The 72,089-nt window shown below is 47.9% G+C and overlaps 1 protein-coding gene, 1 long non-coding RNA gene and 1 pseudogene across 2 annotated transcripts in view; 1 reads left to right on the plus strand and 2 right to left on the minus strand.

Moving 5' to 3' along the window:
- The window catches only part of LOC109750075 (uncharacterized), a 9,820-nt gene extending 9,359 nt beyond the window's left edge, over positions 1–461 (minus strand). The window contains exon 1 of the long non-coding RNA XR_012183978.1: positions 1–461. This exon is cut by the window's left edge and continues 978 nt beyond it. This is a non-coding gene — a long non-coding RNA (uncharacterized lncRNA).
- Positions 462–30,843: 30,382 nt separating this feature from the next.
- Positions 30,844–31,833, plus strand: LOC141022506 (uncharacterized). Its single transcript, XM_073498766.1, has one exon. It carries the CDS (start codon positions 30,844–30,846, stop codon positions 31,831–31,833), a length of 990 nt encoding a protein of 329 aa, XP_073354867.1.
- Positions 31,834–38,764: 6,931 nt separating this feature from the next.
- On the minus strand, positions 38,765–41,066 carry LOC109760576 (putative F-box protein At2g33190; annotated as a pseudogene).
- Positions 41,067–72,089: the final 31,023 nt, after the last annotated feature.

The raw sequence follows: 72,089 nt of genomic DNA on the forward strand, positions 1-72,089 counted from the left end.
AGTGACACTTGCAAACATCAGTTCTGTAAAGATTCATTTATTTAGCATACCAATTGTTTTTCTTTCTCAAAAATAATGTTGCTCAGTTGGTAGACGTCGTTGAGTTGTTCAGGTATCAAGTGTAAAAAAACTCTACTTTTGGCGGTGCAAGTGTAAAATACTCAGATTTGACAATGTTCAGTACCAGGTGTTAACTAATCATAGTGCAATGTGAAACTTGTATGGTCGCAGAACTCAAACACATATTAGTAAACGATAGAGAAAGCAGGGGACAGGAACTGAGTGGCTTACCTGTTGAAGAAGAAGCAGCCATTAGAGGAACTGAGTGGCTTACCTGTTGAAGAAGAAGCGGCCATTAGAGGGGTGGGAGGCGTCGGAGTGTCCGCTGGCGCGAGCAGAGCTGCTTCAATGGCAAAACACGTGCCGGACAGCTGCAACTCCGCGCTGCGGCCATGCCGGCCACCGGCGACCCGTTGCGGCTAAGGTCTACATGAATGTAAATGAAAATATGATGTTAAGAGCTGAAGTTTAACTTATAAAGCCCTCATTCCGACAGAAATTGTTTTCTCGCCAACCTTAAAATATTTCTTTCCTTAGCCAGGGTTGATAAAAAAAAATCTCTGGTGGATATAATCAACTAGTAAGAGTTTATAGCAGATTCAATTTAAAACAGTCAGTTTGAGTTTTTTTTTTTTTTTGACATGCTAGCACTAGAAACTCGTAACTAAAACAAACAGGAAAATGGTTGAGTCCACATTTTACTATAGCCTAAAATGCAACCAGTATTGTCAATGCCATCTAATATTTGCAAATGGGAAAACCACTTTCAAGGTAACCATTGTATAAACAAAAAACAATATTGTCCATATCAGCCTGCCAAAACTGAACCATGTCCGTGTATAAGTACTAATCGTATCAACTTATCAGGATAATCATATCAATCGTGCAAGCTGACCAATGGCCGACAATATGCATCCAAGTGTAGCAATTTCTATGGATCCAAATAAACTTGCAGACAGAAAATTACAGAAACATTCGAAGAAAACAACAGTTCCCAGTTTCTAGCACAAACAGAGATGATGACCATTACGTCCAGTTAATAAGAGCCTAACCATCCACAAACTATAACCATGATCAATAACAGAGAGCATACAACTAAGCCTGAACATGTCAACAGTAGCAACATAGGCAGAGTTGCCTAATCAGTGTGGAGTGTGAAACTTGTATGGTGGCAGAACTCAAGCCATATTAGTAAACAACGGAGAAAGTAGGGGAGAGGAACCGAGTGGATTACCTGTCAAAGAAGAAGCGGCCATTGGAGGGGCACAGCAGGAGGCGACAGTGTGATCATTGGCGCAGGCAGAGCTGCTTCGCCGGCCAAACTCGTGCCGGGTAGCGGCGTCTCCACGCTACGGCCATGTCAGCCACCAACGACCGTTGCGGCCAAGGTCTATATGAATGTAATGAAGATATGTTGTTTAATCTATATGAATGTAAATGAAGAGATGAAGTTTAACTTATAAACCCTCATTTCCCCAGAATTTGTTTTTCTGCCAACCTTAAGGAAAATATTTTCTTTGCCAGGGTTGATAACAACAGATCTCTGGTGGATACAAACAACATGGAAGTGTTTACACTATGGAGGAGTGCAGGTGAGACGGGAAGGAACTCACCGTTGGGCGCATTTTGCAGTTGAAGTATGCATCGCAGTGAGTCCATCGCTGGTGATGTTCTCCCCCATGCACACCACACCACGGTCTCTTGTGCACCTACCTGCATGAGGGAACCACATTAGGAATCAGACTAGAACAACAGCGCAACATCCATACATACACGGAACCAAATTGAACAACAGTTTGGCTGCCTCCGTAGCCCAGGATGCATGTTAGCAGGTACAAAGATGCAGTACAAATGAACATGCCAGATGAACAAGAGGTGAGCCTATACAAGTCAGATCATGAGATAGTACACACAGTAACTAACTAGATTTGTGAAATCGGACACCACCGTCAGAGTTGTATAACCAATTGTATAGACCAAACAGTACAGTCCATATCATCTACTTACTTTGGGATGGAGGGAGTAATATAAATAAAGTGGAAGACCATTTTTCTAGATAATCACAGTATAAGCTAAACAGTCCTCTCCATATCAGCCTGACATGACAGAATCAGAAGCATACTGAGGATAAACAGGGGCCTCCTAATCAGCCAGTTTTGCTAGGCAGCGATGGCAACACCCACATCTCACAACCAAATTTACAGGCTGACCAATGAAACCTAAAGAATGATCCAACTGACAAAAAGAACGCTTGAACACCCACATTTCACAAGCAAATTGCAAGCCTAACCAATGAAATCTAGAAGCACGATCCAATTGACAGCAAGTATACGTCAATACGTCTCGTCGGTGTGAATGCTAGCATCACCACCTACTCATATAACATGTGAGGTTCTTAATTAGAACCAGTCAAGAACCACAAGCTCAACTCCCAGGAAAGTTGACGCACATTTCCATGCTCATCTACCAAAGAAATTATCTCAGCCTAAAAACTAAACTTGCACATCAGAAAGCTAAAGAAGATGATGATACAGTGTGCCACAATCACCACCGTACACGGCATTTGCCAGCCAGGTGTGAGCAAGTGCTCTACACCTTCGGGCTGAAAATCAGAGTCAAAACTCTCTCTCACTCATCTCTATCTCGGTCTCTCTCCCTCTCCCTCTCTCTCGCTTTCTCTCCAAGCAATGGGGCGGCGGCAGCACAGAGAGGCACAGGGAGTAGAAGAGGGGCGAGAGGGGGAGCGGACCTTCAAGAGATCCATCTCTCTCAAAAAGAAACGATTACAAACACACACCATGCAGGAAGGCAAGTGAGATGGAAGGGCACTCACTGTTGGGCTCATTATGCAGTTGAAGAGTCCATCGCTGGTGATGTTCTCCCCCACGCACACCACACGCCAGTCTCTTGTGCACCTACCAGAGTTAGGAAACAGCATTAGGAATCAGACTAGAACAACAACTCAGCTCGATACACGGAACCAAATCGAACAACAGTTTGGCTGCCTCCTTAGCCCAGGATACATGTTAGCATGTACAAGGATATAGTACAAATGAACATGCCATATGAACAAGAGGTCTGCCTATACAAATCAGATCATGAGATACTACAGAAAATTACTAGGTAGAATCACGTAGCATCAGACACCACCATCAGAGTTGAGACTCTCACACTAGCTGAATGAAGTATCCTCCTTTAGATTTAAAGGACAACAGTGCACGTCAATTGTGCTCCCTTCACCCCGATCCACGTCGACCCCAATCTCTCGACTAGCCTTGCCGCAATCCTGGGCTGCCCAGTTGCCACCTTCCCGCAATCGTACTTGGGCTTGCCTCTATCCACTCACAAGCTAAACCTGGCTGACTTCTTCTTCATCATTGACAAGGTCGATCGCCGTCTTGCTGGTTGGAGGGGCCTTTTGCCCTCCTTGGCCGGGAGGGCTATCCTGGTCCGCTCCGTTCTACGCGCCCTGCCAATCTATGCCATGAGTGTCCTTCTTCTCCCTGCTGGAACCATTCAGGAAATCGAGAAACGTTGTAGGGCCTTCTTTTGGTCTGGTCAGGAATCAACCTCGGGCGGCAACTGCAAGGTCGCTTGGGACCTCGTTTGTGCTCCCTTCGCCAATGGGGGCCTTGGTTTCCTCTCTCTACCCCACATGAACCTGTGTCTTCTACTCAAACACATTTCCAAGCTGCACAACGAGCAAACCTCGGGAGAGACTAGGTACATGATCTCCAAATACGGATGGTCGACCGCTAACGATGTAGGCATGTCAGACAACCAGCATGCCCCGATTTGGAAAGACATTATGAAAGGCCTCGCCCTCTTCCGGGACACCACCCGGGTCAGCATCGGTAATGGAATCACTACCTCCTTTTGGCTTGACCTTTGGCTCCCTCGCTCATCTCAAACCCTAGCCCTACAATTTCCGGCTCTGTTTTCACACTCCAACCGAGTCCACACTTCAGTGGCACTCGCTTTGACATCGAACAACCTCGCCTTGGATCTAACACCTAGGCTGTCTCACGCAGCCGAATGCGAACTGCTTGAACTACGCACTATATTGGCCACGGTAAACTTAAATATGCAGGTTGCTGACAGGAGAACTACAAGGGACGCTGAGAAACCTTTCACCGCTAAGCTAGCTTACCATGTGGTTTGGAGGACAAAGCCCACAGACACACTCGCCCCGGCCATCTGGCGAAACTACCCCCCAAATAAATGCCCACTCTTCCTCTGGCTTGCCCGCAAGGACCGCCTCTTCACGAATGAACGACGTTTCAGACGAGGCATTGCCACTTCCGCCGCATGCCCCTTCTGCGACCACTGTGAATCCATCAACCACCTCCTTTTCGGATGTCAGCACCTCGCTCCACTTTGGGGGGAGCTAGACAGCCTCTGTCCTGGTGCGCCGCAGGGGCTGCTCCAAGCATGGGAGGGCGAATGGCACAACAAAACTAGATCAACAGTTCTACTGGCCGTTCTTTGGAATATCTGGAAGCGACGGAACGCCAAGGTCTTTCGGAACATACAACTTGGGCTTCATGATGTGGCAGGCTCCGCTGCGGACGATCTTAAACTCTGGTCCCACCGCTGCAATAATATTCAAAAGCAAATTCAGCTCCGGGACTGGGGCTCCATGTTGTTCCACCTTGCCGGGAGAATTTAGCCCACCGCTACATGTAATTTTACTCTTTTCCTTCCTTAACCCCCATGTACTCTCTGTTCTCCCTGAGATCTGTAACACCCTGACGGTTGGCAATAAAAGTTCAGGCAGGCGTAAGCCCGCCGTTGACGCGTCAAAAAAAAACAGTGCACGTCAATTTCTAGTGCCCTATTCAACTTAGCATGCCTTGAAAAACAAGTGTTCTTCCAGCAAACATTTCCAGCTTACCATATGCCATTGCATAAACCAACCAGTATTGTCATTTGCCAATGTCATCTAATATTTGCAAACAGGAAGATCAGGTTCTAGGTAACCAGTGTATAAACTAAAAACAATACTATCCATATCAGCCTGACAAAACTGAACCATGTGCGTGTATAAAAACTAATCGCATCGATTTATCAGGATAATCTAATCAGCCGTGCAAGCTGACCAGTGGCCGACAATATCCATCCAAACTTAACAATTTCTATGTTTCCAAATAAACTTGTAGACGAGAAAACTACAGAAACACGATACAATTGACAACAGGTACGCTCCTCTAAAAATAAGGCATGAACGAAGTTGCACATAACAGCCCCATTGCATAAACCAAACAGTATTGTCGATAGCATCTAATATTTATAATGTGGAGGACCATTTTTCCAGATAATCATTGTAGAAGCTAAACAGTGAACATTACTTTCCATATCAGCCTGACGTAGCAGACTTCAAGGCATACTGAGGTTAAGCAGGGACCTAATCAACCAGTTTTGCTGGGCAGCGATGGCAAAACCCGCATTCCACAAACAAATTCACAGGCTGACAACTGAAACATAAACAAGCATGATCGAATTGACAGCAGCAAGTATACGTCAACACGTCTCGTCAGTGTGCATGGTAGCATCACGACCTACTCATATAACACGTGGAGTTCTTAATTAGAACCTGTCACGAGCCACAAGCTCGGCTATCAGGAAAGTTGATGCCCACTTCCGTGCTCATCTAGCAAACAAATTGTGTCAGCCTAAAAAACAAAACTTGCACATGAGAAAGCTAAAGAAGATGCACTTGCACATGAGAAAGCTAAAGAAGATGATACAATGTGCCACAATCACCACCATACATACACGGCATTGTGACAAACATGTTCAAGAATTCACACCACACACACACATTTCCACAGCCTTGTGACAACTAGCTATCAGTTCACTCTAGTGCAACTGCACGCAACCATCCCTTTTTCGATAGAAAAGGTCCAACTCTACACCCAAAAAAAGAATTGTGCGGCTGTGATTGGCAGCTTTTGTTTCAGATTAACATGTTGATTTGATCCAACTATGCTTTGGGCACTATGATGCAGTCCACCCGACCGTAAGAGATAGTGCAAAGTATCTATGTTGAACAGAAAAAAAATAGAATGGAATACCATAAGTTGACAGTTACAGCTGAGAAATACAGTACATCATTTTCCAAGAGAGCAAACATCCAGAATGTATATTCCACTATCCGACTCCCCCCCCCCCTCCTCTCCTCTCGCGACCGCGTCGCCCCCGCGGGCGACCGGCCGCGTCCCCAACACCTCGCCCCCGAGCTCTCCCCCTTCCCTCCCTCCTTGCCGCCGTCGCTGGCGTCCGGCGCTGGGCCTGGCCCGGGCGGCGCTGGCGGCGGCGGCCCCTGGCCTTTCCCCTCTCGGGTCGCACTGACGCGGGGCGGTGCGGCGCCGCGGGGTGCTCCTAGGCGGCGACGGTCCGGCGCGGCGGCGGGGCTCTCCGGCGTGGTGGCGGGCGATCTACTGGACGGCGGCGCTGCCGTTGGCGGCAGGGCGGCGAGGCGGCGCGATCTGGCGGCGCCCGCTCGGCCCAGATCTGGGCCCTCCGGGCCCCATCTGGGCCTGGGCGGGCCGGCGGCGGGGAGGGTCGTCGGCGTGGCTTCCGGGAGGCTGGGGAGCGACGATGGGCGGGTGGTGGCTGGCGGCGCTGGTGCCGCCCTGCTGCAGCGTGGCCGGCGGGGCTTTACGGGCCCGATTTGGGTCCGGCCGGGCCAGGGGTGGCCTGGTCTGCCCTGCTGCTGCGTCCGGACGGCGACCGCGACGGTGCCGGAGACTCGGTCCTCCTGCACGACAGCGGTGGAGGTAGTTCCCTCCCGCGTGGCTCCGGTGCTGCTGCTTCCGTCGCCTCGTGCGTCTCTCTCCATCCTCTTGGTCTCGTGGTGGTGATCTCAGTGAGGCGGCGTGGGTGGCGTCAAGACCGCAGTGGCGCATTGGTGGGCGGCGAGGTGGCTGGTTGGCTCCGGCCTGGTTGGGCGGTGGGGTTGGAATTCGGGAGAAATCCCTTGCCGGCTTTTCCGGCTCCGATGCGGTGACACCCGCGGGTGCCACCATTCCTTCCTGGAGGGTGTCGGAGGTATCCATCCCCCACTCCTTTCCGCGTGCCGGGGGAAACCCTAGGACACGTCCGGGCAGCAGCATCGTTGGCGTCGCATCCCTTCTTGGAGGTGCTGCTTGGTACGCGGCAGATCGGAGCCTTGGTATGTGGTGGGTTGAGTCCGGAGGGCGCAGCGGTGGCGGGTCTCCGCGCTTTGTCGAGCTGCCGTTGTTGGCATTTCTTTCTTCTTTGTTCTTTCTTTTCCTTTTGGGCTTGTTGTGCTTCTCGCCCGAGCATTGCTATGTGATCGATGTTGGTGCTTTGTAATACAAAGCGGGGGGAAACCCTTTTTCGGTATATTCCACTATATCTAATTCAACATAAAAAGTAATTCAAATGATGAAAGCTGCACTTAACTACCTAGACGCTTTTGCCACCAAGATATGGCAAAATCAAAACAAGCATCACTTTCTAGAGCACTGATTCCAATATTTTGAACATGGTCTGGTTCATCCGTTTGTAGATACTGCAACAATGTTGAGCACAGATGTATGTATTTAACAAAGTGCTACAACTATACAACATGCCACATTGTTTTTACTTGACCAAATAGTGACACTTGCAGATATCCTTGACCAAATAGTGGTATGGGTTCAGTTCTATAAAGATTCATTTAGTTAGCATACCAATTGTTTTTCTTTCTCAAAAATCATGCTGCTAGTTCATAGACGCCAATTAGTTGTTCAGGTGTCAAGTGTAAAAAACTATTTTCTTTTGGCGGTGCAAGTGTAAAATACTCAGGATTAACACAAAGTTCAATTCCAAGTGATGACTAAGCAATATGCAGTGTGGAACTTGTATGGTCGCATAATTCAACCCATATATTAGTAAACAACAGAGAAAGCATGGGAGAGGAACCTCGAGTGGCTTACCAGTCTAAGAAGAAGCAGCCACTGGAGGGTCAGGGAGGCAGGCGTTGGATGATCACTGGCGCAGGCAGAGCTGCTTCGCCAGCCAAACTCGTGCCGGACAGCAGCGTCTCCACGCTGCAGCCATGTGGGCCACCAGCGACCCATTGCAGCTAAGGTCTATATGAATGTAAATGAAGATATGATGTTTAATCAATATACGAATGTAAATGAAGAGATGAAGTTTAGCTTATAAAGCCCTGATTCCCCCCGAATTTGGTTTTTTGCCAACCTTAAAATAATTCTTTTCTTAGCAAGGGTTGATAAAAATAGATCTCTGGTGGATACAAATAAAACAGAATAGTTTATAGCAGATTGAATTAAAAACACATTCAGTTTGAGGTTGTTTTTACATGCTAGCAGTAGAAACTCGCAACTGAAACAAATAAAAGGAATGATTGAGTTTACGTTTTAGTATAGCCTGAAATGCAAGTTTCCTCTCAGAAAAGAAAAGATTACAAACACACGCCATGCAGCAGAAAAAGTGAGACCGAAGGGAACCCACCATTGGGCGCCTTTTGCAGTTGAAGCAGGCCTCACACCAACAAACTCGCTGGTGATGTTCTCTCCCACGCACACCACACGGTGGTCTCTTGTGCACCTACCAGAGTGAGGAAACAACATCAGGAATCAGACTAAAACAACATCGCAGTTCGATGCACGAAACCAAATCGAACAATAGTTTGGCTGCCTCCTTAGCCTAGGATACATGTTAGCAGGTATAAGGATACAGTACAAATGAACATGCCAGATGAACAAACCAGATCAGATCATGAGATACCACAGAAAATAACTAGCTAGATTCGTGCACCATCACACACCACCATCAGAGATGAGACTCGCACACTAGCTGAATCAAGTATCTTCCTTTAGGTTTAAAAGACAACAATGCACGTCAATTTCTAGTGCCCTATTAACCTTAACATGCCTTGAAAACATGTGTTGTTCCAGCAAACATGTTCAGCTTAACATATGCCATTGTATAAACCAACCAGTATTGTCATTTGTCAATGTCATCTAACATTTGCAAACAGGAAGACCACTTGCAGTGTATAATCTAAAAACAATAATGTCCATATCAGCCTGACAAAACTGAACCGTGTGCGTGTATAAAAACTAATCATATTAACTTATCAGGATAATCTAATCGACCGTGCAAGCTGACCAATGGCCGACAATATCCATCCAAACTTAACAATCTATATGGTTCCAAATAAACTTGCGGACGAGAAAACTACAGAAAAATGATACAATTGATGGTAGGTACTCCCTCCGTTCCTAAATACAAGTCTTTTTAGAGATTCTAATAAGAGACTACATACGGAGCAAAATGAGTGAATCTACACTCTAAACTACGTCTATATACATCCGTATGTAATCCATAGTGAAATCTCTAGAAAGACTTATATTTAGGAACGGAGGGAGTACGTTCTAAATATAAGCCATGAAGTTGCAGATGACAGCCCCATTGTATAAGTCAAAAAGTACTCGCCATATCATCTACTCCCCTCCAATCCAAAACAAGTGTTGTGCACGCTAGCATCACCTCCTACTGATATAATGTGCGAGGTTCTTAATTAGAACCAGTCAAGAGCCACAAGCTCAACTATCAGGAAAGTTGATGCACGTTTCCATGTTTGACGAAACAAATTGTGTCGGCCTACAAAATAAAGTTGCACATGAGAAAGCTAAAGAAGATGATACAGTGTGCCACAATGACGACCACCATACAAGGCATTGTACCAGCCAAGTGCGAGCAAGTAATCTACACGGCTAACTGTTCCAGAAATGGGGAACAACGATGCTTTGCCGATTCATTGCATCAACGAGACCAATTTTTCTGCATAACCATTGTATCATTGTATAAGACAAAAAGTGAACATTTCTGTCCATATCAGCCCGACGCAGCAGAATTCAAGGCATACTGAGGCTAAATAGGTACCTAAATCACCCAGTTTTGCGAGGCAGCGTTGACAACACTCACACCTCACTACAAATTGACAGGCTGACCACTGAAACGTAAAGAAGCATGATCCAATGGACATCAGCAATTATACGTCAACACATGTGGTCACTGTGCATGGTAGCATCAGCATCTACTCATATAACGTGTGAGGTTCTTAATTAGAGAAGCAGTAAAGAGTCACAAGCTCAACTATCAGGAAAGTTGATGCACACTTGCATGCTCGTCTAGACCTGTGAATTTCTGATGCCATAATACGTCTCCAGATGTACAGCTAACTGTTCCAGTAGTGTGGAAAAAAATGATGCTTTGTCGATTCATTGCGTCAACAAGCAGCAAAACTCTCTCGCGTCTCGTCTCTCTGTCTATCTATCTCATCAAGGAAGAAGAAGAAACCCGAGTACGTACAACACAGAGCAACATCCGTCTGCCAGATCGGATCGAATCGAACCAGGCAAGGGGCGGCGGCACAGAGAGATCCATGTATGGGGAGTAAAAGAGGGGCGATAGGAAGGGGGGGCGGACCTCGACGAGATCCATGTGGTCGGCAGGGTCGGAGCAGCCGAGCCGCAGCCATCTCTGTCCTAACGCGCGGCGAAGAGCGGCGTCAAAAGGCCAGCCGCCGGACGGCCGTGCCGTCGCCCGAGAAGAACCACGCACGGAGGCTGCTCGCCCCGGCGCGCGGTTGCGGAGAGGGAGTCGACCTCCGTCTCCCGCGGCCCAGGCCGAAGCCTCGACGACGGAGCGGATCTGCTGCGGGTGCCATGGCCGCTCGATCTTGGTGGGGAGAGAAGGTGAGGGGATGGGGTGGGGCGCGGCGGCGGGGGAGGAGAAGGCGGAGGCAGACGAGGTCGCCGGTGGGAGAGAAGGAGAGCGGGGCGAGGGTTGGGGTTGGGGTGGGTTTTTCTTTTTTTCTGAGCTGGGGGGTGGCTGGCTGGGTTATCTCCCTCTCTCTCTCTCTCTCTCTTTTTCTTGTTTCATGTTGATTTGGGCATGCGCGGGAGCAAGGCCCCAAAAATTTGAGGTGGCGCTTCAAACTTCTTGTGGGGCCGTCTAAAATTGAGCGTGCGAGGGCGCCCAAATATTTCGGTGGAAGCTTTTAAGTCGATTGGTTGGGTGGCGCACTGTCTCAAAAACCAGGGATGCCCTTGATAATCCGAAATTCGAGGCTATTACAAAACGGAAAATGAAATTTGTGGTTCATGGGAGGCTAGATAGAAGCTCTCGTCGAGTCCATCTTTTTTAGATGGCTCGGTCTAAAAATCCAGGGCTATTGTTCAGGGGGTGGAATCTGAAACTTAGGGCAAACAAAGCTCTCAAACTATCTAAGGAGATATGGGCCTCGGGAACAGGGGAGGTGAGAGAAAGATAACATGGGCATGTCATCGTCAGCGTCTACCACATACATATAAACCCTTCGACAAATGGAAAACATGACCACACCATCTTTTTGTGGGATGACACAAAGAAATTGATGGCATCTAATGAGAGGAGAGATTGGCCTGGCATGCTAGGTAGCATTGATTATATGCACTGGACTTGCAAAAATTGCCCAAAGGCATGGCAAGGAATGTATCGTGACAAGTCTCGTGATGCAACAATTGTGCTAGAGGCCGTAGCATCCGAGGATTTATGGATTTGACATTGCTTCTTTGGTATGCCGGGCACTCTCAGTGATATCAATGTGTTGCAACGGTCTCATTTTGTTTGCTAGGCTTGCTAGTTGTGATGCTCCTGCTTGCAACTACACTATCAGTGGGCATGAATACACAAAGGGTACTATCTTGCAGATGATATATACCCTCCTTGGTGCACCTTTGTCAAGAGCATCAAAGATCCCCAAACTAGAAAACATTGTGAATTTGCAAGGGTGCAAGAGGCAGCCCGAAAAGACATTGAAAGAGCATTCGGGGTTTTGCAATCAAGGTTTTTTTCTTTTGCCTTATCTTCTTCTTCCTTCCACCACTCGAACCTCCCTCCCCGACTCCTCCTCCGATCCTCCCCTCCCCCCACCCCCCGCGACTGATTATCGAGGGACACTTGTAAATTTTTTATGACGAATTATCCATATCTCCTTTCTGAGACTAAGTTAAATCCTTGATTTTTTGTTTCTTCCTAAGATTTTGATAACCAAATTCATATTTTCTATATGAAGACATGACTTGGATCTTGCAGTACTAGATGCCTAATAGATGAGAAGAAGAAACTTAGCTTCGAGAGTTTTTTAAAAGTAAATAGCATGTGAAAATCGGAACTCACAGTCAAGGCCTCACGGTGTCACTGGTTATGGACGTGACAACACTTTAAGAACTTGAAGATAATGGGGTGGCTTGAACTTTCTGTGGGCTACATTTCCTCGTTGAGAGCTGATGCAAGTAATCCAGGCCGACGTGTCATACACCGGCGGCACACACGGCGACGTGGAGTTTTAGAAGGTAAGGTGTTGTTTTTGTAATTTTTATGCTATTTTTTTTCTAGTCGTGGCCGTGTTTAAAATAGCTAACATTTCGTGTAATTTTTTTCGTTTAGTATGAACGAGTATGGAGAAATTTATTGTTCTGCGAGAAATGGTGCATGTTGGTGAACAAATTGAACTCTAGGAAACGAAAGTGGTTTGGTGGCATTAGTTTGTAGAAAATGTTATTGATTCCTAGTGTGCATATGCGGAAGTGCTTCCTGAAATTTATTAGTAAAACATATGACTTGAGTAAAATAAGGTTCGTTTTGCGTCTAAAAAATGGTGACATAACATTGCACACCGAAGATGTCTTTCACATATTTGGCCTAGTGAACAAGGTAAAATGTGATGAAAGTGCTAGGTAAAGTAGCGGAAGAGGCAAAGGAAATGGTGAAATAGTGATAGACCAATTGATTGAAAACATTATTAACAGTGGCACGTACGACGATGACTTTGTCGTATGATGATGACTTTGTGCGTAGAGCTGTATTAGTTCTCATTGACACAGTTATAGCACCGCACTCCACCAAACATATTTCTCGTAGCTTTTACAACTTAGTGGAGGATGTGGACATCATAAAGTCATTCAACTAAAACGCGTCCATGTTACGCGTGTGCATTGATGGCGTCACAAAGACGGTTAGAGATGTCAAAAAATTCAAATGACTGGTGAGAAACCTTGCGCTCATTCAGGTAAATTGTAATTTTTAATTTATGTCTTTCTAATTATAATTTTTAAATTTAAGATTGGCAATTCGTATGATGTTTCAGGGAGCCAACAGCTATAGAAAGATCAAAAGAATTAGCAATCTTAAATTACCAAAATGTAATTAGAAAGACACAAATTAAAATCATGATTTATCTGAATAAGCGCAAGGTTTCCCACCGGTCATTTAATATTTTTTTGACATCTCTAATTGTCTTTGTGATGTCATCAATTCCAGTTAAATGACTTTATGGCATCCACATCCTACACCAACTTGTAAGAGCTATGAGAAACATGTTTGGTAGATTGTGGTGCTATAATTATGCCAATGAGAACCAGTACACCTCTACGCACAAAGTCATCATCATGCGTGCCACTGTTAATAATGTTTTCGATCAACTGGTCTATCACTATTTCACCATTTCTCGAATCCAGAAAATGAGAAGACATCATTTCCCTTGCCTTCTCACCTACTTTATGTAGTTCTTTCATCACATCTTAACCCTTGTTCTCTAGGCAAAATATGTGAAAGACATCATCGGGGTGCAATGTTGTCACCGTTTTTCAGACGCAAAATGAACCTTCTTTTACTCGAGTCATATGTTTTACTAATAAATTTCAGCAAACACTTCTGCATTTGCACACTAGAAATCAACACCATTTTCTCCAAGCTAGTGCCACGAAGCCGCTTTCGTTTCATAGAGTTTAATTTGTTCACCAGCGTGCACCACTTCTCGACAGAACAAAAAAATTCTCGATACTCGTCCATACTAAACGAAAAAATTACACGAAGTGTTAGCCATTTTAAACACGGTTGCGACTAGAAAAAAAATAGCATAAAAATTACAATAGTAACACCTTACCTTCTAAAACTCCACGTCATCCTGCGTGCCGCCGGTGTATGACGCGTGGGCCTAGATTACTTGCATCAGCTCTCAATGAGGAACCGTAGCCCACAGCCGGCAGGCAGGATTTTAAAGCAAGGAAAGTTCAAGCCATCCCCTGATCTTCGAGTTCTTAAGTGTTGTCGCGTCCATAACCGGCGACACCGTGAGGCCTTACTGTGAGTTCCAATTTCCACATGCTATTTACTTTTAGTAAAATCTCGAAGCTAAGTTTATTCGTCTCATCTATTAGGCGTCTAAATGGCAGCAAAAAATTGTGAATGTAGAAAGCGAAAGATCAGCACTGTGATCAGCTAAGTGTTGCTGAATTAAAACTGAAGCAATATTCCTCTCTTTTTTTTGAGACAGCAATATTTCTATAAGTGCTTCATTCATTGATGCAGCAAAGGTGGCCCGTTCAATTTTGTGGCCAGATTGTGATGCGAGTTACCAGCCACAGGACTAGTTGCCTGCCCGCCTGCAACCACACGGTACCGTCAAGCTTGCTGAGTATAATGTTTATTAGGAAAGACGAGATAGACTAAATTTGTTCTGGCTTGTCTTGTACTTCAAGTAGATGATTGTACTTCTATATATATGTCCACGAGACTCAAGCAATATAATGAACAACTATTCCATCAATCCCTCTCTCCCTTCTAACATGGTATCAGCCTAATTGATTCTAAACCCTAGCCGTCGCCGCTTCCGCACCCACGCGCCGCCCCTGGGGCGGTCGGCCTCCATGACCGCCGCCGGGGGCCGCGCCGCCGGTACCTAGGGTTCGTCCGCCGGCGTGTTGACCGACTGCCCTAGAGAGTCTTTTTCCCAAGCCCTTGCTTCAGGGTTTTCTCTCTCCCGCCGGTCATCTTGATCGGTGGTTTCTTTTTGGTTTTCCGATCTAATCTTGATCGGTTTGCGTCGTCCGCGCGTCTGCCTGCCGGTCGCCCCGACCCGGCGGCCTCGCGTCATGCGGCGGCCCTTTACCGCTGCCGTTCGTGCGCCGGCCCGCCCATCGTGTTGGAAATATGCCCTAGAGGCAATAATAAATGGTTATTATTATATTTCTGTGTTCATGATAATAGTCTTTTATTCATGCTATAATTGTATTGTCCGGAAATCGTAATACATGTGTGAATACATAGACCACAACCTGTCCCTAGTAAGCCTCTAGTTGACTAGCTCGTTGATCAACAGATAGTCATGGTTTCCTGACTATGGACATAGGATGTCATTGATAACGGGATCACATCATTAGGAGAATGATGTGATGGACAAGACCCAACTTAAGCATAGCATAAAAGATCGTGTAGTTTCGTTTGCTAGAGCTTTTCCAATGTCAAGTATCTTTTCCTTAGACCATGAGATCGTGCAACTCCCGGATACCGTAGGAGTGCTTTGGGTGTGCCAAACGTCACAACGTAACTGGGTGACTATAAAGGTGCATTACGGGTATCTCCGAAAGTGTCTGTTGGGTTGGCACGGATCGAGACTGGGATTTGTCACTCCGTGTAAACGGAGAGGTATCTCTGGGCCCACTCGGTAATGCATCATCATAATGAGCTCAATGTGACTAAGGCGTTAGTCACGGGATCATGCATTGCGGTACGAGTAAAGAGACTTGCCGGTAACGAGATTGAACAAGGTATTGGGATACCGACGATCGAATCTCGGGCAAGTAACATACCGATTGACAAAGGGAATTGCATACGGATTGATTGAATCCTCGACACCGTGGTTCACCCGATGATATCATCGTGGAACATGTGGGAGCCAACATGGGTATCCAGATCCCGCTGTTGGTTATTGACCGGAGAGGCGTCTCGGTCATGTCTGCATGTCTCCCGAACCCGTAGGGTCTACACACTTAAGGTCCGGTGACGCTAGGGTTGTAGAGATATATGTATGCGGAAACCCGAAAGTTGTTCGGAGTCCCGGATGAGATCCCGGACGTCACGAGAGGTTCCGGAATGGTCCGGAGGTGAAGAATTATATATAGGAAGTCCAGTTTTGGCCACCGGGAAAGTTTCGGGGGTTATCGGTATTGTACCGGGACCACCGGAAGGGTCCCGGGGGTCCACCGGGTGGGGCCACCTGTCCCGGAGGGCCCCGTGGGCTGAAAGTGGAGGGGAACCAGCCCCTAATGGGCTGGGGCGCCACTTTGGGCCTCCCCCCCATGCGCCTAGGGTTGGGAACCCTAGGGGGGGGAGTTTCCCCTTGCCTTGGGGGGCAAGGCAACCCCTTCCCCCCTTGGCCGCCGCCCCCCCCTTGGAGATCCCATCTCCAAGGGCTGCGCACCCCCCTTGGGGGCCTATATAAAGGAGGGGGGGGGGGGAGGGAGGGCAGCACACTACAGCCTTTGGCGCCTCCCTCCTCCCCTGCAACACCTCTCTCTCGCGCGCAGAAGCTCGGCGAAGGCCTGCCGGAGAGCCGCTACATCCACCACCACGCCGTCGTGCTGCTGGATCTCCATCAACCTCTCCTCCCCCCTTGCTGGATCAAGAAAGGAGGAGACGTCGCTGCACCGTACGTGTGTTGAACGCGGAGGTGCCGTACGTTCGGCACTCGGTCATCGGTGATTTGGATCACGGCGAGTACGACTCCGTCATCCACGTTCATTGGAACGCTTCCGCTCGCGATCTACAAGGGTATGTAGATCCACTCCTTTCCCCTCGTTGCTAGTAGACTCCATAGATGCATCTTGGTGAGCGTAGGAAAATTTTAAATTATGCTACGATTCCCAACAGTGGCATCATGAGCCAGGCCTATGCGTAGTTACTATGCACGAGTAGAACACAAAGAAGTTGTGGGCGTTGATGTTGCCAATTCTTCTTGCCGCTACTAGTCGTTTCTTGTTTCGGCGGCATTGTAGGATGAAGCGGCCCGGACCGACCTTACACGTACGCTTACGTGAGACAGGTTCCACCGACTGACATGCACTAGTTGCATAAGGTGGCTAGCGGGTGTCTGTCTCTCCTACTTTAGTCGGAACGGATTCGATGAAAAGGGTCCTTATGAAGGGTAAATAGAAATTGGCAAATCACGTTGTGGTCATACGTAGGTAAGAAATCGTTCTTGCTAGAAACCTACAAACCACGTAAAAAAAAAACTTGCAACAACAATTAGAGGACGTCTAACTTGTTTTTGCAGCAAGTGATATATGTGATATGATATGGCCAGAAGATGTGATGAATGATATATGTGATGTATGAGATTGATCATATTCTTGTAATAGGAATCACGACTTGCATGTCGATGAGTATGACAACCGGCAGGAGCCATAGGAGTTGTCTTTATTATTTTGCATGACCTGCGTGTCATTGAATAACGCCATGTAATTTACTTTACTTTGTTGCTAAACGGTTAGCCATAGAAGTAGAAGTAATCGTTGGCGTGACAACTTCATGAAGACACAATGATGGAGATCATGATGATGGAGATCATGGTGTCATGCCGGTGACGAAGATGATCATGGTGCCCCGAAGATGGAGATCAAAGGAGCATGATGATATTGGCCATATCATGTCACTATTTGATTGCATGTGATGTTTATCATGTTTTTGCATCTTATTTGCTTAGTACGACGGTAGCAAGTAGGATGATCCCTTATAATAATTTCAAGAAAGTGTTCACCCTAACTGTGCACCGTTGCGAAGGTTCGTCGTTTCGAAGCACCACGTGATGATCGGGTGTGATAGATTCTTACGTTCGCATACAACGGGTGTTGACGAGCCTAGCATGTACAGACATGGCCTCGGAACACACGCAATACACTTAGGTTGACTTGACGAGCCTAGCATGTACAGACATGGCCTCGGAACACGGAGGACCGAAAGGTCGAGCATGAGTCGTATAGAAGATACGATCAACATGGAGATGTTCACCGATCTTGACCTAGTCCGTCTCACGTGATGATCGGACACGGCCTAGTCGAATTCGGATCATGTTTCACTTAGATGACTAGAGGGATGTCTATCTGAGTGGGAGTTCATTAAATAATTTGATTATATGAACTTAATTATCATGAACTTAGTCTAAAAATCTTTACACTATGTATTGTAGATCAAATGGCCCACGTTGTCCTCAATTTCAACGTGTTCCTAGAGAAAACCAAGCTGAAAGATGATGGCAGCAACTATACGGACTGGGTCCGGAACCTGAGGATCATCCTCATAGCAGCCAAGAAAGATTATGTCTTAGAAGCACCGCTAGGTGAAGCACCAATCCCTGAGAACCAAGACGTTATGAACGCTTGGCAGCAGCGTGCTGATGATTACTCCCTCGTTCAGTGCGGCATGCTTTACAGCTTAGAACCGGGTCTCCAAAAGCGTTTTGAGAAACATGGAGCATATGAGATGTTCGAGGAGCTGAAACTGGTTTTTCAAGCTCATGCCCGGGTCGAGAGATATGATGTCTCCGACAAGTTCTTTAGCTGTAAAATGGAGGAGAACAGTTCTGTTAGTGAGCACATACTCAGAATGTCTGGGTTGCACAACCGCTTGTCTCAGCTGGGAGTTAATCTCCCGGATGACGCGGTCATTGATAGAATCCTCCAGTCGCTTCCACCAAGCTATAAGAGCTTTGTGATGAACTACAATATGCAGGGGATGGAAAAGACCATTCCCGAGGTATATTCAATGCTGAAATCAGCTGAGGTAGAGATCAGAAAAGAACATCAAGTGTTGATGGTGAATAAAACCACTAAGTTCAAGAAGGGCAAGGGTAAGAAGAACTTCAAGAAGGACGGCAAGGGAATTGCCGCGCCCGGTAAGCCGGTTACCGGGAAGAAGTCAAAGAATGGACCCAAGCCCGAGACTGAGTGCTTTTATTGCAAGGGAAGTGGTCACTGGAAGCGGAACTGCCCCAAATATTTAGCGGACAAGAAGAAGGCCGGCAACACCCAAGGTATATGTGATATACAAGTAATTGATGTGTACCTTACCAGTACTCGTAGTAGCTCCTGGGTATTTGATACCGGTGCGGTTGCTCATATTTGTAACTCAAATCAGGAACTACAGAATAAACGAAGACTGGCAAAAGACGAGGTGACGATGCGCGTCGGGAATGGTTCCAAGGTCGATGTGATCGCCGTCGGCACGCTACCTCTGCATCTACCCACGGGATTAGTTTCAAACCTCAATAATTGTTATTTAGTGCCAGCTTTGAGCATGAACATTGTATCTGGATCTCGTTTAATTCGAGATGGCTACTCATTTAAATCTGAGAATAATGGTTGTTCTATTTATTTGAGAGATATGTTTTATGGTCATGCCCCGCTGGTCAATGGTTTATTCTTGATGAATCTCGAACGTGATGCTACACATGTTCATAGTGTGAATACCAAAAGATGTAAAGTTGATAACGATAGTCCCACATACTTGTGGCACTGCCGCCTTGGTCACATTGGTGTCAAGCGCATGAAGAAGCTCCATGCAGATGGACTTTTGGAGTCTCTTGATTACGAATCATTTGACACGTGCGTACCATGCCTCATGGGTAAGATGACCAAGACTCCGTTCTCCGGAACAATGGAGCGAGCAACCAACTTATTGGAAATCATACATACCGATGTGTGCGGTCCAATGAGTGTTGAGGCTCGCGGAGGATATCGTTATGTTCTCACTCTCACTGATGACTTAAGTAGATATGGGTATGTCTACCTAATGAAACACAAGTCTGAAACCTTTGAAAAGTTCAAGGAATTTCAGAGTGAAGTCGAGAATCAACGTGACAGGAAAATAAAATTCTTACGATCAGATCGTGGTGGAGAATATTTAAGTCACGAATTTGGTACACACTTAAGGAAATGTGGAATAGTTTCACAACTCACGCCGCCTGGAACACCTCAGAGAAATGGTGTGTCCGAACGTCGTAATCGCACTCTATTGGATATGGTGCGATCTATGATGTCTCTTACCGATTTACCGCTCTCATTTTGGGGTTATGCTTTAGAGACTGCCGCATTCACTTTAAATAGGGCACCGTCTAAATCCGTTGAGACGACACCGTATGAATTATGGTTTGGGAAGAAACCTAAGCTGTCGTTTCTAAAAGTTTGGGGATGCGATGCTTATGTCAAGAAACTTCAACCTGAAAAGCTCGAACCCAAATCGGAAAAATGCGTCTTCATAGGATACCCTAAGGAAACTATTGGGTACACCTTCTACCTCAGATCCGAAGGCAAGATCTTCGTTGCCAAGAACGGGTCCTTTCTAGAGAAGGAGTTTCTCTCGAAAGAATTGAGTGGGAGGAAAGTGGAACTTGATGAGGTGATAGTCACCCCTTCCGAGTCGGAAAATAGCGCAGCGCGGGAAAATGTTCCTGTGGTGCCTACACCGACGGGGGAGGAAGTTAATGATGATGATCATGAAGCTTCGGATCAAGTTGCCACTGAACTTCGTAGGTCCACAAGGACACGTTCCGCACCAGAGTGGTACGGCAACCCTGTCCTGGAAATCATGTTGTTAGACAACGGTGAACCTTCGAACTATGAAGAAGCGATGGCGGGCCCGGATTCCGACAAATGGCTAGAAGCCATGAAATCCGAGATAGAATCCATGTATGAAAACAAAGTATGGACTTTGACTGACTTGCCCGATGAGCGGCGAGCCATAGAAAACAAATGGATCTTTAAGAAGAAGACGGACGCAGATGGTAATGTGACCATCTACAAAGCTCGACTTGTCGCTAAGGGTTATCGACAAATTCAAGGGGTTGACTACGATGAGACTTTCTCACCCGTAGCGAAGCTGAAGTCCGTCCGAATCATGTTAGCAATTGCCGCATACTATGATTATGAGATATGGCAGATGGACGTCAAAACGGCATTCCTTAACGGCTTCCTTAAGGAAGAGTTGTATATGATGCAGCCGGAAGGTTTTGTCGATCCTAAGAATGCTAACAAAGTATGCAAGCTCCAACGCTCAATCTATGGGCTGGTGCAAGCATCTCGGAGTTGGAACATTCGCTTTGATGAGATGATCAAGGCGTTTGGGTTTACACAGACTTATGGAGAAGCCTGTGTTTACAAGAAAGTGAGTGGGAGCTCTGTAGCATTTCTCATATTATATGTGGATGACATATTATTGATGGGAAATGATATAGAATTCTTGGAAAGTATAAAGGCCTATTTGAATAAATGTTTTTCAATGAAGGACCTTGGAGAAGCTGCTTATATATTAGGCATCAAGATCTATAGAGATAGATCAAGACGCCTCATTGGTCTTTCACAGAGTACATACCTTGACAAGATATTGAAGAAGTTCAGTATGGATCAGTCCAAGAAGGGGTTCTTGCCTGTATTGCAAGGTGTGCAATTGAGCACGGCTCAATGCCCGACCACGGCAGAAGATATAGAAGAGATGAGTGTCATCCCCTATGCCTCGGCCATAGGGTCTATTATGTATGCCATGCTGTGTACCAGACCTGATGTAAACCTTGCCGTAAGTTTGGTAGGAAGGTACCAAAGTAATCCCGGCAAGGAACACTGGACAGCGGTCAAGAATATCCTGAAGTACCTGAAGAGGACTAAGGATATGTTTCTCGTCTATGGAGGTGACGAAGAGCTCGTCGTAAAGGGTTACGTCGACGCTAGCTTCGACACAGATCCGGATGACTCGAAGTCACAGACCGGATACGTGTATATTTTGAATAGAGGAGCAGTAAGCTGGTGCAGTTGCAAGCAAAGCGTCGTGGCGGGATCTACATGTGAAGCGGAATACATGGCAGCCTCGGAGGCAGCACAGGAAGCAGTCTGGATGAAGGAGTTCATTACCGACCTAGGGGTGATTCCCAATGCGTCGGGCCCAATGACTCTCTTATGTGACAACACTGGAGCTATTGCTCTTGCGAAGGAGCCCAGGTTTCACAGGAAGACCAGGCATATCAAGCGTCGCTTCAACTCCATTCGTGAAAGTGTTCAAAATGGAGACATCGATATTTGTAAAGTACACACGGACCTGAATGTAGCAGATCCGTTGACTAAACCTCTCCCTAGGGCAAAACATGATCAACACCAGGACGCAATGGGTGTTCGATTCATCACAATGTAACTAGATTATTGACTCTAGTGCAAGTGGGAGACTGTTGGAAATATGCCCTAGAGGCAATAATAAATGGTTATTATTATATTTCTGTGTTCATGATAATAGTCTTTTATTCATGCTATAATTGTATTGTCCGGAAATCGTAATACATGTGTGAATACATAGACCACAACCTGTCCCTAGTAAGCCTCTAGTTGACTAGCTCGTTGATCAACAGATAGTCATGGTTTCCTGACTATGGACATAGGATGTCATTGATAACGGGATCACATCATTAGGAGAATGATGTGATGGACAAGACCCAACTTAAGCATAGCATAAAAGATCGTGTAGTTTCGTTTGCTAGAGCTTTTCCAATGTCAAGTATCTTTTCCTTAGACCATGAGATCGTGCAACTCCCGGATACCGTAGGAGTGCTTTGGGTGTGCCAAACGTCACAACGTAACTGGGTGACTATAAAGGTGCATTACGGGTATCTCCGAAAGTGTCTGTTGGGTTGGCACGGATCGAGACTGGGATTTGTCACTCCGTGTAAACGGAGAGGTATCTCTGGGCCCACTCGGTAATGCATCATCATAATGAGCTCAATGTGACTAAGGCGTTAGTCACGGGATCATGCATTGCGGTACGAGTAAAGAGACTTGCCGGTAACGAGATTGAACAAGGTATTGGGATACCGACGATCGAATCTCGGGCAAGTAACATACCGATTGACAAAGGGAATTGCATACGGATTGATTGAATCCTCGACACCGTGGTTCACCCGATGATATCATCGTGGAACATGTGGGAGCCAACATGGGTATCCAGATCCCGCTGTTGGTTATTGACCGGAGAGGCGTCTCGGTCATGTCTGCATGTCTCCCGAACCCGTAGGGTCTACACACTTAAGGTCCGGTGACGCTAGGGTTGTAGAGATATATGTATGCGGAAACCCGAAAGTTGTTCGGAGTCCCGGATGAGATCCCGGACGTCACGAGAGGTTCCGGAATGGTCCGGAGGTGAAGAATTATATATAGGAAGTCCAGTTTTGGCCACCGGGAAAGTTTCGGGGGTTATCGGTATTGTACCGGGACCACCGGAAGGGTCCCGGGGGTCCACCGGGTGGGGCCACCTGTCCCGGAGGGCCCCGTGGGCTGAAAGTGGAGGGGAACCAGCCCCTAATGGGCTGGGGCGCCACTTTGGGCCTCCCCCCCATGCGCCTAGGGTTGGGAACCCTAGGGGGGGGGGGAGTTTCCCCTTGCCTTGGGGGGCAAGGCAACCCCTTCCCCCCTTGGCCGCCGCCCCCCCCTTGGAGATCCCATCTCCAAGGGCTGCGCACCCCCCTTGGGGGCCTATATAAAGGAGGGGGGGGAGGGAGGGCAGCACACTACAGCCTTTGGCGCCTCCCTCCTCCCCTGCAACACCTCTCTCTCGCGCGCAGAAGCTCGGCGAAGGCCTGCCGGAGAGCCGCTACATCCACCACCACGCCGTCGTGCTGCTGGATCTCCATCAACCTCTCCTCCCCCCTTGCTGGATCAAGAAAGGAGGAGACGTCGCTGCACCGTACGTGTGTTGAACGCGGAGGTGCCGTACGTTCGGCACTCGGTCATCGGTGATTTGGATCACGGCGAGTACGACTCCGTCATCCACGTTCATTGGAACGCTTCCGCTCGCGATCTACAAGGGTATGTAGATCCACTCCTTTCCCCTCGTTGCTAGTAGACTCCATAGATGCATCTTGGTGAGCGTAGGAAAATTTTAAATTATGCTACGATTCCCAACAGTGGCATCATGAGCCAGGCCTATGCGTAGTTACTATGCACGAGTAGAACACAAAGAAGTTGTGGGCGTTGATGTTGCCAATTCTTCTTGCCGCTACTAGTCGTTTCTTGTTTCGGCGGCATTGTAGGATGAAGCGGCCCGGACCGACCTTACACGTACGCTTACGTGAGACAGGTTCCACCGACTGACATGCACTAGTTGCATAAGGTGGCTAGCGGGTGTCTGTCTCTCCTACTTTAGTCGGAACGGATTCGATGAAAAGGGTCCTTATGAAGGGTAAATAGAAATTGGCAAATCACGTTGTGGTCATACGTAGGTAAGAAATCGTTCTTGCTAGAAACCTACAAACCACGTAAAAAAAAAACTTGCAACAACAATTAGAGGACGTCTAACTTGTTTTTGCAGCAAGTGATATATGTGATATGATATGGCCAGAAGATGTGATGAATGATATATGTGATGTATGAGATTGATCATATTCTTGTAATAGGAATCACGACTTGCATAGTGGACACGAAACGAGATGCCGGAACACGAAACGAGAAAAGAGAACAAAACCGGTAACGAGGTAACTTGCATAGTGGACAAAGTGTTGGCCCACGGGGATGCAATAAATCTCACCTCAGGTGTTTGTGATATATCGTGAAGCAACAGGAATAGCTCACCTCAACTGGAGGTTCACTCGAATATTCATTCGTGTGGGTATAGGGGTCAATATGGGTGTCCACGGCTCCGATGTTGATCATTGATCGGAAGGGGTTCCAGGTCATGTCTATACTTCACCGAACCTATAGGGTCACACGCTTAAGGGTCATCTATCTGCTGAATACTAGACAGGGAGTCTGAGAGAAAATCACCGAAAAAGTTTTGGACACCGGAAAGTTTCGGACAGCGGAATCGTACCGCAGAGAGAGGTCACCGGATGAGTTTCGGTGAAACCGAAAAAGTTGTTTCGGGGTATGCCATTAAGTCAAATGGTTTCGGCACATGCCTGATAATTCTTGGAGGGTGCCAGAATCATTCTGGAAACTTTTTGGAATTTTTAGAAATAAAAACCGAAAATGTTTCGGAGCTGCCGGTACCGCTTTGGCTGTTTTTCGCAGATGAAATTCACTAATCTGAAATTGTTTCAGAACGAATCCAAAATCATTTTAGTGGGTACTGGAATTATTCTAAGACCCACAGAAATATTTTCGGATTTAGTGGACGCGAAAAATTGTCTTCATGAATAGTGAAAACGCATTCTTGTTTGCTTTTCGCGGATGAAAATCACTAAACCGAAATTGTTTCGGAACGCGTTGAAAATTATTTTAGTGGGTACTGGAAATGTTCTGAGCCCACATAAATATTTTCAATTCGAACGGACGCTGAAAAATGTCGTCATGAATAGTGAAAGTGCTTTTTGCTTGGCTTCTTGGAGAAGCCACCTTGAGGGCCTTTTTGGTATTCCCCCCCTTGACTTCTTGGAGAAGCCACCCTTGGGCTTGGCCTATAAATAGGGGTGGAGGGGGCTGCCTAAAGGATCATCCCTTCTCACATACATGCCATTGCAATGATCTGGCTTCTTCTCTCCCTCCCAGCGAAATAGTTTCGTAGAGCCGAAAGGCTGTCTGGGTTCCGGCAGGAACTAGTTCTGGACGGCGAAGCCCTGCCGGATAGCTGACACCGTATGTGTGCAACTCTGTAGAGAGGTCGTAGTTTCGATCTTAGTGCCCTGAGGGGCTGTTCGAGAGTGCCTCCCGAAGGGCTGTCCAAGTGACGGTCCGAGTTCTGTGGGTCCTCCCGGAGGGCTGTCCGAGTGACCGTTCGAGTTTCGAAGGTCCTCCCGAAGGGCTGTCCGCGACACCGTCCGGGGGACTGTTCGACCGCCTCCCGGAGGGCTGTCCGTATTGCGGATGAGGGTATTCATCCTCGCGGCTGGGAGGTTGTAAATCCTAGCTGCGGGGATCTGCACCGCCGATCGTCATCGACTCTACTTCCCGCTGCGCTACGAGTCGGTAACGAAAAAGATCAAACCATGTATGCAGTCTCCATAGTGGTCCTGGGCTGGTGCGTAGGTCGGAAATTTTTTGTTTTCTGCTGCGTTACCCTACATCCCCGACCTCGCGCGCGATCGGATTGATCACCCGCCCGCCGCCGCGATCCGCCTCATCTACGCTGTACGACCGACCTGGCCCGTCGGTTGCGCGCGCCTCCGCAGGCCCCGTGAAGACCATCCCGAGTTCAGCGCGCCCCACTACCGATCGAGCAACGGGCTGTGCGTCGTCCCATCGGGCCGCAGCGCCGCCGCCCCGTGGTTCTTCTCCCGGTTGCACCGACCCGCGTCACCGCTGCGTCGCCCCTTCGGGCCTTAGTGCCGCGGCCCGCGGTCCACCGCCGCCCCGAGGCCGTCCGCTCCAGGCCGTCCCCGTGGCTGCACCGACCCTCGCGCCGCCGCTGCGTCGCCCCGTCGGGCCGTAGCGAGCGTGGCACGCGGTCCACGCCGCCGTCCCGAGGCCGTCCCCGCGGTTGCACCGACCCGCGCTCCGCCGCTGTGCCGCCCCTTCGGGTTGTAGCACCGCGGCCCGCGGTCCCTACGACCGCCCCGAGGTCTTCCGCCGTCGCCTTGACCTGCCCGCCGCCGCTGCATCGCCCCTTCAGGTCGTAGCGCCGCGGCCCGCGGTCCACCGTCGTTGCTGCGCGTCGACTTCTCGTGGTATGCGCCGCGCCGCCTCCCTTGGCGCAGGAACACCATTGTCCGCGCCGGTCTTCGTCACGCTGTTAGGTTCTCCTCGCCTACTCCGAGCACCGCCGCCGCGCTCCTAACTTAGCCGCCGCCGCCGTCAGGCCGCCGCCGCCGCTCTTCTACGGCCGCCGCCGCCGCTCTTCTTCGGCCGCCGCCCGTCCACCTCCTTTCATCTTCGTCCAGCACCAGCCCGTCGCCAGCGTCGCGGTCATCTACCCCGACCACTTCGTCTACTCCGACCACCTTTGGTGACATTGGCCCCGCGCCAATGGATGCCGCAATCATCGTCGAGTCCTTCTCTGCTGGCCTCTCCGACTTCTTCGACGTGGCGTACAACTCGTGCAGGTCCTTCGTCTACGCATGCCCGGTGCTGGCAACACCGATGCGTGCCTTCGTCCACGATGTGTCTCCGGGCCTGGCAAGCCTGGAGCGGCGCTTCGTCAACTTCGTCTTCATCCGTCTACGCATGCCCGGTGCTGGCAACACCGGTCCGTGCCTTCGTCTACGATGTGTCCCCGGGCTTGGCAACCCCGGCGCGACGCGTCGTCAACAACATCTTCTCTTCGGCGCACCCCTACTTCGACATCACTACGCCCATGCTAACTTGGCGCCTCCTTGCGCCCACGGCTCCACGGCGACTTCCTCGACACCGGCCACCCTGACTCGACATCGACCACGGCATCCTTCGCACGGCTACCTCGACCAGGGCTACACCACCCTCCGCTCTCGGCTACATCGACAAACGGCACAAAGGGCTACCGCCTTGCTTGAGCAACCTCGTCGGTTTCCACTCCAGCCACGTCTTCCGCGATGCATCGACCGTTACGACTATGCGGGGGGTGTCCGTCGGCTTGCCTTCGGATTCTTCTCCAGTCTCACCGTCTGCGTCGCTACCGTTGTGACTGCGGGGGGATGTTGAGTATAATGTTTATTAGGAAAGACGAGATAGATTAGGATTTATTCTGGCTTGTCTTGTACTTCAAGTAGATGATTGTACTCCTATATATATATGCCCACGAGGCTCAAGCAATACAATGAACAACTATTCCACCAATCCCTCTCTCCCTACTAACAAAGCTCACCACTCAATTCCGTTGTATATGCACCGTGCACTCTGGACTTGAGCAGGCCTAAACAGTCCAGTTGGGCATATACACGCCGAAACTCTCTCTGAGTTTTCGAGTTGAAACAACATATGATAGTAAAAAGAGATTGAAAATCATACAGCGACTGAGCATCATGTCCGCTCCCGACCCGCCCCAACCCATCGCCCACTGGCCCATACCGGCGGCATTCACTCCGGCGCCGCCGGCCACCGCACAGCCCCAGCCGCTCTCCTACCTGGCCTGCCTTGCCCGTCCGTCCCAGCCGCTGCCTTGGGGCTTCCCTGACCCACAGCGCTCTCCGCGGCCGGCTCCGCGGGAATCTGATCCAGATCCAGATTGGGGCACTCCTCCGCCTCCGCCTCCTGGTCGCCCTTCTAGCGTGGGCTCTGAGGTGGACTGCGTCCTGGAGACCCCGCCCGAGCTCCTTCCCCGCGCGCTCCCAACCACCGTCTCCAATGCTCCTGCTTCAGGCCGTTCCGCCAACCCGTCGTGCATTGATGGTGTTATTGGCGGAGACCGTTCGGGATGGCTTGCGTGCTTTCGGCCCGCCCCTGCGTAGGCCGCGGCTGAGCAATCACTCCCGCGCGGTGCGGCGACTGCGGGGCTCGAGGATGATGTGACGACGCCTTGTATCAAGGTCAGGCATGGGCGGCCGCGCCCTGTGCCGGCCCCTGTTGCTGCCTTCACTCCCCGCGCCCCTCCTCCCGCCTGGATAAAAGGCCTCTGCTTCCATTGTCTCAAGCCTCGACATCGCGCCGTGGATTGCCGCGACCCTGTCACCTGCAGACGGTGCTTCCGCTCCGGCCACATAGCGCGTGGCTGCACCCACGCTCCGCGCCCGCACCTGCGCCCCGGTGCTCCCTCGCCCGCTCTGCGTCGAGCTCCTCCTCCCGCGCCTGCTCGTGTCCGCCTGCTGGCGCCCACGCCCGTGCCTCCCCAAGCTGCCATGGCTTCCCCCTCCGCTGCATCTTCGGCCTGGGCTGGTGACCACAACGCCCGCCCGGAGGTGTTCGCCTTCATCCACAACACCCCGGCCATGCACATGGAGGCGGCGCTCCTGGAATCCAACGGGGTGGTGGCCTGGTTCGACCGCGACCGTCGTGCCTCCACCAACGAGGTTGCTGCGGTCATTGCGGACGAGGTTGGCGCCTTGGTGCCGGATGTCATCGTCGTCTCCCACTTCCCCGAGCGGTTCCTGGTGCGTTTCATCCACAAGCATCACGCTGACATCGCCACATCCCGCCGGGAGCTCCCGTTCGGCGACACCAAGCTTCAGATGCGAGCCTGGCGCCTGGAAGCCCATGCTGAGCATGTCGACCTCCGCCACCACGTGCGCCTCTGCCTCGAGGGGTTGCCGCTGTACGCTTGGGACGAGGAGGCGGTTGCCAAGGCCGTCGGCTCCGGCTGCTCACTGGACTACATCGAGCCGGCATCCAAGATCAAGTCGGTGACCGATGTGCTCGCTTTGTGGGCGTGGACGCCATGCCCAAGCAGGGTGCCAAGGGTGAGCTGGGTCACTTTCCCCGCCCGCAACGGTGGCGCCCCGGTGTACGGGCGCAAGGGGCTGGAGCATCGTGTCCTGGTCCACCTCGACATCCATGAAGATCCATCCTCCGGCGTAGTGATGTCCAGGCCTAACCCCTGGAAATCAAACATCGTGGATGGGGAGACGATGCCGCGTGACAGGCGCGAGCGCATCTCTCGTCCTATTCTGCGGGACCGCCAAGACCGCAGGGACCGGGACGACGAAGGGGACCGTGGCCGGGGGCGCGACGGCCGGGGCACATCCAGAGGCGGGCAAGGCTGGGGCGACCGCATCCGCGGGAGCCTCTTCCGTGCTCCGCGTGATGCGCAGCGCGACACCGGCAGAGAACGCCGGGATGGGCGTCAGGGGAGCCGCGATGGTCGCCGCCGCGGCAACTCTGGGCTGCCCGCTGTCCAGGGCGCTGTTCCGGTGCCTCTCGGCTCTGGCTCCCTGTGCGCTCCTCCCATGCGTGTTGGGGAGCTTGAGCCTGCTTCGGATGCTGTCGGTGCTCGGGGCCGTAGCCCGGTCAGGCAGCAGCGGCCGGCCTCTGCCGGGCGCATATCGGCTTCACCACCCCTTTCTCCTACAACGGTGCTCCGAACCCCGCCGGCCTCCAAGCGTGACGAAGCTCATGCTGCTGCGGCGGCCTCCCAAAACCTGAGTCCGGCGCTCATCGAGCTTTGTTTGCCGACCATGATGCAGCGACCTCTTCTGGACATGTCCCCGATGCGGGCCCCAGGCTTTGAAGCCTCGCCCACTCCGCCTCTCCAGTACAACGGCAACCTGCAGCGAACCCCTTCGCCAACCCGTGCTCGCCTTGTTGATGCTGGACACGACCTGCCCGTTGGCTTGGCGGAGCTCGTTGTGCCCTGTCTCGAGCTTCCAGCAACGCTCTTCTACTCAAAACAGCCGGCGCTCCTGCCGCTCACATCTGTGCAACCTTCTGAAGCACCCATGGCATCACCGAGGCCAAGCCCTCCAGCAGCCCGTCGGAAGACTTTGGCAGGCATGAGGATCTCCAAGGAAGGCGGGATCTCCCTGCAACGGATCAGGCGCCCTTCCAACCGCACGCCGGCTGCCCCGGTTGCAAAGGTGGCTGAGCGCCTTGTCTGCCGCAGCCTGGGCATAACCAAAGATGGTGAAGATGTCACCGCTTCGACCCTGAATGCGTTCACGGAGAGATTCAAGGAGCAGCTCCCCCCTGAAGTGATTGTGGCCATGCGGGATTTCTTCAAGCTTGACGATAGTGCTATTGCTGCTGTCGAGGACGCGCTGATAGACCACGGTGGTGCAGCGGCTATGGACTCTGTGGGGCTGGAACAAGATGGCCAGGGATCACAGCCGGCGATCGCCTGAGTAGGTAGTCTCTGGGTTAGGGCCTTCATGTTTGTTATGTTACTACGCCATCCTGATGCTTTCCAGGGGATTGCACTTGCTACTAGTTTGCACGTATCCAGTTCGTGCATAGGCACTAGTTACTTTGGGTCTTGTAGATGGGACCGGGTTCCCATTGTGTGTGTGTTGGTGTTTAGTCAGGTTCGGCCATGGGCCATGTACCTGGGACTTGGATCCCCTCCTGGTTGTATTATTGTTATTCCATATGTTAGTCAAAGGGCATCTGCTGTGCACCCATGACAGAACAGCCTATCAATACACTCAGCTGGAATGTGAGAGGGCTTAATTGCCCGGACCGTAGAGCAACTGTCAAGGCTACCATATCTGACACCACTTGTCATTTGGTCTGTCTCCAGGAGACTAAGTTGAGCACCGTTGACAGATACATTGCTGCTTTTCTCGATGGAAACAAGCTTCAGAGTTTCGCGCACCGCCCGGCCACCGGAACTAGGGGCGGAATCCTTATGCTATGGGATGACAACCTCCTTCATGTCTCCGACATCACCACCTTGACTTTTTGTCTCTCTGCTATGGTGCGGATTCGCGCTTCCGACTCATCCTTCAAAATCACGTCCGTCTATGGCCCCACGGACAGCGCCTCCAAAGATGCATTCTTTGCGGAGCTGCTTAGCCAGAAGCCACCTCCGGGAGTGGCATGGCTTGCCACTGGAGACTTCCACCAAATCTACCGTGCCAGGGATAAAAACAAACGGAATGTTAACCGTAGCAGAATCAATCGCTTTCGTGCCGCTTTGCAATCTTGCGAACTCAAGGAGATCCATCTACAGAACAGGCGTTTCACCTGGAGCAATGAGAGGACAAATCCCACCCTTTGCAAACTTGACTCCTTCTTCTGCAACGCCGAGTGGGACACCACCTTCAACACCCATGTGTTGCATGCCTTGTCGTCATCCCTCTCCGACCACTGCCCTCTCTTGCTTGCTGATGACAAAGGACCCAAAAGACCTCGGTCTTTCAAGTTTGAAAATTTCTGGACCGCCCTTCCAGGATTCCATGACATTGTCCAAAAGGCATGGGCCGAGGGCGTGTCACACACGGAGCCTCATCTCATATTGCATCACAAGCTCAAGAAGACCGCGCTACGTCTCAAGGAGTGGAGTAGAAGACTTCTCAGCAGCGAACATTCACTTCCACGCGGCTCTACTCGTGATCCCAAGGCTGGACATTGCGCAGGAATCGCGCCCCCTATCGCCGGAGGAGCTTGACCTACGTGCTAGACTAAAACGCAGGGTGATCAGTTTGGCAGTTCTGCAAAGGGCCAGAAAGAGCCAATGCGCCTGAATCTCTAACCTCAAGGAGGGTGATGCAAACACAAAGTTCTTCCACCGCTGCGTCAATGCCCGAAGAAGAAAGAATCACATCCACCGCATCAAGTTCGCAAGCGGTTGGGTTAATGACAATGGCGAAAAAGAAAAGATCATCCATGACCACTTCTCTGAGGTCATGGGGAAGGGGCACACGAGCAACCTTGACTTCAATTGGGAGGAGCTCAACGTGCAGCCGGTCGACCTTCACACCCTGGATGGCACTATCACTGAGGAGGAGGTTTGGAACGACATTAAAGAAATGCCAAGCGGGAAGGCTCCCGGCCCGGACAGCTTCACGGGTATCTTTTTCAAGAAATGTTGGGCCATCGTCAAACCTGATATCATGCGAGTCATCCACCGGTTTGACTCCCTTCACACGTCCAATCTTCAATGGTTGAACTCCGCCAATGTGGTGCTCTTGCCCAAGAAGGATGGCGCGGAGGGCATCTCCGATTATAGGCCTATAAGCCTCATCCATGCCATTGCCAAAATCATTGCTAAGGTGCTCTCCTTGCGGCTTGCCCCGCATATGGATGCCCTCATCTCCAACGCCCAAAGCGCCTTCATAAAAAAGAGAAGTATCCATGACAACTTCATGTATGTGCGGAACTTTGCTCGACGCCTCCACAAGAGCAAGACCCCTGCCCTTCTGTTCAAGCTTGACATAAGAAAAGCCTTCGACTCTGTCAAATGGGAATTCATCCTGGACCTCCTGCAACATAGGGGTTTCCCTAGCAAATTCCGTGACTGGATTGCCGCACTGCTTTGCTCCTCATCCTCGCGTTTCCTGCTCAATGGGCTTCCCGGACCTCCCATCTATCGTGGTCGTGGATTTCGTCAAGGGGACCCGATCTCGCCGCTGCTATTCATCCTCGCAATTGACCCGCTTCACCAAATTCTTGAGTTGGCAACTAGGAAGGGCCTCCTGCATAAGATTCGGGGACGAGGCGCTATGATGAGAACCTCCTTATATGCGGATGACGCAACTATTTTCATGGCCCCAATCAAAAGCGACGTCGACAACCTCGCCACCATCTTGAAGGGTTTCGGTGATGTCACGGGTCTATGCACCAACTTCCACAAGAGTTCGGTTGTGCCAATCAGATGTGCCAATGTTGACTTGGATCATGTCCTCAGTGCCGTTCCTGTGTCTAGAGCCACCTTCCTGATGAAATATCTGGGACTCCCACTCTCGGTCTGGCAGCTCAAGACTGTGGATTTCCAATACCTTGAAGACAAGGCGGCCGGCAAGCTTGCCACCTGGGACGGCCAAAACATCACCACCATCGGGCGCACGACACTTGTCAGATCGGTTATTGCCTCCCAAGCAGTGTATGCCATCACACCTCTCATCGTGCCACCACGCTCTCTTCACAACATCAACAAATTGGAGAGGGCTTTCCTTTGGTCTGGATCAGATAAGACGACCGGTGCCAAATGTAAAGTGAATTGGAAGGTGGTTTGCCGCCCCAAGGAGTATGGAGGCCTTGGGGTTCTAGACACTGACAAGTTTGCTCGGGCCTTACGTCTTAGGTGGCCATGGTATGAATGGAAAGAGCCAAACAAGCTTTGGGTGGGGCTTGGGAACCCTTGCACGGAGGAGGACATGGACTTCTTCTATGCCTCAACGACCATCATTTTGGGCAACGGTGCCAAAACACCTTTTTGGGATTCCCCATGGCTTCTTGGGCGGAAACCGAAGGACATTGCCCCTTTGATTTATGAGGCCTCCACGCGCAAGAACTGGAAGGTGCGTGAGGCCCTCCATGGCGATGCTTGGATTCTTAAGATCGGTCGCAACACCATCGTCTCCGGTGCCCACATCCTCCAATTCTTCACGTTATGGATGCTTGTGCATGACCTACACTTGGATCAACAAACTGACGATGACATTATTTGGAAACACGCCAACGACGGGTCCTACTCCGCGGCCACCGCCTACAAGGCTCAGTTTCTTGGACTGACACTTTCGCCCATGGACTTTATGATCTGGAAGGCTTGGGCCCCTCCTAAGATCAAGTTTTTTGCTTGGTTGGCTATCCAAGACCGGATTTGGACAGCCGACAGATTGGAGCGGCGCGGTTGGCAAAACTGTGGACTTTGCCCGCTTTGCAAACGTGTTGGCGAGACGGGTGCACACCTCTTCTACAAATGCCGCTACACCATAAGGCTATGGAACTCGGTCATCCTTGAATTTGGTCTAGCGCACATGGACACCTCCTCTTGGCATTTGGATGGATCCGTTTTGGAATGGTGGGAAAAGCGAACCTGCTTGCAAAACCCAAACCGACGAGCCTTGGCCTCACTTACAATGCTAGTCTCTTGGACGATCTGGAACGAGCGTAATGCTCGGGTCTTCCGACACAAGAGCGCACCGCCTCCGGTCTTTCTCCATGCTATCATCAACGACGTCAAGCTTTGGGTTCTCGCGGGAGCAAAAAAACTGAGGTGTATTCTTGTGCGCGAGTAGTTGCCATGCCGGGCATACGGATCATTTGTAACACTCTAAAACACTTCTCTCTTATTTAATGAATGAGGCAAATCTTTTGCCTCCGTTTCGAAAAAAAAGATTGAAAAGAGCATAATAAGTAACACAAAATAACATACAGTACCTTGGAGCATCTCCTGCAGATGGTGGGTTATGATCCTCCAAGATCAATTTAAAATGGTTCCACAACATCCGCCTTGCCTCCGTATATATTATACATTCTGTTTTTTTTTTTGCTAAATTCACTTGCTGCTTGTCCATTATTATATGTAAGCAACCAACAACCTGAAGCACAGCCTCGCAAAAAGCTGAAACAACACATTGTAAGCAACCAATAACCTGAAGCATGCTATAGTAGAATTCTTATGTCCATAGCTAAGCAGTGGAAACTAATCTTGTGAACATAATATGCTAAAACACTTGACCAGTTACGAGTCCTAGAAGCCTTTTGGACCGTCATCAGAGACGTAAGGAAAAAAAAAAAGGAGCAATCATTAATATGTACAACATGACTTAGCTTTAAGCCGTGCCTGTTGTCTAACATTCCAACACGGGGCGTTAAGATTGTGCACGGTTATCTTCTCTTGAACAAACCCTTTCCTTGCCACAAAGACATCTGATTCTTCCTCAAATTCTACTACCCAAGCTACAGATGCCAGTATGCGCTGGCCAACATAATCATCAAAACAGTTATCCCCAATCATGTTGCCCCTGAAATACCATTATAAGAAAGTTAGTGATACCGTTATACGGCACAATCAACTAAAAGCATAATAACAAGCCTATTATATTAAGTAATATAATGTGCATGTTGTATTGCAAGGTAAGGCTCGTATCATTCCTGGAGAACGAAAAAGGGTTTCCCCCGCTTTATATTATAAAGCACCACCGATTACAACCGCGAGCCGATACAAACACACCCCCCACTACCACACCACACACCCAAGGCTAGATACAAGGGTGCCGGGCACCAACCCACCACTCGAACGACTACAAAGCATCAAAAAGATGAACAAAGAAGCGTCGCTTAGAGCCGACGGAGATCACCATGAGCAATCCACCGAGGAGAAATGAGACGGCCAACGGCGGAGCAAGGACTCCAAAACGATGCCTCCAACAAGGGAACGACCAAAGCCGCCACCGTCCGATCCCGCGGATCAAGTTTTCACCCGGAGTAACCTGAAGGGAGAGGGAGCACCGCGACGGAGCCTGCAGGGAGGGTACGACGTCCACGGACGCCACCACCGTCGGCCAGTACAGAGACTGGACAAGTGATGTACCCCGGTGCACCAATCCCTCCAACGCAACCTCACTCCGCCAACCACCCGCATCCATGCCGCCCGAGCAGCCATGCCTGCCCGCCCGCACCCGAGCCGCGCAATCCGCCCACGATCAACACGCCTCCCACCGCCAGGGCCGCCGCCCTGCATCCAGACCGTCCTGGAATCATCAAAGGAGCAAGCTTTGGCCAGTGCAAACCCCAACCATCGCCGAAAACTGCAACGACCGTCCCGCCTCAGAGCACCGAGTCAGCAACCAACAAGCACCAGGTTGGGGAAGTGGGAAGGAAGGAGCGGCACACGGCCCGGACCGGCGACGGGCGGCTCGACCTCGTCGAAGCCCCCATCCTACTGGCCTTCCCACCCGAAGCACTCTGCTTCGCCCCACCACGGCCATTGGCACCAACTAGCGAGAGGCCACTGACGGCGCGCGTCCGTCTAAGAGGGGGACAGAACCACCGCCACCGCATCCAAGGAAGAACCACAAACAGCCTGCCCGCGCCGCACGCCGCACGCCCAAGTCGGGACGGAGACCCGGCCGGACCCCAGGACGCACATGCACCGCCACCGCCACAACCACGCCACCAACACTGCCATCCCTAAGCACGGCAGCACCGGCCGGCCGCGGCTCCTGCAGAACCCAGCCCTCGCCGCTGGAAGGAACCCCAGCGCCAGATCCCGCGGGATCCAACCGGGGCCATCCCGCGCGATCCGCCCGACGCAGCCACCCCATGGATGAGCAACTCCACCACGCTAGGGGCCGGCCCAGCCAAGCCGGCAGCCGCCCCCAGCCGCGCCGCCGCAGCCCTCGTCGCTGGCCACCGGATCTGACGAAGCAGCCACTGCTCCCCGCCGTCCCCAAGCCAGCACGCCCCGCCACCAGCTCCACGCAGCCGCCGCCGCGCCGTCGACCCGCTGCGCCCGACGCACAGCAGCCCGGGGCGCCGCCGCGCCGCCCTGCGCCAGCGCCGCGCACCTCGCCTGACCCATGTGTCTCGCGCCACAGGGCCCCAGGGGAGGTGGGAGAGGAACCCCGCCGCCACCGACGCCAGCCGGGCTTCGCCCGGTGGCGCCCTCCGGCGGCGGCGGGGAGGGGGAGCTGGCGGGCGACGGAGGTTTTCGCCCTGCCGCCCGCGAGAGTGGCTCGGGCGAGATCTGATTCTCTTCCTGCTGGTTGCCTGCGCTTCCTGGAGATACTTCCTAACTGTGTGTTAAAGAGGGTGTTTGTATGGAGCCTGATACTTAAAACAAACAGGTAAACAAATTCAGGACTTACACAGGATGATGTTTCTTTCCAAGCTTACCATAAGAATCCTTCTTTGTTTGGCAGCCTCTAGAAAGAACAAACAAACAAACAATACTGCAAAAGGAAACGGCGTGCACTTGAGCACAAAAGTCCTACTGGGGAGACGGAGAGCAGGAACTCTGTCATCAGTCTCTGCAGCTGTATGCCACAGAAGGTGCGATGAGCGGCCGGCGCTGAATAAAGCAACGATTCATCATCAGGATCAGCAGGTTCCAAAAAAGGAGACGCCGCCATGGCAAAGTAGGCCTCAGGTAGCAGCTTGTCAACCATTCCTCCACAACATAGGCAGTACCAGGTTGGTTCCAGAACAGAGCATACACGCATCGATGCTGCACATCTTGACAACTTGTGCCTTTCGGTGGGAACAATAGCAAGGATCGCCACCTACACACAAGGCTACGTCAGGTGACTCAAAGTGAACTTTGTATCAGCGAAAGGCAAGTCTGGAATTTCACTCTGTTCTTAGAGGCCAAAATCATGTACAAACTAGTACCATTTGAAACACAAGTCTTTGTACAACAATGCAGCATCATAGGCATTCTGTTTTGCAGATGAAATTTCTCAGGCCTAAATATGATACAAGCTACTAGAAAACAATGGTTTGAGGGGAACTCGCACTCACCAACGAAGACGTCACTGACGCAAATGCTCCTCTTGTCGACAATAGGCCTAAGTGCCTGCACGCAAAAGAACAAGAGGGAAAAAATCACTATATCAGAAAAAGTAAAATGAACCAACAAGTATGCCTTTCAACAAAATAATATAATAATCAAGTCACTTGTTAATCAATTCCCAAATTAGTCAATTTACCACATATGCAACTATGTTTTCTAATAACTTCTAGGTGGAGCTATCAGAAGAAATTGATATGAGCATGGCCTATAAAACACAAAGAAGAATATATCAGCCAAGTATTCATCAACGTAACTAAAAACAGCAGCAGATTAGACTCATACCTGCTCCAAAATATTGACTTCTTTTAATTGGCTTCTTGATGTCTTGCATACAGCAGCTAGCCGTCGCAGACATCAGAGATGGTGAGTCAGACTAACTGAATAAATGAACAACAGTAAGAGAAAACTAACTCATAAGAACAGCTGCATACCAGCTCCAAACAGCAATAACAGCAGCTTGACAATGTTTCAGGGACCATCAGCAGTTCACAAATAACAAATCACAACAAAACAAACACAACAATTACTAACAAAGTTCTTATTTCTCCGACTTCTCTCGCAAGTCAAAAAAGAAACACAACCGCACACACATCACACACAAGACATAATAAAGTTCCACAATCCCACACACAATAAAAGCGACATGTTCATGGAACTTAAAATACTTGATACAGATGATAACTTGACAGCATGATGCCATCATGAGGCCTTCTAAATCATCTCCCTTGGATCCACCATTTCATATTCTGCTGTACATGGTCTTCAACAGCTTAGGGCCTAGGCAACGAGCTCGCCCTCCGGCATGCCTAGGTGAGCGCCTAGGTGACCTACTTTTTAAACACTGTAGCATGCCAGTTGGACCGATGCTGATTGGGATCCCAAGGTTGGCAAAGAGACCCCTCAAGGTGCCCTCTTCGATCTTTGGGAGTCCACACAGCGGACCACTGAGCCAACGGTCATTCGGCGGCAGTTTCATCACAGTAAGACTGGGTGTAATCCACACAGGAGAAGGCCAGTTGGACCAAAGCTGAGGAGACACAAGGTCCTCCTTGCTATTATAATTGCCAAAGGCAACTACTCCAATGTCACGACGACTAGTCTTACGTCCCTGATTGTACTGTTGATCATCAGTAAAGTAGGCATGATTTCCCTTGAGAGCAGGGTAATTAATCTTTGGCACTGAGACAAAGTGAGTCGTTAAGCCCAAGAAACAGCGCATGGCCAGGCAAGCAATCAACTTCCACAAGCTTCTCTGCGCCGTCATCAACTCTGTGTAATTTAATTTCCCTGGTATTCGGAACAGGTATTTTAGGGTCTGCGTCTTCATCAGGATCATCAAACTCCTTTAATCTCGAAACAAGCAGCAGACCACCACCCCATGGAGCCTGAACAATGTGTACAGCATCCGGATCAAAGCCCGCGTCCCTCCCCTTGATAATCTTTGTAACGACATCAGGACCGCTAAGATCGAAGGCATGAATTTCTCCCATCGTACTCGCTGCATACAGCAACCCATCCTTGTAGGTGCAGTCCTGGTAGTCACAGTGTGGTTCCAGCAACGTCCACTTGTCATCCCCAACTCTTGAAAAGGAGAGGTGAGTGTATGGCCTGTGGATGAGCACCACGATGTAGCTTCCCTCATCTGTGGGTGCATCATGGAACACAAACGCCTTGAACTGGAAGCATTCCCGCAGCTCACAACGAGGCATGATCGTTGGCGTGAAGAAAGCTCGTCTTGCAGAGTGACTTCAGACTTGGGTATTCATACTCGTGGACCGAACCCGACTCGTCGAAGATGGGCTTCACGTACTCGATGGTGGTCACTGAAGGGAGAGCAATCTGTTGACCAGTGATAGGATTGACGAGGTGCATTTCTGATCTGTCGTCGACGGTGACCAGGAAGCCCAACGAGGACCCGATGATGAACCGGTGGCGGAGAGGCGGCTCCGGGAGGGTCAGCCTGTAGACCCTCTTCTCCACGAGGCTGTAGAGGCACGCGACATGCTCACCGGCGGATTCAGAGGTGTAGAGCAGGCACGGCGTCTGGGTATGCTTGTGCTTGCCGATGTTGCGCAGGGCAGTGTAGGCGGAGCGCCACGAGGTGCAGACGGAACCAGCGCGTACAAGGTCGGGGATCTCGAGGGTGCCGAAGACGGTCATCAGGAGTTCCTCCGGTAGCTCCGGCGACACGGGCGCCTGAGCCTCAGTCGCCGGTGGAGAGACAGGTTCTCTGTGGAATTTCATCAGTAAGCTATGAGGCAAAGACTCTGAAACGAGAGAGCGAGGAGAATGCAGGAGGCCTCACCGGAGGATGTAGATGCGAGCGGACTGTCTGGGGATTGCGGAGGAGGATCTCGCCCGCCGAGCGCCGCCGGCGGACCCCTCGGGCGAAGGGTCCCGCGGCGGTGAGTTGATACGGTTGCCCAAGGGGGGCGACCGTACCGCTGGATCCATGGATTCGCTCAGGCTCAGCCTTCCTCTGCGGCAGCAGTGGCAGTGGCGTCGGCTGCGGGAGGCAGGAACCAGCGGCGGCGGTGGCGGGAGGCAGGAATCAGCGGTGGCGACCTTTCCCTCTTTTTTTTTTCTTTTATTATACAGCGGCGGGTCTATTCTTATTACGTTTAGTATTTCTCAAAAATAATTGTGTCGATGCAATAAAACTCAATTTTTTTATTGCGAAAAGGCCAAGGGCCATATATGAAAGTCAACAAACATAGGACCAAGAAACAAAAAGTTACACAAATATTCTTGGGGGAAATTGACGAAGTCTTTCTCCGACACTCAACGGCGACGCCATCGTGGGGGAAGCTCGATTCCGCCTCTAGACCTACTAAACACCGCCGAAGATAGGGCAACATTATTTGACGAAGCGGGTGGGAAATCCTTAGAAGAGCTAGAGGACGTCAGTGATAACGATCTAAGAAACAGATCACCATCCTAGAGAAGTATGTGACGAAAAAGGTTGACAATATTTCTGTCAAAAAAAGGTTGACAATGAGCCTAAATCGGAAAAGATCTAACGTCACCAACTGCTTCACGAAGGTAGAGTTGGCCCAACTTCGTCAATCAAAGAAGAAGCTGAAGGACTAATACACGAGGCGCTGTCTTGACGGACCTTCCAAAGAATACATGACAAAAAAAACGAACAGAGAACCAGATCCACCACTCTAGACGACTAATGACCAAACAACCGTCCACCTCTTCGCGACCGACAATGTGGCAAGAATCAGGGGATCTTATTCCTAATCCACATGGCACTGCATTAATTACCGCCACAACGCCGTTGTCCGGGAGCAAAGCCCTAATTGTAAGAGAGCTGACTATAGTCCCGCAACACAGAGCCCGGGTTCCCCCTCCCCCTCGAGGAGCGCATATGGAGGAGAGGACCCGTGGGCTCACCAATGGGGAACATTTGTAACAGAGTTGCCTATCTTTCGTGGGATAGAAGAGGGTACCGAATGGTTGTGTTGTTTTTCCATAACGGCCCAGTCGAATGATTCACCGTTTTGGAAGGGGTTGACGTGTACTAAGGTACCCTCCCACACATAACAAAAGAGACACGTTCATGAAACTTAAAATAGTTGATACATATGATAACTCGACAGCATGATGCCATCACGCGGCCTCCTGAATCATCAGCCCTTCGAGCCACCATTTCATATTCTGCTGCACATGGCCTTCGACAGCTTAGGGCCTAGGCAAGGAGCTCGCCCTCCAGCATGCCTAGGAACAGCCGGACATTGATGTCTACTACACAACCTTCTTCTTGTAGACGTTGTTGAGCCTTCAAGTGCAGAGGTTTGTAGGACTGTAGCAAATTTCCCTTAGGTGGATGACCTAAGGTTTATCAATCCGTGGGAGGCGTAGGATGAAGATGGTCTCTCTCAAACAACCCTGCAACCAAATAACAAAGAGTCTTTTATGTCCCCAACACACCCAATACAATGGTAAATTGTATAGGTGCACTAGTTCGGCGAAGAGATGGTGATACACGTGCAATGTGGATGGTAGATATAGGTTTTTGTAATCTGAAAATATAAAAACAGCAAGGTAACTAATGATAAAAGTGAGCACAAACGGTAATGCAATGCGTTGAAACAAGGCCTAGGGTTCATACTTTCACTAGTGCAAGTTCTCTCAACAATAATAGCATAATTAGATCATATAACAATCCCTCAACATGCAACAAAGAGTCACTCCAAAGTCACTAATAGCGGAGAACAAACGAAGAGATTATTGTAGGGTACGAAACCACCTCAAAGTTATCCTTTCTGATCGATCTATTCAAGAGTCCGTAGTAAAATAACACGAAGCTATTCTTTCTGTTCGATCTATCCTAGAGTTCGTACTAGAATAACACCTTAAGACACAAATCAACCAAAACCCTAATGTCACCTAGATACTCCAATGTCACCTCAAGTATCCGTGGGTATGATTATATGATATGCATCACACAATCTCAGATTCATCTATTCAACCAACACAAAGAACTTTAAAGAGTGCCCCAAAGTTTCTACCGGAGAGTCAAGATGAAAACGTGTGCCAACCCCTATGCATAAGTTCACAAGGTCACTAAACCCGCAAGTTGATCACCAAAACATACATCAAGTAGATCACGTGAATATCCCATTGTCACCACAGATAAGCACATGCAAGACATACATAAAGTGTTCTCAAATCCTTAAAGACTCAATCCGATAAGATAACTTCAAAGCAAAAACTCAATCCATTACAAGAGAGTAGAGGGGGAGAAACATCATAAGGTCCAACTATAATAGCAAAGCTCGTGATACATCAAGATCGTGCCAAATCAAGAACACGAGAGAGAGAGATATCAAACACATAGCTACTGGTACATACCCTCAACCTCGAGGGTGAACTACTCCCTCCTCATCATGGAGAGCGCCGAGATGATGAAGATGGCCACCGGTGAGGGATCCCCCCCTCCGGTAGGGTGCCGGAACAGGGCCCCGATTGGTTTTTGGTGGCTACAGAGGCTTGCGGTGGCGGAACTCCCGATCTAGGTTATGTTCTGGAAGTTTGGGTATATATAAGAGGTGTTGGCGTCAGGAACAAGTCAGGGGGGTCCACGAGGCGGCCACGAGGTATGGGGTGCGCCCAGGGGGGTAGGGTGCGTCCCCACCCTCATGGTGGCCTCGGGACTCTTCTGGTCCATCTCCGGTACTCCGTGGGCTTCTTCTGGTCCAAAAACAATCTCCATGAATTTTCAGGTCAATTGGACTCCGTTTGGTATTCCTTTTCTGCAATACTCAAAAACAAGGAAAAAACAGAAACTGGCACTGGCTCTAGGTTAATTGGTTAGTCCCAAAAATCATATAAAATAGCATATAAAACATCCTAGATGGATAATATAATAGCATGGAACAATCAAAAATTATAGATACGTTGGAGACGTATCAGACATCAGCTCCAAACAGCAACACGGCAGGTCAGGACAGCAACATGACGACGCTTTAGTGATCATCACAAGTTCACGAATGAGAAATCGCAACAAAACAAGAATAACAAAGATCTCATTCATCTGACTTCTCTCCCAAGTCATAAATGACACAAAAACGCACACACATGAGACATAATAAAGTTCCAGAGTCCCACATAACAAAAGAGACACGATCATGAAACTTAAATACACGATAAAAATGACAACTTGACAGCATGATGCCACCATGCGGCCTCCTGAATCAACAGCTCTCCAATGCCACCGTTTCATATTCTGCTACACATGGTCCTCCACAGCTTAGGGCCTAGGCAATGAGCTCGCCCTCCAACGCGCCTAGGTGAGCGTCTTATTAGACCTTCTTGAAGCCGACCTACCCTGGAGCATCCCAGTTGGACCAATGCTGATTGGGATCCCAAGGTTGGCAAAGAGACCCCTCAAGGTGCCCTCTTCTATCTTCGGGAGTCCACACAACGGTCCACTGAGCCAATGGTCATTCGGTGGCAGTTTCATCGCAGTAAGACTGGGTGTAATCCACATGGGAGAAGGCCAGTTGGACCAAAGCTGAGGAGACACAAGGTCCTCCTTGCTATTATAATTGCCAAAGTCAACTACTCCAATATCACGACGACTACTCTTACGTCCTTGATTGTATTGTTGATCGTCAGTAAAGTAGGCATGATTCCCCTTGAGAGCAGGGTAATCTTTGGCATTGAGACAAAGTGAGTCGTTAAGCCCAAGAAACAGCGCATGCTCAGGCAAGCAATCAATTTCCACAAGACTCTCGGCACCATCATTGTGATAGTCTGGCTTATTAGGGATGATAAACTACTCATATCAATAAGGAATTCCTTCTTTTCCGGGAGCCCATCTGGACAGAGCTCCAAAGTTAAGCGTGCTCAGCTTGGAGTAGTTTTACGGGTGCGCACGAGTGAGGACAAAGTGTGCAGAAAAGACTAGTATTGATCTGTGGGGCCAGTCTAGATCCCGCCAGCAGTAACGACCACCGGCGGGTGTGTCCGGGGCGTTACAATCATCAACTCTGTGTAATTTAATTTCCCTAGTATCCGGAACAGGTATTTTAAGGTCGACGTCTTCATTGGGATCCTCAAGCTCCTTTAATCTTGAAACAAGCAGCAGACCACCCCATGGAGCCTGAACATGTGTACAACATCGGGATCAAAGCTCGCATCCCTCCCCTTGATAATCTTCATTGTAACATCAGGACAACTAAGATCGAAGGCATGAATTTCTCCCATCGTACTTGTTGCATACAGCAACCCATCCTTGTAGGTGCAGTCTTGGTAGTCACAGTGTGGTTCCAGCAACGTCCACTTGTCATCCCCAACTCTCGCAAAGGAGAGGTGAGTGTACGGCCTATGGATGAGCACCGCGATGTAGCTTCCTGTGGATGTATCATGGAACACAAACGCCTTGAACTGGAAGCGTTCCTGCAGCTCACAACGAGGCATGATCGACGGCATGAAGAAAGCTCGTACGTCTTGCAGAGTGACTCGGGTACTCGTACTCGTGGACCAAACCCGACTCGTCGAAGATGGGCTTCACGTACTCGATGGTGGTCACTGACGGGAGAGCAACCTGCTGGTCGGTGATTGGGTTGACGAGGTGCATTGATGTCTACTACGCAACTTTATTCTCTTAGACACGTGTTGGGCCTCCAAACGTAGAGTTTTGTAGGACAGTAGCAATTTTCCCTCAAGTGGATGACCTAAGATTTATCAATCCGTGAGAGGTGTAGGATGAAGATGGTCTCTCTCAAACGACCCTGGAACCAAATACAAGAAATCTCTTGTGTCCCCAACACACCCAATACAATGGCAAATTGTATAGGTGCACTAGTTTAGCGAAGAGATGGTGATAAAGGTGTAATATGGATGGTAGAAATATATTTTTATAATCTGAATAAATAAAAACAGCAAGGTAGCAAATAGTAAACGGGCACAAAAACGGTATTGCAATGCTTGAAAACAAGGCCTAGGGTTCGTACTTTCACTAGTGCAACCTCTCAACAATGCTAACATAGTTGGATCATATGATTATCCCTCAGAGTGCAATAAAGAATCACTCCCGAGTTCCTATTAGCGGAGAACAAAAGATAGAAATTGTTTGTAGGGTACGAAACCACCTCAAAGTTATTCTTTCCGTTTGATCAATCCTAGAGTTCGTACTAAAACAACGCAAGTTATTCTTTCCGATCGATCTAATCAAGAGTTCGTACTAAAATAACACCAAAGCAAATTCATATTCATAATACTCAATCCACACAAAGAACTACAAGGAGACCCCAAAGTTTCTATCGGAGAAAAGATAATAAAAACGTGCATCAAGCCCTATGCATAGATTACCCCAATATCACCCCGGGAATCCGCAAGTTGAGTGCCATCACGTATATCAAGTGAATCAATAAGATACCCCATTGTCACCTCAAGTATTCATACCGCAAGACATACATCATGTGTTCCCAAATCTGAACATTCAATCCAACGTGACAAAACTTCAAAGGGTAAAGATTCAATTCATCACAACAAGAGTATATGGGGGAGAAACATCATATGATCCATCTATATTAACAAAGCACATGATATAGATCACGAGAGAGAGATTAAACACATAGTTACTGGTACAAACCCTCAGCCCCGAGGGTGGACTACTCCCTCCTCATCGTGGTGGCCGCCGGGATGATGAAGATTGCCACCGGAGATGGTTGCCCCCTCCGACAAGGTGCCGGAACAGGCCCCCGATTGGTTTTTGGTGGCTAAAGAGCCTTGCGGCAGTGGAACTTCTGATCTAGGTTAACCCCGAAGGGTTTCGGAATATTTGGGAATTTATAGTGCAAAGAGGGGGTGCGGGAGGCCACCGAGGTGGGCACAACCCACCTGGGCGCGCCCTGGTGGGTTGTGCCCCCTCGGGGCACCCCCCAGGTGCAGCTCTGGCCCATTGGGTTCCTTCTGGTCCAAAACAAATCTCCAAAAAGTTTCACGGTGTTTGGACTACTTCGATGTAAAAAACAAGCAAAAATCAGCAACTGGCACTGGGCACTGGGTCAATAGGTTAGTCCCAAAAAATGATATAAAGTTGCTATAAAATGATTGTAAAACATCCAAGAATGATAAAATAACAGCATGAATACTTCATAAATTGTAGATACGTTGGAGACGTATCAGCATCCCCAAGCTTAATTCCTACTCGTCCTCGAGTAGGTAAATGATAAAAGAAATAATTTATGAAGTGTAAATGCTAGAAAAGTGCACAAGTTTGATCAATGACAATTTCAATCACTTTTGCTAGCATCATAACAGCAATTCTTTCTTATAAAACTTCTCATGTTATAGTAGCAACCAATTCACATGTTAAGGTTCAAACAATGAACTCTCTTGAAACTCAACAACCTAAGTTCTTAGTCACCAAGCAATTGCAATTCAACTTATTCAACAGAGTTTAAGTAAGAGCTCCACATACTCAACCATCATATAGTCTTCTATGATTGCTAACACTCACCACATACTCATGAGCAAAACGTTTCAACCGGACACATAGAAAGATAGGGGCTTATTGTTTTGCCTCCCAACGTATTCACCTCAAGGGTGATGTCAACAATAATAACTCATGCTACCCATATTCAACTGGACATATGTGCCTAGATCTTTCTTCACCACATGATGCTTGCCAAAAGAGAAAAATAAAAAGGAATAGGGAGAAAACTTTGACTCTTTGCATAAAAGTAAATACTGAAAAGTAAAATATAGGCCCTACCCCTTAGTGCAAAAGAACGTCACTTTATATTACCCCTTGTAATGGCAACCTTTATTATGCAGTCTGTCGCTTTTATTGCTTTACCATCACAAGTTCGTACAATGCTCAATTTTCTTACACTAAATGATCTTACACTTTTAGAAGCAATTTTTATTGCCTTATTGCACCGATGACAACTTACTTGAAGGATCTTGCTCAATCCTTAGGTAGGTATGGTGGACTCTTGAAAATAAGATTTGGGTTTAAAGATTTTTGGATGCAGAAGTAGTATCTCTACTTGGTGCGGAATTTTTGGCTAGCAAAGATGGGGGGCAAGCACCACATGTTGAAGGATCTATGACAATATGACTTCTATGTGAATATGAGCAAACATAAATCATCACGTTGTCTTCCTTGTATGGGGGCTCACAATCACAAAAGATTTCCATGATAGTGTATTTGCATGTGAAAGTTCTCTTCCTTATACTAATTATTCGTGAATTGCTTGTATGACCAATATTGTGATTGTCAAGCCTCAAAAGATTTCACTCTCTAATCCCATTGTGAAGGTACCACTAGGCATGATATGATTTCAACTTCATGATATTCAATTTATTCAACAATTTACTCATAGGATACAAGTGAAGCACAAGAGTAAATGACAAACTATCCCAAAAAGATATAAATGAAGATCATGAGCATAATATTTCTTTCTCTCAAATTAATTTAAGTGAAGCAAGAGAGAATTTCTTCAAAAAATACTAAAGCACACCTTGCTCAAAAAGATATAAGTGAAGCACTAGAGCAATTCCATAGAAAAGAGCTTCGTTGACGGGATGTGAATGCCGCTTACTTAGCCTCTCTGACAACTATTTGAGGACTCTATTTTATTTAAAAACTTTCAGATCTAAGTACTTTATTAAAAAATCAAGAAAAACAAAATAAAATGACATTCCAAGGATAGCATAGATCATGTGAAGAAGCAAAAACTTAGGCTCAACTGATACTAACCGATAATTGTTGATGAAGAAAGGTGGGATGCCTATCGGGGCATTCCCAAGCTTAGATGCTTGAGACTTCTTGAAATATTATCTTGGGATGCCTTGGCCATCCCCAAGATTGAGCTTTTGTGTCTCCTTAATTCTTCTCATATCACGGTTTTCCTAAATCTCAAAAGCTTCATCCACACAAAACTCAACAAGAACTCGTGAGATAAGTTAGTAAAGTTAGTATAAACCAATGCAAAAACCTTATCATTCTATACTGTAGCAAATCACTAAAATTATTATTCAACATTGCATACTAAATGCCTCTGCATATTTAATACTCCTATCCTCAAATAGAATCATTAAACAAGCAAACATATGCAAACAATGCAAACATAACAGCAATCTGCCAAAACAGTACAATCTGTAAAGAATGCAAGAGTATCAATACTTCTTTAACTCCAAAAATTATGAAAAATTACCACACTGTATAAAATTTATCAGAGCTTATTTAGCAAAAAATTTCAACATTTTATCACATTCTGACTTTTCTAGGGAATTTTTGCAACATCGGTAAACTTTCTGTTTTCAAACAGCAACATGTAGACTTGTAAATTAAGCATGACAAAGGCTATACTTGACATTTTTATTGAAAATAAAGATGCAAAACATTCTAAGTAACAGCAAGAAAATCCTAAAGAAAATAAATTGGCGCTCCACGCAAAACACATATCATGTGACGAATGAAAACATAGCTCCAAGTGAGGTTACCGATAATGTTGGAGACGAAAGAGGGGATGCCTTCCGGGGCATCCCCAAGCTTAGTTGCTTGGATCTTCCTTGAATATTACCTTGGGGTTCCTTGGGAATCCCCAAACTTAGGGTCTTGGCACTCCTTATTCTCCTCATATTGACATCTCACCCAAAACTTGAAAACTTCAGTCACACAAAACTTAACGGAACTTTGTGAGATAGGTTAGTATGATAAAGAGCAAACCATTTCACTTTGGTACTGTCAAAGACAAGATTCATAATTGTTTCCACAAAATTCCCACTGTATCATACCATTTTCACAGTTTATATTGAGCAATATATGCCATAGAAACTAGAAAACAAGCAAACTATGCATTGAAAATAGAATCTGTAAAAAACAGAACAGTCTGTAGTAATCTGTACTCAAACCATACTTTTGCTACTCCAAAAATTATGAAAAAATTAGGACCATGGGAGAAATTTGTATATTAAACTTCTTCAAAAATAATCAACTCAAAAGCACTCTTCTGTTAAAAATGAGAATTATTTTCATGAGCGTAAAAGTTTCTGTGATGCTCGCATAAAAGATAAGAATTGAAACACAAATAGAGCATCATGAAGCATATGACTAGAACATTTAAGTCTAATCCACTTCCTATGCATAGGGATTTTGTGAGCAAACAACTTATGGGAACAAGAATCAACTAGCATAGGAAGGCAAAACAAGCACAACGTCAAGATTTTCAACACATAGAGATAAAACTTGATATTATTGTAATTCCTACAAGCATAAGTTCCTCCCTCATCATAATTTTCAGTAGCATCATGAAGAAATTCAACAACATAACCATCACATAAATCATTCTCTTCATGATACATAAGCATAGAAATTTTCTTACTCTCCACATAAGCAAATTTATTCTCATGAATAGTTGTGGGAGAAAACTCAACAAAATAACTATCATGAGAATTAAAATTAAAATCATGATGACAAGTTTCATGGTTGTTATTATTCTTTATAGCATACATGTCATCACCATAATCATCATAGATAGCAACTTGTTGTCATAATCAATTGAAACCTCTTCCAAAATAGTGGATTCATCACTAAATAAAGTCATGACCTCTCAAAATCCACTTTCATCAATATAATCATCATAAATAGGAGTCATGCTTTCATCATAATAAATTTTCTCATCAAAACTTGGGGGACTAAAAATATCATCTTCATCAAACATAGCATCCCCAAGCTTATGCCTTTGCATATCATTAGCATCATGGATACTCAAAGAGTTCATACTAACACCATTGCAATCATGCTCATCATTCAAATATTTGGTGCCAAACATTTTATTGAGTTCTTCTTCTAACAATTGAGCACAATTTTCCGATCCATCATTTTCAAGAAAGATATTATAAAGATGATCAATAATATGATGCAACCTCAATTCCATTTTTTATGTAGTTTTCTTTTATAAACCAAACTAGTGATAAAACAAGAAACTAAAAGATTCAATTGCAAGATCTAAAGATATACCTTCATGCACTCACCTCCCTGGCAACGGCGCCAGAAATTGCTTAATGTCTACTACGCAACTTTATTCTTGTAGACACGTGTTGGGCCTCCAAGCAGAGTTTTGTAGGACAGTAGCACTTTTCCCTCAAGTGGATGACCTAAGGTTTATCAATCCGTGAGAGGTGTAGGTTGAAGCTGGTCTCTCTCAAATGACCCTGCAACCAAATATAAGAAATCTCTTGTGTCCCCAACACACCCAATACAATGGCAAATTGTATAGGTGCACTAGTTCAGCGAAGATATGGTGATAAAAGTGTAATATGGATGGTAGAAATATATTTTTATAATCTGAATAAATAAAAACAGCAAGGTAGCAAATAGTAAACGGGCACAAAAACGGTATTGCAATGCTTGAAAACAAGGCCTAGGGTCCGTACTTTCACTAGTGCAACCTGTCAACAATGCTAACATAGTTGGATCATATGATTATCCCTCAGAGTGCAATAAAGAATCACTCCCGAGTTCCTATTAGCGGAGAACAAAAGATAGAAATTATTTGTAGGGTACGAAACCACCTCAAAGCTATTCTTTCCGTTCGATCTATCATAGAGTTCGTACTAAAATAACGCAAGCTATTTTTTCAGATCAATCTAATCAAGAGTTCGTACTAAAATAACACCAAAGAAAATTCATATTCATAATAGTCAATCTCAATCCACACAAAGAACTACAAGGAGACCCCAAATTTTGTATCGAAGAAAAGATAATAAAAATGTGCATCAACCCCTATGCATAGATTACCCCAATATCACCGCGGGAATCCGCAAGTTGAGTGACATAGCGTATATCAAGTGAATCAATAAGATACCCCACTGTCACGTCAAGTAATCATACCGCAAGACATACATCATGTGTTCCCAAATCTGAACATTCAATCCGACATGACAAAACTTCAAAGGGTAAAGATTCAATTCATCACAACAAGAGTATAGGGGGGAGAAACATTATATGATCCATCTATATTAACAAAGCCCATGATAAAGATCACGAGAGAGAGAGAGAGATTAAACACATAGCTACTGGTACAAACCCTCAGCCCCGAGGGTGGAATACTCCCTCCTCATCGTGGTGGCCGCCAGAATGATGAAGATGGCCATCGGAGATGATTCCCCCTCCGGCAGGGTGCCGAAACGGGCTCTCGATTGGTTTTCGGTGGCTACAGAGCCTTGCGGCGACAGAACTTCTTATCTAGGTTAACCCCGAAGGGTTTCGGAATATTTGGGAATTTATAGTGCAAAGAGGGGGTGTGGGAGGCCACCGAGGTGGGCACTGTTGGGGATCGTAGCAGAATTTTAAAATTTTCTACGCATCACCAAGATCCATCTATGGAGTTTACTAGCAACGAGAGGGAAGGAGTGCATCTACATACCCTTGTAGATCGTGAGCGGAAGCGTTCAAGTGAACGGGGTTGATGGAGTCGTACTCGTCGTGATCCAAATCACCGATGACCGAGCGCCGAACGGACGGCACCTCCGCGTTCAACACACGTACGGTTGGGGAAGACGTCTCCTCCTTCTTGATCCAGCAAGGGGGAAGGAGAGGTTGATGGGGATCCAGCAGCATGACGGCGTGGTGGTGGAAGTAGCGGGGATCCCGGCAGGGCTTCGCCAAGCACAAACGGGAGGGAGAGGTGTCACGGGAGGGAGAGGGAGGCGCCAGGGGCTAGGGTACTGCTGCCCTCCCTCCCCCCACTATATATAGGCCTCCTGGGGGACACCGGCCCTGGGATATCAGATCTCCAAGGGGGGGCAGCGGCCAAGGGTGTGGCTTGCCCCCCAAGCTAAGTGGGGCGCCCCCACCCCCAGGGTTTCCAACCCTAGGCGCAGGGGAGGCCCAAGGGGGGCGCACCAGCCCACCAGTGGCTGGTTCCCCTCCCCACTTCAGCCCATGGGGCCCTCCGGGATAGGTGGCCCCACCCGGTGGACCCCCGGGACCCTTCCGGTGGTCCCAGTACAATACCGATAACCCCCGAAACTTTCCCGGTGGCCGAAACTGGACTTCCTATATATAATTCTTCACCTCCGGACCATTATGGAACTCCTCGTGACGTCCGGGATCTCATCCGGGACTCCGAACAACTTTTGGGTTTCCGCATACTAATATCTCTACAACCCTAGCGTCACCGAACCTTAAGTGTGTAGACCCTACGGGTTCGGGAGACATGCAGACATGACCGAGACGACTCTCCGGTCAATAACCAACAGCGGGATCTGGATACCCATGTTGGCTCCCACATGTTCCACGATGATCTCATCGGATGAACCACGATGTCGAGGATTCGATCAATCCCGTATACAATTCCCTTTGTCAATCGGTACGTTACTTGCCCGAGATTTGATCGTCGGTATCCCAATACCTCGTTCAATCTCGTTACCGGCAAGTCACTTTACTCGTACCGTAATGCATGATCCCGTGACCAACCACTTGGTCACTTTGAGCTCATTATGATGATGCATTACCGAGTGGGCCCAGAGATACCTCTCCGTCATACGGAGTGACAAATCCCAGTCTCGATCCGTGTCAACCCAACAGACACTTTCAGGTACCTTTATAGTCACCCAGTTACGTTGAGACGTTTGGTACACCCAAAGCACTCCTATGGCATCCGGGAATTACACGATCTCATGGTCTAAGGAAAAGATACTTGACATTGGAAAAGCTCTAGCAAAACGAACTACACGATCTTTGTGCTATGCTTAGGATTGGGTCTTGTCCATCACATCATTCTCCTAATGATGTGATCCCGTTATCAATGACATCCAATGTCCATAGTCAGGAAACCATGACTATCTGTTGATCAACGAGCTAGTCAACTAGAGGCTTACTAGGGACACGTTGTGGTCTATGTATTCACACATGTATTACGATTTCCGGATAACACAATTATAGCAGGAACAATAGAAAATTATCATGAACAAGGAAATATAATAATAACCATTTTATTATTGCCTCTAGGGCATATTTCCAACAGGCACAACCCACCTGGGCGCGCCAGGGTCTCTGGCGCGCCCTGGTGGGTTGTGCCCCCCCGGGGCACCCCCAGGTGTAGCTCTGGCCCATTGGGTTCCTTCTGGTCTAGGAAAAATCTCCAAAAAGTTTCGCGGTGTTTGGACTCCGTTTGATATTGATTTCCTGCGATGTAAAAAACAAGCAAAAAAACAACAACTGGCACTGTGCACTGGGCCAATAGGTTAGTCCCAAAAAATGATATAAAGTTGCTATAAAATAATTGTAAAACATCCAAGAATGATAAAATAACAGCATGAATACTTCATAAATTATAGATACGTTGGAGACGTATCATGCATCTCGAACCTATCGTCGACGGTGACCAGGAAGCCGAGTGAGGACCCAATCAGAAACCTACTGCGGAGAGGTGGCTCCGGCAGGGTCAGCCTGTAGACTCTCTTCTCCACGAGGCTATAGAGGCACGCAACATGCTCACTGGCGGATTCAGAGGTGTAGAGCAGGCAAGGGGTCTGGGCCTGCTTGTGCTTGTCGAGGCTGCGCAGTGCGGTGTACGCAGAGCGTCACGAGGCGCAGACACAGCCGGCGCGCACGAGGTCGGGGATCTCGAGGGTTGCGAGGACCATCATCAAGATGTCCTCCGGAAGCTCTGGCGATGTGGCCGGCGTAGCCTCAGGCGCCGGTGGATAGGCAGGTTCTATGTGGATTTTTTCAGTAGAACTCTGAATAAATTCCAAAACTCTGAAACCAGTGACGAGGAGAAAGCAAAAGCACTCACCGGTGGCTGCCGAGGCGAGCGGACTAGCTGGGGCTTGCGGAGGAGGATCTCGCCCGCCGAGCGCCACCAGCGCATCCCGCAAGCATAGGGTCCCGCGGCGGCCAGTTGATTTGGCTATGGCGCGGACAACGGAAGGGGGATGACGGACCGCGGGTGCCATCTGGTCGCTTCGAGATGCGGCGGTGGAGGGCTGGATGTGGCGGCCGCAGCGGACCGAGGTTGGAATCTGCGGCGGTCGCCGCAACGGGCGGAGGCTACACTAGTGCAAAACCGGGATGTATCACCGGTTCGTAAGGGCCTTTAGTGCCGGTTCCGCAACCGGCACTAAAGAGTGGGGACTAAAGGTCCCCCTTTAGTATCGATTAGGCACGAACCGGCACTAAAGTGCACCCACGTGGCACGAGCCAGCGCCGGGGGCGGGGAGCCCTTTAGTACCGGTTAGTAACACCAACCGGTACTAAAATATTTGAGGGGGTTTTGGTTTTATTTTTTATTTTTCCCTTAATTTTGTTTTTTCCATTTAATATTTTTTGTTTGCTGGTATTTTACAGTACTACATATTGTACACGTTATGCACATATATATATATATAAATAGAATTTCTCGTAGAACCGATCATATATATATACATATATTTATATATATATATATATATATATATATATATATATATATATATATATATATATATATATATGTATCATCGAATGTCTCACAACCACCATTATAATTCACACATACACATGCATGTATATATTTATACAATTAGGTATATATACAATTTCTCCTACATGTTGCCTTGGTGCCTTCGGAGCACGATGACAAGTGGTCCATGGGGGCAGTAGCGGGTAATAGTATTCTCCTTTGGGATCTATGACCTGGTCGAGCAAAAATCCCGCTATTTCCTCTTGAAGTGCTCGTATGCGCTCCGTTGGTAGGAGCTTCTCCCGCACGTCATGGAACTGTTAAGAAGGAGATCAATATCGATAATCATGTAAAAATTATGAATAGTGTTATGTGAAACGTACCCATTGCTGTCTATCAGATCTGCTCCTTTCGGACGCCATCATGCGAATGTTCTCGCAAACGTAGAATGCACACACATCAGTCCCCGGCGCCTGCTTGAGGGACTTTACGAGAATTGAATTTAATCAGGTAATAATTAATCAAGCATGATAATTAATTAATGGTATTGAAACAAGAATTAAAGAGATGGTAGCTAGCTAGCTAGTACTACTTAATTACTTACCTTGGGTCGATACCAAAATAGCTTTTCTGCCCATTTTCCTGGAGTCACCTTGATGAACTTTGCCCAAGCCCTGCCCACCGGCAAAATTAATAAAGGGGTTATTAAATAGTTCATATCAGGAAATGACGAACTAAATAGGCCGAGATATAGTTAATAATGATTGAAATTACTTGTTGACTATCCCCTTCAAGATGGTGTAGTCACTTTCTTTTTTAAGTAGTGAGTCCAGTACTTCAACTTTTCCTTCGTCAACTTTAATGTCTAACAAGATCCAGTGGAAACTGCATGTGCACACGTTTGCATGTCTTAATTAAGAGGGCATGCGCACAACACTAATCAACTACCCTAAACCCTATACACTTAATTATTAACATCTAGCTAGCTAGTAAGCAAAAACAGAATTTGTAGTACAAGACAGTGCGACTCACAGGAAGTTGTAAGGAAGTAGTATATCTTCATTGATATTGAGGCGCTTCAAGAACTCTAGCATGCTTTCCTCTAAACTTGCTCGACAACTTGGAATTTTCCATGTGTATTCATTAACGGTATTTGGGTCAATGAACCCAATGCCATAGCGTCCAGATTTTTTCATTTCATACATCTTCATCCTGCATAATGATATGTCTTCATCGTATCTACTTTTCCAAACACTTTTGCCCTTGTTTTGGACTCTAACTTGCATGATTTGAATGGAACTAACCCGGACTGACGCTGTTTTCAGCAGAATTGCCATGGTATCATTTATGTGCAGAAACAAAAGTTCTCAGAATGACCTGAAACTTCACGGAGATTATTTTTTGAAATAATAAAAAATACTGGCGAAAGAATCAAGGCCAGGGGGCCCACACCCTTGCCACGAGAGTGGGGGCACGCCTGCCCCCCTGGGCGCGCCCCCTGCCTCGTGGGGTCCCTGGAGCTCCACCGACCTCAACTCCAACTCCATATATTTGTGTTCGGCGAGAAAAAAAATCAGAGAGAAGGATTTATTGCGTTTTACGATACGGAGCCGCCACCAAGCCCTAAACTCTCTCGGGAGGGCTGATCTGGAGTCCGTTCGGGGCTCCGGAGAGGGGAATCTGTCGTCGTCATCATCATCAACCATCCTCCATCACCAATTTCATGATGCTCACCGTCGTGCGTGAGTAATTCCATCGTAGGCTTGCTGGACGGTGATGGGTTGGATGAGATTTATCATGTAATCGAGTTAGTTTTGTTAGGGTTTGATCCCTAGTATCCACTATGTTCTGAGATTGATGTTGCTATGACTTTGCTATGCTTAATGCTTGTCACTAGGGCCCGAGTGCCATGATTTCAGATCTGAACCTATTATGTTTTCATGAATATATGTGAGTTCTTGATCCTATCTTGCAAGTCTATAGTCACCTACTATGTGTTATGATCCGGCAACCCCGAAGTGACAATAATCGGGACCACTCCCGGTGATGACCGTAGTTTGAGGAGTTCATGTATTCACTATGTGTTAATGCTTTGGTCCGGTACTCTATTAAAAGGAGGCCTTAATATCCCTTAGTTTCTTCTAGGACCCCGTTGCCACGGGAGGGTAGGACAAAAGATGTCATGCAAGTTCTTTTCCATAAGCACGTATGACTATATTCGGAATAAATGCCTACATTACATTGATGAATTGGAGCTAGTTCTGTGTCACCCTATGTTATGATTGTTACATGATGAACCGCATCCGGCATAATTCTCCATCACCGATCCAATGCCTACGAGCTTTTCACATATTGTTCTTCGTTTATTTACTTTTCCGTTGCTACTGTTACAATCACTACAAAACACAAAATTATTAATTTTGCTATCGTTACCGTTACTTCCGTACTACTTTGCTACTAAATACTTTGCTGCAGATACTAAGTTATCCAGGTGTGGTTGAATTGACAACTCAACTGCTAATACTTGAGAATATTCTTTGGCTCCCCTTGTGTCGAATCAATAAATTTGGGTTGAATACTCTACCCTCGAAAACTGTTGCGACCCCCTATACTTGTGGGTTATCAAGACTATTTTCTGGCGCCGTTGCAAGGGAGCATAGCTCTATTCTTTGAGTCACTTGGGATTTATATCTGCTGGTCACTATGAAGAACATGAAAGACGCGAAAACAAAAATTTATCCCTCAACTACGAGGGGAGGTAAGGAACTGCCATCTAGCTCTTCACTTGATTCACCTTCTGTTTTGAGTAAACTTGCGACACCTAAACCTGCTTCTGCTATTAATTCTGATATGTCACATGTTATTGATGATGCCACTTCTACTATGCATGATACTTATGATGAAACTACTTCTATGCTTGATACTAATGTGCCACTTGGTGAATTTCTTGATGAACAACTTGCTCGGGCTAGAGAGAATGAAATTATTGAAACTGATAATATTGATGAAAGTGATGATGAAGGCTCTCCTAATAAATATGAATTGCCTGTTGTGCCTGAGGGCTATGTTATGGATGAAGAAACTACTAGAGACTTTCTTGCTTGCAAGGATAGAAGTGATCTTAAGAAATTATTAGCTAAGCTGAAGCAAAAAACTCTGAATGCTAGAATGAAAAACGATCCTACTTAAGCTACTTCACCTATCTTTGTTACTGATAAGGATTATGAATTCTCTATTGATCCTGATATAATTACTTTGGTTGAATCTGATCCTTTCTATGGCTATGAATCTGAAACTGTTGTGGCACATCTTACTAAATTAAATGATATAGCCACCCTGTTCACTAATGATGAGAAATCTCGCTACTATTATATCCTTAAAATATTTCCGTTCTCATTAAAGGGTGATGCTAAGATATGGTTTAATTCTCTTGATCCTGGTTGTGTGCGTAGTTCCCAGGATATGATTTATTACTTCTCTGCTAAATATTTCCCTGCTCATAAGAGACAAGCTGCTTTAAGGGATATATATATAATTTTGTGCAAATTGAAGAAGAGAGTCTCCCACAAGCTTGGGGGAGGCTTCTCCAATTACTTAATGCTTTGCCTGATCATCGTCTCAAGAAAAATGAAATACTTGATATCTTTTATAATGGACTAACCGATGCTCCAGAGACCACCTGGATAGTTGTGCTGGTTCTGTTTTCGGGGAAAGAACACCGGATGAAGCTGAAATTCTATTGAATAATATGTTGACAAATGAAAATAATTGGACACTTCCCGAGCCAACTCCTGAGCCTACTCCTAAGCCAACTCCTGAGCCTACTCCTAAGACAACTCCTGAGCCTACTCCTAAGCCAACTCCGAAGAAAAGGGGTGTTCTATTTCTCAGTCCCGAAGATATGCAAGAGGCAAAGAAATCTATGAAAGAAAAGGGTATTAAAGCTGAAGACGTTAAGAATTTACCGTTTTATTTCCGTTTGGGAGGTTCTTCACCTCGTCTGGCTCGACCAAATCTATGAAAGAAAAGGGTATTATTGCATCATCTCATTGGGAGGTTCTTGACCTCGTCTGGCTCGACCAAAGGTTGGCCCCGGACATATTTCTGTTTTATTTCCTCTTCTCTAAGCGGAGACATGGGCTCGATATCGAGGAGTTGTCCAACAGTGATCTTGAGCATTTCAGCCTGCATTATATGCTCCTCGGTTATTACCACATTGCCCAGCTGGGGAACGTTAACGGTTTGCCCACATATATATAGGGCGCGCGTACTCTCATGTGTTGTTGGCACAACAAGCGGTGGGATCGATTGCGCTGTCTGTTCTCCCATGGGGAACGGTTTTCCCACATTTTTTGACAGCTGCTTGTTGGCTTGAGCTTGAGCTCGCTTCTTTCTGTAGTCATGCTCGATGTGCCTTCCTGATTTGGCCCTCATAGTCTGAGTCAACAGGCTTGGGAGCTGGTTTTCTTTCCATATGAATAAAGTGGTCAATAACTTTCTCAGGCACTTTCTCCCTTGGCGGCGGTGCCGGTTTCGGTCTGAAATGGGCGTCCACTTGGGCCCGCACTATGGCTTCGTTTTGCTCCTCGGTCATGTCGTAAGGCCTCTGAGGAAGAGGAGCGAGGCTTGGACCATATTTATATCGCTTGTCTCCGCCTGTACCTTCTGTACTACCTCGACTCGTACCGCTACGCACCATAGCTGCGGCGTGTCCCTTCTGCGATTGCTGAGGCGACGAACATGGCTGACGTGGCTGAGTTGGAGCAGGAGGAATGGCCTGACGCTGTGCCGGACTTGAAGCAGGAGGTGTGGCCTGACACGGTGTCGGACTTGAAACAGGAGGTGTGGCCTGACGTTGTGCCGGACTTGAAGCAGGAGACTGCTCACGCGTTCGTGGACTTGGAGGAGCGGGAGTCTGCTGACACTGTGGCGGACTTCGAGGAGGAGTCGGCTCACGCGTTCGTGGACTTGGAGGAGCGGGAGTCTGCTGACTCGGTGGCGGACTTCAAGGAGGAGTCGGCTGACGCGGTGTCGTTGGCCTTCGAAAGATGATGCAATCCTTTCTCCATAGGATGATACGATGTATGGCCTCTCCCAGTGTGTGCTCGTCGTCACCTCCAGGAATGTCAAGCTCTAGCCCCAAATATTGGTCCACCACCTCATCAACCAAGACACGAGCATAGCCCACTGGAATCGCGTTGCAATGGAAGGTTGCTTCGGGGGGATTTGTAAAAGCAACAGCGTCCGCCACCTTCATGGATATGTTCTTCATTTTGAAGTGTAGCTCACAGTTAGTGTTCTCTATGATGTCATCCACAGGGTATCTATCCAGCAGTGCATCGCCCGGGGCGGAACCAACGCTGCTTCTCGGCATGGATGGGACGGTGCTATCCAATGCTGGACGATCATCCGCTAGCTGCTGCCGCTGCTAAGACCCCCTTTCTTGTCTAAGTGAGTCGATCTACTGCTACTGCCGCCGGAATTTGAGTGCCAAGTCCACATGCCTTGCTTCTAGGCCTTGAAGGCTTTCTACGTCCTGCTTCCTCTGCTCCTCCTCCAGCTTCCTCTTCTTCTCCTCCTCCATCTTCTTTCTTGCACGGCACCTGTAGTTGTCGTTCCATTCCGAAAAGCCCTCATACCAGGGAATAACGCTCTTGCCTCGTGTTCTTTCCGGGTGTTCAGGATTTCCCAGGGCGCGCGTAAGCTCGTCGTTCTCTCTGTTGGGCGTGAACACCCCCTTTCGAGCATCTTCTATTGCGTCAAGTAACTTTTGTTCGACTCCTTTTAGACTTGCCTTCTTCGAAACCAGGCCTGTCTTCGGGTCCAACGCCCCCCCATGCGCATAGAACCAAGTTCTGCACCTGGGGGGCCAGCTCCTAGTAACCGGAGTGACCCCTGCATCCTCCATCTCTTGCTCAGACTTATCCCACTTAGGCATTGCCACCGCGTAGCCACCTGGCCCCAGCCTATGGAACTGTGTCTTTTTTGCGGCATTGGCCTTGTTTTTTCTCGACCGTTCCTTAGATAATTCTGATTCCTTGAATTTCATGAAAGCGGGCCAGTGTTCTCTTTGCTTCTCCAATGTTCCCTTGAATTCTGGAGTCTTCCTTTCTGCAGCAAAGTAGTTGGCCCATACAGTTTTCTTGTGGGTGTTGAATGCAATTGCCATCTTCTTAAGAGCAGCGTCCTTGACTTTCTGCACATCTGCATCAGTGAAATAATCTGGTAGGGTGAAATGTTCCATCATAGATTCCCAAAGCTTTTCTTTTGCTCTGTCGTCGACCCAAGTAACATCTGGACGTTTAGTTTTTGGCTCTCTCCATTCTTGAATGGAGATCGGGAGTTGGTCCTTCACAAGAACTCCGCACTGACGAACGAACTTGTTCGCAATGTTCTTAGGCGTGAGGGGTTCGCCACTAGCTTTGATGGGATCAATGTTGTACTTTACACCCTCCTTCAACTTTTTGCCCGGGCCTCGCTTTGTCCTGCTGTTTGTAGAAGCAGATTTGCTTGATCCGGAGGGCTGAAAGAAGAAAGATCGATTCGTTAATATATCTTCAAATAAAAAAACATGTGATGATCACTAGATGCCTGCTTATATAAATATGCCTCGCCAGTAGTCTTTGTTATTTCAAGATCAACATTGTATGCGTCATCATAATCATTGTCAGCGTCATCATAATCATAATCATAGTTCATGACTTCATCAGCTCGGTCGTTGAGATCGAATATCTTATCATCACCCTCCCCAGTATTGTTCAGATATTGGGAGCCGTCATCTGCTTCATTCAGATCATCTAGCCTGTTAGGGTTGCGTATGATCTCGAACAGGGCCTCTTCTCCCTCTCTGCCGGTATTGTCCGCCATAGCTTCTATTTAACTAATCCAGAAGAAATATAAAACAATTTAGTATTCAAATTACAATGCATGGGTGCAATCAATAAGGAAAAACTGAATCATATAGTACATAATATGCATCGTCTTGAATAATATATAATCTCGAATACATAGTCTCAAATAATATATAATCTCGAATACATCGTCTCGAATAATATATAATATCGAGTACATCGTCTCTAATAATATATATAATCTCGAATACATCGTCTCGAATATTATATATCGAATACATTACTGGCTAGGTAGCTAATAAAGATCGAATACTACAGAAGAATCTAGGCCACTCGCGGTTCCTGGGGCACGGGCGGTAGACACCCAAAGAGAAGGAACCATCACAGGATCATATCTCCTGTCATCTCCCCAAAGAACCTGCCAGGTATTGGAGAACCTGACGTCCATAGCAGCCATGTAGCGATGGACATGCTCGTCCTCCTCCCTGACACGACGACGCACCACCTCCGGCGGGGCCGTCTCCCTCTGCACCGAATGTGGCCCACGCGAACACCACCAAAGGAGATCAGGGTCGACGACGGGACCCGAGGCCGGGTTCCTCACCAAGCGGCGCGCCCCTCCAGGTAGCACCTCCCAGTGCCAGCCCGGCGGAGCCCAGTCCCGGACATGGGTCAGCCGGACGTCATCGCGAACGGGTCGACGGCGAGGATGCGGGCCGGGCATCGTCGAGAACAAATACTATATGCCCGCAAAAAGTAACATTTTTTAAATGATTGGATTGTGACTTATATGCAAATTCTAAATTTCTATAACTAAAATTATAAGAAACTAAAAACTAACATTTCTATAACATTTCTAACATTTCTATAACAATTTGAAATTAATCTAATTCATCTAGCTAAAACTAACATTTCTAAAATTTCTAACAATTCTATATACTATTTGACATTAATCTAATCTAATTAATTAATTCATCTAAAACATTTGTATAAAAAACAGAAAAAACAGAAAACAGAATCGTGTGTGTGTGCGTGTGTGTGCGTGTGCGTGTGTGTGCGTGTGTGTGTGTGCGTGTGTGTGCGTGTGTGTGTGTGTGCGCGCGCGTGTACACCTACGGCGCCGGCAGCGTGGTAGCGTCGATTGGAGGGAGGAGAGGGGCTTACAGCACGGGCGACGGCGAGGCGACGGGACGGCGAGGCAGAGGGGACGGCGACAGACGGCGACGGGGGCGGCGGCGACGGCGACGGACGGCGATGGGGGCGGCGACGAGGGGCGGCGACGGGGGCGGCGACGACGGGGCAGAGGAGAAGAAGCAGAGGGAGAACGAACTGACGAATTGTTTTGAAGTGTTTTCTTATATAGAGCCCCCCTTTAGTACCGGTTGGAGCCACTAACCGGTACTAAAGGTCTGTTTTGGCCAGGCCAAGCTGCGGGAAGCGCCCACCTTTAGTACCGGGTGGTGGCTCCAACCGGTACTAAAGATCCCCCCTTTAGTACCGGTTAGAGTCACAACCCGGTACTAAAGGGGATGCACTAGCGCAGGTGCGGTGCGGCAAGTTTAGTCCCACCTCGCTAGCCGAGGGGCGTCCGCACTGGTTTATAAGCCCCAGTGCGGTAGCTCTCTCGAGCTCCTCTCCAAAGCAGGCCTACTGGGCCAACCTGTTCTATGCTGCCCTGTGGGCCTACTGGGCCTTTGCGGGCCTGCATCCTGGCCCAACAACACGTTCGGTTTCTAGTCGTATGCAGGCCGCTCTGGCCCAGTAGGTGGGCTTTTTATTTTCTTATTTTTTTTGCTTTATTTATTTTTGTTTTATTTATTTTTGAATTTTTTTTGCTGTATTTAGAGTTTCTTTGTGAATATTTTTGCTTTAGGTACAACAAATTACAAACTTTCTGTTAGTGCCGGTAATTTTCAAATTTGAATAGTTTAAATTTTGAATTATTTGAAATTTGTGTGAATCACTAGTTTGTGAATAACTTAACTTTGAAAATAGATTTTTCAGTGATTCTTTTTTCTTATGTTTAATATTAGTGTGTTTTATCATTATATTCAATTTGGTAATGCTTAGGTTATTTAAAAAATGAAATGCCTTTGTAACAGACGAGTTTTCGTCCGAAACCCTGATACTTCAAAAGAGATTGTCCATTTTGTACATGAAGTGCATCCAGTTTTTGCGGTAACCCTCTCTACTTTTTTGCACATGCTATGTGGGTGAAATTATGATACCATGCCAACTTTCAACCTTTTCTGAGTTCATTTGAAATGCTTTTCAATTTCAGGGTCATGTAGCTGAAAAAATCAGTAAATGCATGGAAGAATTTGTTTGCACATAAAATTTCTTCGCGTTTCAAATGCCAAAACACATAACTACCCTAACTATTGCAGAGATTCCCTCCTGGGTGTGAAACACAGAAGAAAGTGATGATAGTGAAGCCGATCACATCCCAGATCTTTGGGTGTGAAACTTTTTCTTCGCGTGTGTCCCTTTGCGCCATAGCCATGGAAAATCTTCATCATTTAACTGGATGCTCGGGTCAATATTCACTGTGAATGGAGCAATGTCATCAAACTTTTCATAATCTTCTGACATGTCTGTCTTGTCATCCACTCCCACGATGTTTCTCTTCCCAGAAAGAACTATGTGGTGCTTTGGCTCATCGTATGATGCATTCGCTTTCTTATCTTTTCTTTTTCTCGGCTTGGTAGACATGTCCTTCACATAGAAAACATGTGCCACATCATTGGCTAGGACGAATGGTTCGTCTGCATACGCAAGATTGTTGAGATCCACTGTTGTCATTCCGTACTGCGGGTCTTCCGTTACCCCGCCTCGTGTCATATTGACCCATTTGCACCGGAACAAAGGGACCTTCAAACCACGTCCATAGTCAAGTTCCCATATGTCCTCTATGTAACCATAATATGTTTCCTTTCCCGTCTAGGTTATTGCATCAAAGCAGACACCACTGTTTTGGTTGGTGCTCTTCTTATCTTGGGCGATCGTGTAAAATGTATTACCATTTATCTCGTACCCTTTGAAAATCATTATATTCGAATATGGTAACTGGGGCAGCGAGTACAGGTCATCTTCAATAGAGGCGTCATGCATGGTACGTGTCTGCAACCAGCCGGCGAAACTCCTGGTTTGTTCACGTGTAATCCAGTCATCAGACTGCTCCGGGTGTTTGGAGCGTAGAAAATTCTTGTGTTCGTCCATATACGGAGCCACCAAGGCGGAATTCTGTAGAACTGTGTAGTGTGCTTCAGTGAGAGAATGTCCGTCCATACATATTATTTGATACTCTCCTGGCGTGCCTTTTGTTGGAAATATGCCCTAGAGGCAATAATAAATAGGTTATTATTATATTTCCTTGTTCATGATAATCGTTTATTATCCATGCTAGAATTGTATTGATAGGAAACTCAGATACATGTGTGGATACATATACAACACCATGTCCCTAGTAAGCCTCTAGTTGACTAGCTCGTTGATCAATAGATGGTTACGGTTTCCTGACCATGGACATTGGATGTCGTTGATAACGGGATCACATCATTAGGAGAATGATGTGATGGACGAGACCCAATCCTAAGCCTAGCACAAGATCGTGTAGTTCGTTTGCTCAGAGCTTTTCTAATGTCAAGTATCATTTCCTTAGACCATGAGATTGTGCAACTCCCGGATACCGTAGGAATGCTTTGGGTGTACCAAATGTCACAACGTAACTGGGTGGCTATAAAGGTGCACTACAGGTATCTCTGAAAGTGTCTGTTGGGTTGGCACGAATCGAGACTGGGATTTGTCACTCCGTGTAAACGGAGAGGTATCTCTGAGCCCACTCGATAGGACATCATCATAATGTGCACAATGTGACCAAGGAGTTGATCACGGGATGATGTGTTACAGAACGAGTAAAGAGACTTACCGGTAACGAGATTGAACAAGGTATCGGGATACCGACGATCGAATCTCGGGCAAGTAACATACCGATTGACAAAGGGAATTGTATACGGGATTGATTGAATCCTCGACATCGTGGTTCATCCGATGAGATCATCGTGGAACATGTGGGACCCAATTTGGGTATCCAGATCCCGCTATTGGTTATTGGCCGGAGAGGTGTCTCGGTCATGTCTGCATGGTTCCCGAACCCGTAGGGTCTACACACTTAAGGTTCTGTGACGCTAGGGTTATAGAGATATTAGTATGCGGTAACCCGAAAGTTGTTCGGAGTCCCGGATGAGATCCCGGATGTCACGAGGAGTTCCGGAATGGTCCGGAGGTAATGGTTTATATATGGGAAGTCTTATTTTGGTCGCCGGAAAAGTTTCGCACTTTATCGGTATTGTACAGGGAGTGCCGAAAGGGGTCCGGGGGTCCACCAAGGGGGTCCACCAGCCCCGGGGGGCCACATGGGCTGTAGGGGGTGCACCTTGGCCTATATGGGCCAAGGGAACCAGCCCCAAGAGGCCCATGCGCCAAGAGATAAGATAAAAGGAGAGTCCTAAAGGGGGAAGGCACCTCCGAGGTGCCTTGGGGGGGAAGGACTCCTCCCTGGCCACACCCTTCCTTGGAGGAAGGGCCAAGGCTGCGCCCTCCCTCTCCCTTGGCCCTATATATAGTGGGGGGAAGGGAGGGCAGCAATAACCTAAGCCCTGGCGCCTCCCTCTCCCTCCCGTGACACCTCTTCCTCCCCGCTTGCGCTTGGCGAAGCCCTGCCGGGATCCCGCTACTTCCACGACCACGCCGTCGTGCTGCTGGATCTCCATCAACCTCTCCTCCCCCCTTGCTGGGTCAAGAAGGAGGAGACGTCGCTGCTCCGTACGTGTGTTGAACGCGGAGGTGCCGTCCGTTTGGCGCTAGGATCATCGGTGATTTGGATCACGACGAGTACGACTCCATCAACCCCGTTCTCTTGAACGCTTCCGCTCGCGATCTACAAGGGTATGTAGATGCACTCCTTCCCTCTCGTTGCTAGTAAACTCCATAGATTGATCTTGGTGATGCGTAGAAAATTTTGAATTTCTTCTATGTTCCCCAACACCTTTTCTATCCAGCCTGCCCTTATGTCGCGATTCAGGAACACCAATCGGCTTAAGGTCAGGAATAAAGTCAATACAAAACTCAATGACCTCCTCATTTTCATGGCCCTTGGAGATGCTTCCTTTTGGCCTAGCACGGTTATGAACATATTTCTTTAAGACTCCCATGAACCTCTCAAAGGGGAACATATTGTGTAGAAATACAGGACCCAAAACGTTAATCTCTTCGCATAGGTGAACTAGGACGTGCGTCATGATGTTGAAGAAGGATGGTGGGAACACCAACTCGAAACTGACAAGACATTGCACCAAATCATTCTCTAACCTTGGTATGATTTCTGGATCGATTACCTTCTGAGAGATTGCATTGAGAATGCACATAGCTTCACAATGGCTAATCGAACATTATCCGGTAGAAGCCCCCTCAATGCAACCGGAAGCAGTTGCGTCATAATCACGTGGCAGTCATGAGACATTAGGTTCTGGAACTTTTTCTCTGCCATGTTTATGATTCCCTTTATATTTGACGAGAAGCCAGACGGTACCTTAATACTGAGCAGGCATTCAAAGAAGATTTCCTTCTCTTCTTTGGTAAGAGCGTAGCTGGCATGACCTTGATGTATGCCGTCTTTTCCGTGCATACGTTGCTGGTCCTCCTGTGCCTCAGGTGTATCTTTTGTCTTCCCATACATGCCCAAGAAGCCAAGCAGGGTCACGCAAAGATTCTTCGTCACATGCATCACGTCGATTGCGGAGCGGACCTCTAGGTCTTTCCAATAGGGCAGGTCCCAAAATATAGATTTCTTCTTCCACATGGGTGCGCGTCCGTCAGCGTCATTCGGAACAGGTTGTCCGCCAGGACCCTTTCCAAAGACTACCTTCAAATCCTTGACCATATCATGTACATCAGCACCAGTACGGTGGCGAGGCTTCGTCCGGTGATCCGCCTCATCTTTGAAATGCTTGCCTTTCTTTCTTACGGGATGCCTGCTCGGAAGAAGTCGATGATGTCCCAGGTACACATTCTTCCTACAATTGTCCAAATATATACTGTCGGTATCATCCAAACAGTGCGTGCATGTGCGGTATCCCTTGTTTGTCTGTCCTGAAAGGTTACTGAGAGTAGGCCAATCATTGATGGTCACGAACAACAACGCCTTTAGGTCAAATTCTTCCTGTCCGTGCTCATCCCACGCACGTACACCTGTTACATTCCACAACTGTAAGAGTTATTCAACTAATGGCCTTAGGTACACATCAATTTCGTTGTCGGGTTGCTTAGGGCCTTGGATGAGCACTGGCATCATAATGAACTTCCGCTTCATGCACAACCAAGGAGGAAGGTTATACAAACATAGAGTCACAGGCCAGGTGCTATGGTTGCTGCTCTGCTCCCCAAAAGGATTAATGCCATCTGCGCTTAGACCAAACCATACGTTCCTTGCGTCATCTGCATACTCCTTCCCGTACTTTCTCTCGATTTTTCTCCACTGCAACCCGTCAGCGGGTACTCTCAACTTTCCGTCTTTCTTACGGTCTTCTTTGTGCCAACGCATTTCCTTGGCATGCTCTTTGTTTTGGAACAAACGTTTCAACCGTGGTATTATAGGAGCATACCACATCACCTTGGCAGGAATCTTCTTCCTGGGGCACTCGCCCTCGACATCACCAGGGTCATCGCGGCTGATCTTATAGTGCAATGCACCGCATACCGGGCAAGCGTTCAAATTCTCATACTCACCGCGGTAGAGGATGCAGTCATTAGGGCATGCATGTATCTTCTGCACCTCTAACCCTAGAGGGCAGACAACCTTCTTTGCTTCGTACGTGCTCTCGGGCAATTCGTTGTCCTTTGGAAGCATATTCTTTATCATTACCAGCAACTTTCCAAATCCCTTGTCAGATACACCATTATCTGCCTTCCATTGCAGCAATTCCAGTGTGGTGCCCAACTTTTTCTTGTCAGCTTCACAATTCGGGTACAACAATTTCTTGTGATCCTCTAACATGCGCTGCAACTTCTTCTTCTCCAAATCACTTGCGCAGTTTCTCTTTGCATCAGCAATGGCCCGACCTAGATCATCAGCGGGCTCATCTGATGCCTATTCTTCAGCTTCTTCCCGCATTGCCAGCTCAGCTTCTTCCCCCATTGTTGTATCATCGTATTCAGGGAACCCATGGCCAGGATAGCTGTCGTCGTCCTCTTCTTCTTCATTGTCTTTCATCATAACCCCTCTTTCTCCGTGCTTGGTCCAAACATTATAGTGGGGCATGAAACCGGACTCAAACAGGTGGACCTGAATGGTTCTTGACATAGAGCAATTGTGATCATTCTTACAGCCAGCACATGGACAAGGCATAAAACCATCCACCCACTTGTTTGCCTCAGCCGCAAGCAGAAAAGTATGCACGCCATTAATGAACTCGGGAGAGCATCGGTCATCATACATCCATTGTCGGCTCATCTTCATTACACAACACCGAAAAGACCAAATTAATACAAGTTCATAGATATATATATAGTTCATACAACACTTAAATGCAACAAACAAACAACTCTCTAGCTAAAGCATTGAAATGCAACAACAAATGCGATCAAGATCGCAACTAAGGTAACAATTGATCCAACAGCATAATGATACCAAGCCTCACTATCAATGGCATATTTTCTAATCTTTCTAATCTTCAAGCGCATTTTCTCCATCTTGATCTTGTGATCATCGACGACATCGGCAACATGCAACTCCAATTCCATCTTCTCCCCCTCAATTCTTTTCAATTTTTCTTTCAAATACTCGTTTTCTCTTTCAACTAAATTTAACCTCTCGACAATAGGGTCGGTTGGAATTTCCGGTTCACAAACCTCCTAGATAAAAATATCTATGTCAACTTGATGGGCATAATTTTTCATAAACATGAAATGCAACAACTAGTTTTAAAAGAGAATATACCACATCTGAATCATAACAAGGACGAGGGCCGACGGGGACGGATATCAAACCATGGCACTATGTATAACAAACAACATACGGGTAAGATAATTATACGAGTAACTATATATCCAAATCACACAAACATCAATTTTCTATATAAAACATTGATGAACAAGAGGCTCACCACAAGGTGGTGCCGGCGACGGGACAGTGCGGGCGATCGACGGTGGTTACTGTTGGGGATCGTAGCAGAATTTTAAAATTTTCTACGCATCACCAAGATCCATCTATGGAGTATACTAGCAACGAGGGGAAAGGAGTGCATCTACATACCCTTGTAGATCGCGAGCGGAAGCGTTCCAATGAACGGGGTTGACGGAGTCGTACTCGCCGTGATCCAAATCACCGATGACCGAGTGCCAAATGGACGGCACCTCCGCGTTCACCACACGTACGGTGCAGCGACGTGTCCTCCTTCTTGATCCAGCAAGGGGGAAGGAGAGGTTGATGGAGATCCTGCAGCACGACGGCGTGGTGGTGGAAGTAGCGGGATCTCAGCAGGGCTTCGCCGAGCTTCTGCGAGAGGGAGAGGTGTTGCAGGGGAGGAGGGAGGCGCCCAAGGCTGTAATACTGCTGCCCTCCCTCCCCCCTTTATATAGGCCCCCTGGGAGGGGGCGCCGGCCAGGAACCCATCTACATGGGGGGCGGCGGCCAGGGGGGAGACTTGCCCCCCAAGGCAAGTGGGGCGCCCCCCACCCTAGGGTTTCCAACCCTAGGCGCAGGGGGAAGGCCCATGGGGGGCGCCCCAGCCCACTAAGGGCTGGTTCCCTTCCCACTTCAGCCCATGGGGCCCTCCGGGATAGGTGGCCCCACTCGGTGGACCCCCGGGACCCTTCCGGTGGTCCCGGTACAATACCGATAACCCCCGAAACTTTCCCGGTGGCCAAAACTTGACTTCCTATATATAATTCTTCACCTCCGGACCATTCTGGAACTCCTCGTGACGTCCGGGATCTCATCCGGGAATCCGAAAAACTTTCGGGTTTCCGCATATTCATATCTCTACAACCCTAGCGTCACCGAACCTTAAGTGTGTAGACCCTACGGGTTTGGGAGACATGCAGACATGACCGAGACGCCTCTCCGGTCAATAACCAACAGCGGGATCTGGATACCCATGTTGGCTCCCACATGTTCCACGATGATCTCATCGGATGAACCACGATGTCGAGGATTCAATTAATCCCGTATACAATTCCCTTTGTCAATCGGTATGTTACTTGCCCGAGATTCGATCGTCGGTATCCCAATACCTTGTTCAATCTCGTTACCGGCAAGTCTCTTTACTCGTACCGTAATGCATGATCCCGTGGCTAACTCCTTAGTCACATTGAGCTCATTATGATGATGCACTACCGAGTGGGCCCAGAGATACCTCTCCGTCACACGGAGTGACAAATCCCAGTCTCGATCCGTGCCAACCCAACAGACACTTTCGGAGATACCCGTAGTGTACCTTTATAGTCACCCAGTTACGTTGTGACGTTTGGCACACCCAAAGCACTCCTACGGTATCCGGGAGTTGCACGATCTCATGGTCTAAGGAAAAGATACTTGACATTGGAAAAGCTCTAGCAAACGAACTACACGATCTTTGAGCTATGCTTAAGATTGGGTCTTGTCCATCACATCATTCTCCTAATGATGTGATCCCGTTATCAACGACGTCCAATGTCCATAGTCAGGAAACCATGACTATCTATTGATCAACGAGCTAGTCAACTAGAGGCTTACTAGGGACACGTTGTGGTCTATGTATTCACACATGTATTACGATTCCCGGATAACACAATTATAGCATGAACAATAGACAATTACCATGAACAAAGAAATATAATAATAACCATTTATTATTGCCTCTAGGGCATATTTCCAACAGTCTCCCACTTGCACTAGAGTCAATAATCTAGTTACATTGTGATGAATCGAACACCCATTGCATCCTGGTGTTGATCATGTTTTGCTCTAGGGAGAGGTTTAGTCAACGGATCTGCTACATTCAGGTCCGTATGTACTTTACAAATATCTATGTCTCCATTTTGAACACTTTCACGAATGGAGTTGAAGCGACGCCTTATATGCCTGGTCTTCCTGTGAAATCTAGGCTCCTTCGCAAGGGCAATAGCTCCAGTGTTGTCACAGAAGAGAGTCATCGGGCCCGACGCATTGGGAATCACCCCTAGGTCGGTAATGAACTCCTTCATCCAGATTGCTTCCTGTGCTGCCTCTGAGGCCGCCATGTACTCCGCTTCACATGTAGATCCCGCCACGACGCTTTGCTTGCAACTACACCAGCTTACTGCTCCTCCATTCAAAATATACACGTATCCGGTTTGTGACTTCGAGTCATCCAGATCTGTGTCGAAGCTAGCGTCGACGTAACCCTTTACGACGAGCTCTTCGTCACCTCCCTAAACGAGAAACATATCCTTAGTCCTCTTCAGGTACTTCAGGATATTCTTGACCGCTGTCCAGTGTTCCATGCCGGGATTACTTTGGTACCTTCCTACCAAACTTACGGCAAGGTTTACATCAGGTCTGGTACACAGCATGGCATACATAATAGACCCTATGGCCGAGGCATAGGGGATGACACTCATC

This window comes from Aegilops tauschii, chromosome 5, assembly GCF_002575655.3.
Source record: "Aegilops tauschii subsp. strangulata cultivar AL8/78 chromosome 5, Aet v6.0, whole genome shotgun sequence".
Classification (NCBI taxonomy): domain Eukaryota; kingdom Viridiplantae; phylum Streptophyta; class Magnoliopsida; order Poales; family Poaceae; genus Aegilops; species Aegilops tauschii.

Coding starts and splice junctions, on each gene's coding strand:
- LOC141022506 (XM_073498766.1), top strand. CDS start 30,844: ATGACAGAACAGCCTATCAATACACTCAGCTGGAATGTGAGAGGGCTT.